Source organism: Megalops cyprinoides, chromosome 15 (assembly GCF_013368585.1).
Source record: "Megalops cyprinoides isolate fMegCyp1 chromosome 15, fMegCyp1.pri, whole genome shotgun sequence".
Lineage (NCBI taxonomy): Eukaryota > Metazoa > Chordata > Actinopteri > Elopiformes > Megalopidae > Megalops > Megalops cyprinoides.
Window position 1 is genome coordinate 33711644 of NC_050597.1, and position 70518 is coordinate 33782161.

The 70518-nt window shown below is 40.7% G+C and overlaps 4 protein-coding genes across 4 annotated transcripts in view; 3 read left to right on the top strand and 1 right to left on the bottom strand.

The window, feature by feature from the left end:
* Positions 1 to 5647: 5647 nt before the first annotated feature.
* On the bottom strand, positions 5648 to 9064 carry lrit1a (leucine-rich repeat, immunoglobulin-like and transmembrane domains 1a). The gene is made up of 4 exons (XM_036547094.1): positions 8762 to 9064; positions 7743 to 8203; positions 7209 to 7514; positions 5648 to 7060 (listed from the first exon to the last, which is right to left on the bottom strand). The coding sequence occupies exons 1-4, from the start codon at positions 8881 to 8883 to the stop codon at positions 6003 to 6005; spliced, it is 1947 nt and encodes a 648-aa protein (XP_036402987.1). The 5' UTR covers positions 8884 to 9064; the 3' UTR covers positions 5648 to 6002.
* Positions 9065 to 30134: 21070 nt separating this feature from the next.
* rgra (retinal G protein coupled receptor a) lies at positions 30135 to 35622 on the top strand. Its single transcript, XM_036547103.1, has 7 exons — positions 30135 to 30454; positions 30862 to 31018; positions 32148 to 32269; positions 33093 to 33246; positions 33729 to 33846; positions 34430 to 34543; positions 34954 to 35622. Exons 1-7 carry the CDS (start codon positions 30376 to 30378, stop codon positions 35095 to 35097), a joined length of 888 nt encoding a protein of 295 aa, XP_036402996.1. The 5' UTR covers positions 30135 to 30375; the 3' UTR covers positions 35098 to 35622.
* A 22326-nt stretch (positions 35623 to 57948) lies between these two features.
* LOC118789751 (probable vesicular acetylcholine transporter-A) lies at positions 57949 to 59511 on the top strand. Its single transcript, XM_036546338.1, has one exon. It carries the CDS (start codon positions 57949 to 57951, stop codon positions 59509 to 59511), a length of 1563 nt encoding a protein of 520 aa, XP_036402231.1.
* Positions 59512 to 61676: 2165 nt separating this feature from the next.
* Positions 61677 to 70518, top strand: part of LOC118790219 (choline O-acetyltransferase-like) — a 17360-nt gene continuing 8518 nt past the window's right edge. The window contains exons 1-7 of the mRNA XM_036547106.1: positions 61677 to 61878; positions 62374 to 62423; positions 64179 to 64370; positions 65515 to 65633; positions 68670 to 68723; positions 69113 to 69290; positions 70091 to 70268. Of these exons, the coding sequence (XP_036402999.1) occupies positions 61821 to 61878; positions 62374 to 62423; positions 64179 to 64370; positions 65515 to 65633; positions 68670 to 68723; positions 69113 to 69290; positions 70091 to 70268 (829 nt within the window). The 5' untranslated portion in view covers positions 61677 to 61820. The remainder of the gene's footprint in view (positions 61879 to 62373; positions 62424 to 64178; positions 64371 to 65514; positions 65634 to 68669; positions 68724 to 69112; positions 69291 to 70090; positions 70269 to 70518) is intronic.

The window sequence follows — 70518 nt, forward strand, 5'->3', positions numbered from 1 at the left end:
TGGGGGGGAGAACTCCTTCATCGGCGCAGCTAGTATTTCGGTATTGGTGATCGCAACTGTCGGCACCTAAAGAAAAAAAGGGGTAACGATAATTACCTTGGTTAGCTGGGTCGGACTTTGTGTGTACCCCCCCCCTCCTAACAACATTCTTGACCTTATGAAATGGTAACTCCCGCAAACACGGAGCTGTGAGCTGATTGGTCTTTTTTTTTGGAGTTTCTGTTTGAGTTGTCTTATGTTGGGTTTGTTCTTGATTTGGTTTTTTTTGTTTCTTTCTTTTGAGTAGGTGCTGAGGTTCTCCTGTGGGGAGGCTAGGCACTCGGTGGTGAGGTCCTGGCACTGCATGGTTTGCTTATAGGTTGCACTGGAGTTCACAGAAGGTACACCTGTTTTTTTTTCTCTTTGAAGCACTGGCGTGAGTATTTCACTTCTGGATACACACTACTGTAGTCTGCCTCCCCGTGGCTGACCGAGGCCCTCTCCGCATTGGCATTTTAATGTACTCTTTTAATAAAGTTAAAATTTTAACCTTGTACCATAGCACGAACAAATAAAAGTGTTGTATTTTGGAAACACGTCTCTGTCCTCTCTCAGTGAGCGAACTTGTGTGTCTGGCATGTCCTTCTAGGATTGGTTGAACTGGTGTCGACCCCGGTGTATATTTCCCTGGGTAGTAGTCCCAGGGTGGCGTAGTTGGTACCTCCCTGGTCATACTATTAAATCCCCCCCCTTTTGTACTCGCCACATAAGGTATTAGACATTATTCGACTCCCGAAATACAAATATAGTTTTGTTATGTGGTTTGGCTATTCATGTGTTTTCTTCACAATTCCTAGTTGCTTATCATTAAATATATTTATTCCTCGTGCGCTGCACAGGCTGTGAATTTCATCTGAAATCCACTTATAAGCAGAGACCGTTTCTATCACGAGGCTTCCTTGCTCTGGCGTTAGTTATTAAACGGTGTGCTTGAAGGATTTTTTGTCTTTAACTCTGACAGTTGTTGAGGTTGTTTATCACAAGACCAGTAGATAATGTGGTGGGGTTTTTTCATAATTACAGTAATGCAAACTGGCTGGTTCTGTGATGTAAATCCACTTTCACTCATAACCAGAACCCAGAGCTTCCAGCCAATAGTCAGCCAAAGCAAAAAAATCTTATCTGACTTGTATAAATTAGACTGGTGCTTAGTCTGCATGCATGAGTTGGGGTTTCTCTAAACCTGCACAAAATCACAGGGAGCATAACATCAAAACTGAATTAACAAAAGACCATCCCTGTATCTATATAGTGTTTACATCTTGGAAAAAAGCTGTCACAGGTGCAGGAGTGGATTAAATTTTCACTAAAAATCATGTTTCACCCATAAATCAAAGGGGAAATTTGTACGGCAATAAGTACAAGCCTAATGGTGAAGTTTTTACCAAAAGGTCACAAATGATTGTTTCATAGGAGCAGTAAATGACCAGTTTTCACAGGGCCATTGTATTAAACTTGTAGCTTGTCTGTTCATTATAATAAAGGAACCATACAGCATCCATTGCATATGATCCATCGACAGTAAATTCACTATGGGTCCCATACCAGAGTCTTCTACTGTCTTATCATCCTTCGAAATAGACCACTGAATCATGTGACCAAACACATTAGTGCAATGTCTTGAAGTGTTTCTGGACACGAGGGAAGCTTGTAGTTGTATGTTTAAATACTACTACAGGGAATTACTTCATTTAAAATTCTGAGCAATGACAAGACAGCAGATCAAACCCAAAATGCCCCTTCAGTTTTTCCCCTGCAGTCCTGAAGTTTGGCCAGATTCACAGACAACCTTGGTGTTGTCTGTGACTGACTATGTGTACAATGACTTTAAAAGACTTTGGAATAATAATAATAATAATAACTTAAGGGGTAAAGCACAAGAATGACAGGAATGAGTGCTTTTTTGTAAAAACTGTCAACACCCTGCGGTTAGCAAGAGCTGTCTCCAGGTCATCGGTCCTCATTTCTACTCAACCTTTCTGCCGCCTTCAACACAGTGAATCACCAGATCCTCTCGTCCACTCTTGCCGACCTGGTACCACACTTTGCTGGCTTGAGTCCTACCCCACAGGCAGATCCTTCAAGGTATCTTGGAGAGGTGGAGTGTCTAGGTCACATTGGCGAACCACTGGTGCTAGGCCCCCTCCTCTTCTCACTATACACAACCTTACTGGGCCCAATCATTCAGGTAGACGGGTTCTCCTACCATTGCTATGCTGATGATACCTGGCTCTACCTCTGAGTTCAACGTGATGACCCCATGGTCTCAGCATAAATCTCTGCTTGTCTCTCAGACATCTCAGCCTGGATGAAGGACCACCACCTTCAACTTAATCTAAGATGGAGCTCCTCATCGTCCCAGCCAGCCCATCAATTCAGTACCACAGTACCAGCTTGGCTCATCAACACTAACTTCATCCAGGTCAGCAAGGAACCTGGGAGTAGTGTTTGATGACCAGCTAGACTTTAGCGACCACATCTCGATGAATGCCAGATCATGTACTGTACAACATCAGGAGGATCAGGCCTTACCTATCTGAGTATGCTGCACAACTCCTTGTCCAGGCTCTTGTCATCTCAAGACTGGACTACTGCAATGCTCTCTTGGCTGGCCTACTTGCATCCACCATTAAGCCTTTGTAGCTGTTACAGAACATGACAGCATGTCTGGTCTTCAATCAACCAAAGATGATTATACCTCTCTTTGTCTCACTCCACTGGCTCCCTATAGCTGCCCACATCAAGTTCAAGGCCTTGATGATTGCATTCAGAACATCCAACAAAACTGCACCTACCTACCTGAACTCACTACTACAAGTCTATGTTCCCTCCCAACCACTGCGCTCTGCTACTGAACAGCATCTGATGGTCCCATCACATTACAGCACAAAATCCTTTCCCCAAACCTTCTCTGCTACTGTCCCCCAATGGTGAAATGAACTTCCACACTTCATCTGCTCTGCTGGGTCCCTCACCATCTTCAAGAAAAATCTGAAGATACAGCTCCTCCTTGCTCACCTGACCACCTGAAACACTACCACCTAAAGCAATTTCTGATATCATAAATTTTGTGTTCCATAAAAAAATTACTTTATAGTTTCATGCACTTTTATCTCTACCAGCTAGCTTGTACTGTGTCTGGCCAACTACTGAAACTTGGACATACTGCACTTCTAATATTGTTAACTTCATATGTGTTTTTTTTTGCTTGCGATATACTCTGCCTCACTTGTAAGTTGCTTTGGATAAAAGCATCTGCCAAATGAATAAATGTAAATGTAGATGTAAATGTAAAAGAGCACTTATCATGCTACAGTATAATCCAATGAGATACAAATACACTACACATCAACTGCCATTGAAATGGAGCGAGCAGTTACTGTCCTATGTGCTGTCTGCCAGGTCCACCGTGAAAGGACACAAGAGCCTCTGAAAATGCAAATGACTAAATGCAAAGTTATGAAAGTAATCCATTTGTGATGCTTCATAAATATGTCCCAAAAATGACTGATATTGTTGACTACCTGCATGGCTCCAAAGGGCATCTGAGCCTTTTCATTTGGCCCCTCTGGTGACTGACACTGTTCCTCCTTACACAGTGTTACTCCAAATACACTCTGCTCTGTCCATGTCCAGAGAGAGGAGAGCTGAGGAAGAGATGGCCCAGCATGCACTACAGCTCCTCTATGGCTGAAACCCAAGCAGGCCAGGTACACAGGCTAATTCAAAAACAGGTGATTAACCATATCATATTATCTAAAGTTAGACATACACACAGTTTGTTTTGATTTGAAATTAATGTGGTTAGTGATTACAAAATGCATTTCATGCAGCAATCATTCCTTTGCCATTTTCAACACAGAGAAGACAACTGCAAGCACTGTGGAAATCAGCCTCACACATACAGTATATAGCAGTACATACAAAATTCAAAATGGTTGCCTTATCATGTGGCTTAGATAAACAGTGCTAATTCCTTGTTCATATGATTTTTAACGCTTGTTCATTTAAAAACAGAAAGAAACAATCAAATATGGCAGCCATACTAGGTGACCTAGGTGATCAGTGCTCTACTTTTATTTTCATGACCTTATTTATGTGAATGTTTCAAGCATTCAAAAATATTTTGTGCTCCTGTGATTCCAGTAAGACTCTGAACTGATTGGCTCGTGGCAGTTCTATAGTAACATATACGTTAATGAATGAACAAAGTGTGGTCAAAGGATGTTGCATGCCAAATTTGCAGCCATGTGAACTAATGGTTGATGAGGAATTAAGTGAAAAAAAAATCTGTTGTAATCACAATTATAGTCATAACAATAATAATCACAAAATAAAATCAACATAATGATCAAATCACAGAATCACTTATTTTCTAAATTAACATGTTACTCTGCTTTTAAAAATCAACAATAAACATGTTATTACTTTCTTTGTTGCATTTGTTGCATTTTTTTAAATGATGAAAAGTGTTAATGGGGATAAATGCCTGGTGATCAGTAGCTAAAAGGCAATGCTCGGGACAAACTCAAAACTGAATAAATAGTCTAACAGTACAGGTTTTTTGAAAAAAAGAATCCCTCTGCAAACCTATATGGTAGGCACTCTCAAACACATGACCACCAAGTATATAAATATGCCTATATAAAAAGTTTTATTTTTCACACATTTTCAATACCACAGATATCTTGAAGAAATGAAATGTGTACATCAGTGTAAGTGATGTGTTGAGGCATGACACTTTGCACCTATCACATTTCTCAGCACAATGTTACAGAAATGTAAAATGTTCACCATAACTGGTTTCCCATTTCTGTCTTCAGCACAACTGTATGGTCCCAGTCTTCAACTCTTAAACTGAAACCCTGGTGTCCAGTCCCCCCTGCTCAGGACTATGCCCACGCCAGCTTAGCTGCTTTAATACTCCTCCAGAACCATAGTTCCCCATATGGCTGTAGGTGCATATTGTCAAAGGTTTACCAAAGGGCAGCAGTGTGGCATAATGGTAAGGAGCAGGGCTTGTGACCAAAAGGTTCCAGGTTTGATTCCCCACTGGAGTACTCCTGCTGTACCCTTGGGCAAGGTACTTACCCCACAATTGCCTCAGTAAATATCCAACTGTATAAATGGATAAAACTTACATGTATGTAAATCGCTCTGGATAAGAGCGTCTGCTAAATGACAACAATATAATGTAATATTACAAATGGAAAAAGGAACACGCATCTTCATGCACTAAGAATCTTGTATCGTGTACGAAGAAAAAAGTCCCAACAGTTCAAAAAAATTTTCTTTTAAGCAATTCACCACGACTGTGTTCAGTGAGAGACCGCAATCAAATCTGTGATTCAGTGATGCTGTGTGGAAGAGCTAGACGAGAATGTTCACTATAGATTACCCTAAGACCCCAAACTGGTATGGAACTTCTCCATAAAGAGGGTCCTCAAAAACGGTGAGTGCATGTTATTTAGCTTCACCAGAACTATGAAACTGCTCCATGTCCTGACAGTCCTCAGTTTCCTCTGCAGAATCACCTCTTTGACACACTGAACTGCTCTTTATAAAATTCAGGAGGGAATTGGGGAGAGGAGGAGGTTAAGATTGGTGGTTAGCAGAAATAGTCACTATACTCTCCTTGTTTTGGGTTGAGGATAGCAGAAGCATTCATTAGATCTTCCTTGTTTTGGTTGAAGAATAGCCGAAGTATTTATTACAACATCCTTGTTTCAGGTGGGGGGTCAAAAGTATTCATGTGGCTGCTCTGGTTTTGGGTGGAGGATAGCAGAAGTATTCACTCAGCTGTCCTTGTTTGGGGAAGTGGGGTGGGGGGGTCAGCAGAAATATTCATTGGGCTGTCCTTTTTAGGGTGGGGGAGTCAGCATAAGTATTCATTAGACTATCCTTGTTTGGGGTGAGGGAGCAGCAGAAGTATTCGTTAGGCTGTCCTTGTTTGGGGTGGGGGGTCAGCAGAAATATTCATTAGGCTGTCCCTCTATCTTAGCTGTGGCCTCCGAGTCCAAGCTGGACCGAGCTGAGAGCAGCCGGTTGGATTCCTCTGGGTTCAGTCTGGCAAGGTACTCCCCTTCCAGGCCCTTCACCTTAGTCCCCGGGGAGAGAGTCTCAAAGGTCACATATGAGTCCTGGATCTCCTTTGACTTCCTCCCTACCAGCTTTTTGCAGCGCCTCTTCAGTGCCCCACAGCAGACGATGACGGTCAGTGGGACTGCGATCACACAGGCAACCGTGATCACCACCACATTAATGAGCTTCTGGGTCCCATTGGCACTGGCAGCTGCATCCGTGGAGAAGATGACACACTGCTCCTTCCTGGGGATGAGCCCTCTGACACACACACAGGCGATGTACTTGGTCTTCGGCACTAGGCCCTCAATGGTGATCCTGTTCCTGCCCGGGCCAACATTTATCCTGCGCATGTCCCTCTCGCCGAACACAGCGTACAGGACACTGAATGCCGTGGTGTTCTTGGCCGTGGGTGCTCTCCAGTTGAGCGAGACTGTGTGGTCGGTGTCGCCAATCACCTTAACTGACCTGACCACGCGGTCAGGGTCCTGCTGGAGAGATGAGGCATTGGCAGCCAGATTGCTCAGGTTGGTCTTCTCGAGGTCCAGCAGCCCATCTGTCACAGACGGACTGGGCGTGGGCTCATTCAGAATACTGTCTGAAACACTGTAACTCTCCACATCTGCGTATGGTCCATTATAACGTATTGATTGGACTACAGGATTTGGAGTAGTGATCGTTGGTGCAATATACCGTGCCACGAGTTTCTCCTGGTAGGCAGGTTTTCCAACTCCATTCGGTTTCCTTCCTTTGAGTTTTTTAGAGCTGCTAGTTTGATTCTCTACCTTAGGTGCCTCTGTTATCATCAAGGAAATCACCGCCTCTGCTGTCCCAACAAAGTTTGTTGCTTTGCAGACATATTTTCCTGAGTCAGTCTGGGACACAGCAGGCACACTTAAGATGGACCAGACAATTCCTTCCTTCGAAGCCTCTTGCTCAGCTGAGAACAGAAAAGACCCTAAATGAGTTTTGAACATGGCAATAAGGGAACAGCCTCACATATTGTGTAGTCTTGTCACAGCGCAGGCATCATGTATTTCTGCGCATTAGTGCTTATTAGCACTGGCAATTAAGCCATGCTGACTCACCTGTCCCGTTCACACGTTGCCCATCAGCACGGCTCCAGGACAGTACGGGCACAGGCACGCCAATGGTGCCGCAGCGCAGCAGGACGTTGTTTCCCACAGCACTGCGGACCCGGGCGACTGCTGTGTGCACGCGTGGACCCTGGCACCTCTGGAGCTCGGCATCACTGAACAGCACCCCCGAGAGGCTCTCTGGGTCAGCGCACCGCAGCCGGGTGTCTATGAATGCCACAGAAGAGGAGGGCACCTTTTGGAATTGGACAAGGTCAAACAGCCTGCAGTCACACATCCAGGGGTTGTCATGGAGACCTAGAAAACAACAAGCAACATACTAAAATCATACATGATACATGTATGAGTGTTTATGTGTGTGGCTATAATAATAATTATAATTAATTATTTTTGTCATTGTTGTTGAATAATCATCTATTCCAACCATACTGATTCTTATCTGCATTCTCATAAAAGGATGCTTTTTCCATTGATATATAAAAGTGTTTGAAGAGATCATAAAAGATTTCCGTCTTAAAATATTACCTAAAATCAGCTTGGAATTCTCTGCGCTCTGACTGGGTCTCACCGATAACCAAGCGGAGAGAACTTCCGAGGGGAGAGTCACCAGGTTATTGCTGGATAAATCCAAGTACGTCAGGTTCCTAAAGTAAAACGTTGCCTCGGCGGGGACTGTGGTCATTTGGTTATTGTGCAAGTCAAGGAGTCTCAAATTGGCCATGTCATTCAGACACTCCCAGGGAAATGAGGTTAGAGCATTGCCGTCCAGTCTTAATTCGTCGAGGTTGTGGAGACCGCGGAAGCTGTCCGTGTTTAATGAAGAGAGAGAATTGAAAGACATCCACAGAAATTCCAGATTCGGGAGGTAAAAGAAAGCCTCGCTCGGAATCCTCTTTATCGCCGTCTTCTCGATCCGAAGCTTGGAGGTGTCCACAGGAAAATTTACAGGAACTAAAGAGATCTCCGGGTCGTTGCAAATAACACTCCTAGACAAAACGGACAACATGCTTCAGTCTCTGTGTTTTACAATGGAAGAGGAGTCAAATATTGACCTTTACAGGAGCAGTTAGCAAAGCATGCAAATCGCATGCGTATTGATTCCAAAACAAGGAATTGTTTCGAATATTACGTTCAGTGTTGCGTGGTTATTCTAGCCTATATAGCCGTGTCGTGGCGCGATAGACAGTTTCGAATTAAAAATCAAGACAAATATATCTTGTCATTCGCTCATTTACTCGCCTGAAAGGGGATTCACACATTCCTCACCAGTAACAGTAAGGAGTGGAGATTAAAGTCCATATACTAGCTAAACCTTTTCTAAAGGAGGCAGATAAAAGAAGCAACTGTAAAACAGCAATATGGAATCTAGCATTATCATGCGTATCGTCTGCTAATACTACAGTCCGTGTGGAGTTGACTGCCATGCTGCTTTATCTTTCTGTGTAAAATTTGGGAATATGCACAAATGTTATTGTTGTCAATAATAAAGAAACAACAGAAATATTCTACTCAATAAGTGGAATGATGAATATTCTTGGACTTACCTAGCTTTAGACCCATCGCTTAAGTTGTGATAGAAGCAGCTGCACTGAGATGGGCATGAGCTCTGAGCGAGAGGGAAGACCATCACTGCGAAGCACAAAATCCAGCGAAAGGTAACTGACATTTTGCTTCACAGCTGCAATCCGCACGCTGCTATGTTCTCCTAAAAAAAACTGTCGTCTGTCGCATTTATCGGAGCATTAGTGGCGTTGCATTGTCTCCTGCCTCAATGCCCCATTCTGATCTGACCGCTTTGGATCCCCAGATAAAAAGGATAGACAAGGATTAGAGAGAGGAGTCGACTTATTTTCATGTAGATGCTTATTGCTTGCTGGAGTCCTATAGGCTAGGGCAGACCTCCCGTGTTTTTATAGAGAGGAAATACACACGAAGAGGTCATAATGTGCCATAATGGTTTTTTCATAATATCGTTTTTTTTTCTCTGTAAGCCACTCTGCCGTGATGGTTAAGCTGCTGATTTATTGCATTTCTAACAATAAAGTGGCTTTTACGTCACTTCATAGGCTACCACATTTTAAACAAATGACTGGAAACACGTGAGAAAAAGGAAACCGCAAATTTCGGGATTCCATTAGCCTATTTATTGGTTAAAAGCTCATCTTTAATATTTAATATTCTATTCTCAGTGTTCAATACATGCACAATGGATTTCGTGAATTTCTTCAACTTCAATGCCCTTGCCATTTATGGTGCACATGAAACATCCATTTCTGGAGGTTTAACCTATTTGATAAACTTATTGTCTCCGGGTCAGTTCTTTGACCGTGTTAAAACTGACTTTCGCGGTACTACTTACTACTACTGCTGCTAATAATAATGACAATAATAATAATAATAATAATAATAATATAACCCAGAATTTCTATAAAAGTGTAATCTTGAAAATAATTTAGCTGCCATCAATTTTGACATTCTTTTTTTCTTCTTCAAATTACATCAACATTATAAAATACATAAGTATTAGATGACCATCCACTACTTCATGTGTCTCCAACATAAAAGTGTGTGTTTTAAGATTTGATGAATGTACATGTATTTATTTATGAATTATGTATGGAGGAGAAATCGAGCTGAATAACGTGGACTCTACTGATACGAGGTGGGGAAACTAATTCTAAAGTGCGGTCGTACTGTAATGAAGAGGTTGCCGCTCCTTTAAGAATGCTGCTGTATAAAGGAGGAATGTTAGCTGGTCTATATACGTTAAGAGTTTTGCATGGAAAATGAATACATAAGGTCATTTTGATTAATACACGATCTTCAGTTTCTGTTGGGCAACTTCTCCGTTATATCAATGATGTTTAAGTGAAGTGAAAAATAATGAAAAATAGAAATGGACATTATACTACTCTTTTTCAGAATCTCAGAACACTTTGCAGTAATGGAGCAAGGGGGAGGCGGGGGTGACCTCAGCCCTTATGTGCAGCACAGCACCGATGCAAATCATGGCAACTATTTTGCACCAGAATGCTCACCCAGAGCATCTGAAGGTGGGAGACGGGGTGTTATTTAGCCAATTAATATGGAAGATGATTAGCTTGGCAGATTGCAAGAGCCTGATTGGGAATTTGGCCAGGACACCAGAGAATCCTGCACTCTTGGTTATATCTGCCAATTGACTGAATACAGAAGAACATCTGGGGACATTTTCACTATTGGAAAAATTACCACAGATATTTCACTTTTGTTTTATATCAAATCAAGTTTAAAGTAATTGGATTGTTAAGAATTTCATGAGTAATTGAGCTGAAATTCTTACTGCTTGTTACATAATGTACACATTTTGTGATTTTGTTGTGTCTGGAGATATATTCTGTGTTTGCCATGTCCGGGCAGCCTGAGATAATGTGATCCATGGTTTCCTCATATTTACCACAGATTCTGCATAACAGATCTGTTCTGTCATTGATTGTAGGCCTACTATGGTGGTTGGATCTGGTGGCAAGGCTCTGTTCTTAGGCAGCAATGATCAGTCCTTCTGTTTCTGCCTTCAGTCCACGGCTTTTGATCCAACAATTGGTCTTTTGTTTGTCAACGTCTGCCTCTTTTATTCTTTTTGGGTATTTCCCATGCATTGTTTTCTCCTCCCAATTTCCTTGGTGTTGTTGCTGTCTAAGACTTGCTGTCTTTCTGACTCTTCGTGGATAGCTGTTAGCTGCCTCATTAATTGTTGGTATAGTATCTGAGATTTCGAGTTCAATTTTGTAATTGGTAGCATCTTTTTATGGAATATAACTTCTTACTATCATGTTGTTTCACTATTTGGAGAAGTACATCATTGGAAGTTGATAGATACATGCCCAAGCTAATGGTTGTGGTTGTATAAGTCAACTCCAATTGACTTAAGCCAAGTTCTCCTTCTGATCTTGGTACTCAGAATTTGTCAACATCAGCTTTTGGGCAGTGAATTTTTTGCATGGTCAGCATTTTTCTTGTTTTGGTGTCAATACTTTTGATGTCATTATGGCTCCAATTGATGATGTTATAGCTATATGTCACTACTGGTATAGCTAATGTATTAATAGCCTCAAACATGTGAGCTGCACTAAGCTCACTGATACCCCTTTCCACCAATGCTAACTAAGGCTGGTGCTAGTGCCGGTTCGGAATTGGTTCAACTCCTTGCGAACCTTCTAAGAACCGGTTTGCTTTTCCACAGGCTAGAGAGGCACCATAGAGTCACATCATTATGTCACTGTATACGTCTGTATACGTCTCCGCTTTCCCACTAGTGCCATGCACAACAACAACAATGGCGGACTACGTTGTCTCTTTACAAGTGTTGCTCCTGGCTTTGTGAGCCTACATTGGCATCAAAATACTACTGGTCCAATGCATTTTGCATTTGTGCTGCTTGTCATGATTGCTATGGATGGCGATTACGTTCGAGAAAAAAGGTAATTACCTAACACCTTTGAATTGAACACTGAACATACGATGTTAATGTTAGCCTTTGTTAGCCTTAGTCTTTAGCTAGCTACCTAGCATTGACTACACTGGTGTCAATCACATTGCAGTTAAGCAAACCTAAAAAATGAATGGTACACTGATTTTTAAAAATGGTGGTCACAAAATTTTAGTTTCGTCTTGTTGGTCATGATAGTCCCGCCCCCAGCCCCTGACCTAAGTGGTTGTTGGTTCTAGACCAGCAAAATGTTGGTGCCACTCTCGAACCAGTTTTCCTGGCTGAGAGCTGGTTCTTTGGCTGTTGAAATGCAAGGAACTGGTTCGAGATTAGGCACCAGCTCAGAATTGGCCCTCGAACTGCCTTGGTGGAAAAGGGGTATCAGTGCCATCCTGAATCTTCTATAGATTTCTTTTCAAATTTTCCCCTTCATGGCTGAGTGTTGAATCCCATCTCCTTCGTCAATTCCTAGGTACTTGTAAGTACACTCCTGATCTAGCCCTTTGATTGTGGTATTGATGTCAAGGTTGATGTCACAGGTATTGGTGAGCCCTCCTCATTTAAAGGTGGCTTTTGCACACTTAACAAGCCCAAGCTCCATTTTAATGTCTGTTTAATGTTTAAGGTCTTTACAAAGTTAAGTAAACCTGTCTGTTGGTCATCATTTTTGGTAATATGTCATCCATTTTAAAAACATGGTTTAATTTGCCATACTGCATTTCAAAACCATAGCCAATGTTGTAGTGAAGTGCTAAGGGGTGCTAATGCGATACAAAACAGCGATGGTGACAGTGAGTCTCCCCGGAAGATTCCACTTTTGATGTTGGTTTAGGGTGGCCGTTCAGGTCTTCATGCTCTCTATAATAAATTGAATGGTAATTGAGCAAAGCTTATACATTTCTAAGCTTTACAAGATCCAGGAATGTGGCATACTGTCAAATGCTTTCCTGTAGGCAATCCAAGCAGTAGACAGGTTCTTTTGGTTTGATTTGGTCTTTTCTATGATTGCCTTATTAATGAGAAGTTGGTCCTTGAATCCATATCTATCTCTTTTGCACCCTTTTTGTTCTGCTGGTAGAAGGTTATTATTACTCTCAAGGGAAGTGGAAGTTCTTTCAGTGATGATGGAAGTTAGGATCTTATACATGGTGGGCAGGCAGGTGATGTGTCTGTCAGTCTTAGGGGGAAAGTAAGTGATACCTCGTGTCAGCCAGTTGGGGCAATTTTCTGGATTCTTGACAATGGTGTTATATGCATATCTAAGGTCTTTGTGTATGGGCAAGATTTTAATCCAGTAAGTGGCTATCCCATCTATCTGTGGAGCTATCCAGTTACTGGTCTTCTTGATGGCATCAACATTTTCTGTAATAGTTATATCAGCCCACTCTTGATTTTCAAAATTTAAATGTAATGACCCAGTAATCATAATGGACAGTATTATTTTGATGAAATAAATCATGTTTCATTTGAGACTAGAAGAGAAAAGCACAGAGTAACTGGGAAAAATGGATATTCTTTAACCTCTGTGGTAGCTATTACAGTCACAATAGGAAAACCCATTCTTGATCTGTTATGCCCATCTGTCAATGGGCCCATCTGTCAATGGGCTCTGGGGGAATACTACTGTTCTACAGGGTTACACTCTTCTATGTATACAGCAGATCTAGAAAGTCTACTTACCCTTTAAAATTTTCTTGTTTTTAATGCCTCAAGGCCTGAAATGAAAACCCAATAAATCATATTTTTGTCCACTTTCATTTAGACATGGTAACCACAACATCAAAGGAAAAAGACAACACAACACACTTCTGAATATTAATTTAAAATAGAAAAACTAACACACCTTGGTTGAACAAGTTTACATACCCTTTATGATGGGAGTTATAATTTTTCTTGGTCTAACCAAGTACCATCTAAATCCTGCCCATAGGTAACTTGACTTCACCTGTAGCCAATTTAAGTGATTCTGATTAGTTCAGGATAAAATAAGCTGCTCCTGTAGGTTTTCTCAGCAGGTTTCCTAGTTTTTTAGTGCATGTCAGTGTAACGAACTAACTATGGCTGACAATGCGTCACCAAAACATTTCTGTTATGAAAAGGTATCAAATGCCTTAAATATTATGAAAACACAATAAAAGCCATAATCAAGAAATGGCAACACCAGGACCTTGCTTAGATCAGTCCGCCCCTCAAAGTTGTTTGAACATGCAAGGAGGAAACTCATCAGGGAGGCACCCAAGAGGCCAAAAGCATTAAAAGAGCTGCAGAACTTCATGGTATGCACATAGTAACAGTTTCATGTGTTCGCCACAATTTTGAGCTGTGGGGCAGGGTGGAAAGAAGGAAGCCACTTCTCATAAAGAAGAACATCCAGTTTCATCTGAATTATGCAAAAAGGCACTCCTGTTGGCATGTGGAAAAAAGGTCTTGTAGTCTGACAAGACTAAGGTAGAACTTTTTGGCCTTAATTTGAAATGATATAGTTGGAACAAAGCCACAGCCTATCAGCCTAAGAGCACAGTCCCTACTGTCAAGCATGGTGGTGGCAGCATCATGCTATGGGTCTGTTTCTCTTCAGCAGGGACAGAAGCCTTGGTGAGGATAGAGGTGGAAATGAATAGTGCAAAATAACAAAGTATTTTGGAGAAAAACCTGCTTCCCTCAGCAGAAAAGCTGAATGTGGGGAATTTCACCTTTCAGCATGACAATGAAAGCACAAAGAAAAATCCACAGTGGAATGGCTGAAAAACAAGTAGATCAATATCCTGGAATGTCCTGGTCAGAGTCCTCACCTCAACCCCATTGAAAATCTTTGGACTGACCTGAAGAGAGATGCTCATAAGTGGTCCCTTCACAATTTAAGTGAACTTAAACTATAATGCAAAAAGAATGGGTGAAAATGGAAAAAGGTTGATGTGAAAAGTTGGTAGAGACTTTTCCAAACAGACTCACTGCAGTGATTAAAGGAAAAGGCGCTTCCACAAAGTATTAATTTGAGGGTGTGCAGACGTATGCCACCAAGACATTCAAAAATTTTCATTTTTAATACTTCAGCCTTTAAGACATGAAAAACAAGATGTTTACCCAGCCCTCTGTACTCAGGAGCTACTGTGTACTAGTGACAGCTGCAGCCCCAGGGACCTGGGTAAATCATTGGTAGCACTTCACCTGCTCTACCTAAGGCTTTGGGCAAAGTCTTTATGATCTCACAGCTGTGGGAATTTTCTGCTTCTCCTCCTAATCACCACCTGCCAGTGAAATTAGGACAGAGTGCTTATGGGGTAGTTATGGGCTTGCTAACTCAAGAGGTGGTATTTCCTCAATGTTTCAGACTTATTTAATTTTGTATAGCAAATATTTATTTCATTATATTGGACCCTTGTTTGGATAACTAGTATTGATATCTGCCTGGTGGTGTGTATAGCACACACATTGTATGCATGTATTGTTCTGGGCCTCCAAACCATTTATCCAAGTGTCCGAGTGTTGTTGTGTTGTGTGTGTTGGGATATCTGGAAATGGTATCCCAGTGCCTGATTGGGGGGTTCTGATCAGAACTGGCCAACACTGCATCCCAAGTGTCTGTCTGGCCTTAGTGTACAGACTTAGTAGTCTGCTTAACTTCCAGCTCTGAGTCCACTGTGTTTATTATTGATTTAAAATTATTTAAAATAAGCTATTTACAATACTTGGCATAGCGCTCTGTCCATACATCTGAGAAATAAAAGTCCCACCAAGACTCATCCCTTCCCTATCATGAGGGATAAGAAAGATATGCAAGTCTTATTGTTAATTTGTGACAAAATATACAATGTTGTAATGGAAAAAAAATGTTATTATGCAAACATTTTTTCATATGGATGCCATGGATGTTTCACTGCATTCAATGAGGAATACGATAAATATGAGTCAAAGGGTTTTCAAAGTAATAGTCTCCTAGATAAATAAAATTGTACAGTATTTGTAAATGCAGTCTGTATATGCATTGTTTGGCTGCCTGCTCTCTGTAACATTTTGCAAGGGGTTGTTGCACATGGTGTCCTGAACCTATCACAAGGAAGAGGATTACACTAAATTCTGTTCACTTTCATCACCCTGCCAAAATGAACTCAATAAATAAACACTGAAAGAACTGATCAGACCTGAAAATAAATGAATACAGGCTGGATACAGTGGATACCTAACTCTAACAAACATAACATGCTACATTAGCACTTCCAGTGTAATGAAACACAGCATTTTTGACTGTTTTATAAAGTTGTAATGCCAGCCTCATGAATTAATAATGATACTCGAGTCTGATAAATAACATTCAGTCATGCAAGACAAAAGATTGATTATGGGAATACAGCTAACTCAGATTAAAGATGAAAACAACATTAGCATATAGAGGGTGTACTGCTGTCACATGTCCTTATGCAGTGCTAAATTATTGCACTCTTCAGTCTCAGATGTAAAATAAAACCAGATCATGGTGATCTTATCAAGCTAAGTTATGTTATTAGTCTAGAACCCAGTTTATTTAGCATGTATTTATCATATGAAAGAATGTCAGCTAGCTATAACTACAGTAGCTACTCAACTATGGCTAAAACACAGCAGAGACTGTATGTGATTTTCATCAAAAAGTCACTACTGTTTTATGTATAAGGGACCAAATTTTTCACTGCCTTTGATTCTTTTTCTACTGCAAATGGTCTCTTATATGCCAAGACTGAGGTCTGCCATAGATTTTGTAAGCACTAAGCTATGTTGTCATATAATTGAGGACATCTAACCTTGATCATTAGAGCAGCCAAGGTCAAAAAATTCCAAACATACAGCCTCCCCAAATCCAGTTTTACACTCTCATTATAATTTCCAGAAATTAAAATTTTGTTTCAGAAACCACCCACATAGCAAAATTGGTCTGGCCCAGTGATGGGCCACACAGCCCACTTACATTCAGCCCAAATACAGCAATGAATTATGGTCCACGGGTGGTCCAGATCTGGTAGCCAAAACACGGGCCACATATGGCCCATGACATAGCCATATCTCAGCCAACTGTATGACCATAGCTGGCCCTATGTTGGACCCTATGTTTCAGCACTGGTTCCAGATGTCAGCCTCAACTAAACCTTAACCAAGCCACTTCATTAATACACACACTTGCCATATTTGGCCCAGATGAAAATGCCTCAATGACGACAGTATTATGAACAGATATTTATTGACTTTTTCACATTAATCCACTTGCAAAACTGTAAAATGTCATTTGTCAGACAATCTCTCTTTCTCTCCTCTCTTCCAGTCCCCAAGGTACAGGCAAGGTACAAGACTGTGTACATATTGTATTTTAAGAGAGAAAAAAATACTCAGAACATATGGGGTTTTTTATTTGTTTTTTGTTTTTTTACAAAACAACGCATGGAAGTATTAAATAAATATTGGCACCTTACTCAAAAATGTCTGAAATTACATTTTAACTGTGGGACAAGACTGGCCATACATATGTGGCCCACAGATCTAATTTGACATCTGGTCCAAATACTGCACTCAACAACTGGCCGATATCTTGTTTGCTGCCTTAAAGACGGTGTCACCTCTGCCACACCTGGACCATGTTCGGTTCATATGCCTCATGCCAGTGCCGACTGAATGCCAGCTGTGCCAGCTTCACGCCAAATCTGGGCCGAATGTCTCTATGTGGGCATTCACACAACAAATATCTGTATGCATGTATTCAGTGTTTTTGGTGTTGTTTTTTTAACTTAGTTTTGTCCCAAGATGTGCTTATAGGTAGGTATAGATTTACAGCAATCATGTGACTGTAATTAATTTTTATCCCTTTACTTCCTATGTTTACATTATATTTTTATTTTAAATAATACAACAATTTTGGGAATAGACATTAACATTTAGAATAGGTGTTGTGTATATAGAATGTATACGCTATATGTATATGAAATAACAGGTATATATTTACTCATGCACTTGTATAAAAGGCAATCAATTTCACGGCAGACATGTCTCATTGTCTCTTTGTGGTAACTCTGGGGAAACAGACAAATCATAGATCAGTAGGACTACTTTAGCTCTTTCTGATACTCATTTTCTGCAGGTACAGGATTACAGGTGCGCTCTTGTCTGAACTGAAGTGATGCCACGGGACCATCATTATCACAGTCTGAAACATACAGCACTTCCTGGCTGTACATCTTCGTCTTCGCCTAAAAATCACTGCCACCCTCCTTTCTCATGTCAACTGTCAAATAAGGAAAAAGTCCAGCACCAAAGGCAAACACCACATAAAAGTAAGTAAAATTGGCAAAAAAATTGCTGACAGTTGTAAAAAGTTAAGAACATTATGTTATTGTCATTTGACAAATGCAATCCACAGCGTCTTACACAATGCATCTAATAAAGTGGCATGAAAAGTTGGACAAACAGGCCACTGTTAACCACACGTGAACAAGTGCCAGTGCTACACATAGTGCTGAGGTGTCAAAAGTGTCCCTAGATTGACATGTAAGTGCATAGTAATATGTCTGACGTAAGGACTATACCATTCCAGATATAATGCTACACACATGCAAGAAAACCTCTACCTGCCCAATTACATAAAATTCTGCAATATACTTCCATGTACATAATCACACATATAGCCTTAAGAGGTTCAGTGTGAGACAAAAGATGGCCAATGTTTTAGCTATTCTGACCAAAGCCGAAAGCTTGTCCCGCCATGTAGGGGCCAACACAGACAGCGGACGTACGTGGCGTGTAAGGTTACGAGAGGGGAGAACAGCCTCAAGTGTCCTCAAGAAGCTGAGCACAGTGGTCTGGCCAGTGTTTAGGGAAAATAAGAGGGAGCCGTTCCCCTCACCTCTTGGTATGCTAATATCAGTGTTTTACAGTAGATTCGAGTTGTCACTGGCAGCCAGCGCAGGGAGATCATGAAAAGTGACTGTACACATGTACGGACATGGTTGTACAGAAGAGCCCTTTTTACCTTGTGCAATAAGGTCTTGGGACTCGAGAGATTAAAGTTCCAATAGACCTGGCGTTCAAGTGTAATACATTACATGGAAATTGTAAGGTTTGAGAGACCACACACAGGGTCTCTTCCTCTATCCCGCAGACACAGAGGTGCTAACATCCTAGGTGCCAACACACTCACACACAAATGCTGCCATAGACTGTTACCTGGCTAGGCCTCTGGTTGAGGGCTTAGGGTCAGACCCCCTGCGGACCAGTAGGAAGCAGGTAACAGAGGTGATTGTCAGAGTCAAGAATGCCAGATGCAAGGATATAGCTGGAACACATGTTTCTGTTTCCCACCTCTGAGGACAAAGAACTCAGAGAAGGTATATAGAGTGCCTCAATGTATCAACCGGGGTTCAATTACTCTGCGAACTCGAAGAGACTGTTTTTCTGTGACGCTTTGCCAATCATTGTAAAACTTTCGTGTTGCAACTGCTTGAACACCAATAAAACCGTACTGACTTCCAAACTACATCAGACCTACGCCTCTTCAATTCTTACAAAATCTATTTTTACATCAAAGTTTTCACCTTGCAAGAGATTATTGGAGTGATTGAGACACATTCTCCCTAAAGAAAAGCAGGGAGAGGTCAGAGCCCGTAAAGGTAGCAGGTGGAGAGCAGATGCTGCTCGCAGCCTACAAGTGCCTGATGGGGGTCACAGAGTAGTTGTTTAAGTGGACCTGACCTCCAGGTTTCCCAGCTGAAGCTCCACTACATACAGCTACACTGCGCTTCCACAGACCCTGCCCCCAGCCATGGTATCAGACTTTAAATGGTCAGGGCCACCCTGCTCTCAGTTATAAGAATACTTCCCTCTCTACCTCACATTATCCTCACATGCTTTATTTCCTATCTTCCAAAGTGCTTCCTTCTTACTGCACATTTGTAGATACAGATGCATTATTTGAATTTAATGAATTACTGTGTTCTACTGCGTTAACAGGTTTGTGATTTTGTTCATGCTTAGTAAAAATGTGATCTAAATTGATTATGCATCCAATGCATTATTATGATTAAAAGACAGTGTCCACTATAAGTATTCTGTGAATTATTTTACCCATGTGAAATAAATGGGATTTTTTTCCTTTTCTTTTTATTCTTTTGTTTGCTCTAAATAGCTCTGTGGAAAGCACACTGCAAACCACACTAAATAGATGCTGAATGATTGGGAGCACTGTGCTTTCACTAACACATTTAAGGCAGTTTTTTCACAAAAATTATATCAAGCAGGGGCGTAACTAGCGGTAAGCAGGTAATGCGGTTGCATTGGAGCCCGCAACAATTGGGGGCCCGAGAGCACAGGCTACTTATCAGTGTAATTGCGCCCTTTAAGTATATATTGTGCAGAGTCATCTGCTTGATGGTGTGTCATTCTTAAGGTCATTGACCGAATAAATAACACAATAGGATATAACAGTTATACATACATATATTTGTATGAACTCATGGCTACATATTATAGTTCTAAATGAAGTTTAATTCAAAAAAGTTAAAAAATGTGGGCACTCGGAATTATGGGACATAGTAATTATGAACGTGAGTACTGCGTGGCAAAAACAGTATGTTGAACTTGAGCTAGCTAAATTTCCACACAGTGAAACAGCAAGTCAAGAAGCAAAGGAGTACAAGTGCAAACATAAAAGTGGGTTTCAAAAATTAAAATGAAAAGAAGCATCTGGGAAACAAAATGCAAAGCTTCCAAAAATAGGAAATGTCTTTAAAAAGAAAGAGCGGGAGGAGCAGGAGCAGTAGTTGTGAGCTCGAGCTGGAGCAAGAGCTGAATGAGGCACCTGCAGTGACCATTAGCAGCAGCAGCTCAGCGGCTAATGCTAGCACCAGCAGGCCATCCAACAGCACTGGAGAAGGTGAGAATGTGGAGGAGGAAGAGGTTGAGGAGCCAACTGCATCAACTGCCATTGTATCTCTGAATAGGTATCCTGCTGACATTGGACATTTTCCTGAGAATTTAGACACAAATGTCAAACGTTGTATTGTGTCTAAGAGGTCATCTAAACCCACTGGCCCTTTCCTACGGGATTCCACAGAGGATAATCGCTGCTTTGCTACAGCATATTAGATCAGCAAAATCAAGTCTGGTTTGGACATACCACGGACATGGCTATGTTATTCACCCAAGCTAGATGTAGCCTATTGCGAGCCCTGTTGGCTTTTTGCAGATCGCTCAGTACTAGGTGGGAAGTCTACGTGGAAAACAAACAACTGGCGTAATTTATCCAGGAGAATTCAGCAGCATGAGTCATCCTCTGTACATACTGCTGCATGTTACATTTTTACATTTGGATCCAAAGTGGATTCAAAGCGACTTACAAGTGAAAAGCAACTTGTGTGGTATATGACCAGTGGCGTTTGCACAGAACTATCGACGAGGACATGGAGAGGGACATCATTCATGAGGCGAATGTTTGGAGGCAGGTACTGGGCCGTCTGATTAATATTACACTTACTTTAGCAACAAATGCCCTTCAGAGGACACCGGGAAATATTAGGCCAAATGAACAGTGGTAATTTCCTCTCTATCACTGAGCTCATGGCAAAATACAATCCGGTCCTAAAAGATCTAATTAGTCGCCCAGCTCACTCAAACAAGTACCTAAGCCCATCGGTACAAAATGAGCTTATCGATATCCTTGCAAAAACGTATTCAAAAAGACATTCTGGATGAATTACGAGCCCATTTTTCCTGTGATTATGGACACAACCCAAGATGTAGCTAAAGTAGCTCAAATGAGTCAGGTCTATAGATATGTCACAGTAGAGCGAGACGCTCGCAGTGTCGCCAGTAATATGAAGATCAATGAATCATTCCCTGGATTTCGTGAAGTCACCGACTCATCGGCCAGGGGACTTGCCAATGACATTGTTGCGTCTGTGGAGGACAACGGATTAGACCTATCAAAGTGCAGAGGGCAAGGGTACGACGGTGTCGCTAACATGAGCGGCATATACACTGGAGTCCTAGCAAGGATAGTTGCAAAGGAGCCAAAATCCATGTATGTACACTGTGCCTCTCACAACTTAAACCTGACCCTTAATGATTCAGTCAAGATACAAGAGGTAAGAAAGTTCTATGACATTGCTGAGTGCATTTATATGTTCTTTGGGCACAGTATAAAGAGATAGGCAATGCTCTCAAATAAAACACAGACTGAGAATACAAACGATCCCAACATCACACTGAAAAGGCTATGCCCTACTACATGATCATCACGTTATGAAGCAGTGGCCGCGTTGAGATATCGCTACAATGATGTGACGAAGGCATTGACTAAACTCTCACTGACAAGCACAAAGCAAGATGAGTGGGACGAGGCTATTTCATTGAAATGTTCAATTGAGAAATTCAGCTTCATTTGTCTTGTTCTCCAAAGCAAGATTTTGGAACGAACTAATGTGGTCTCAAAACTTCTGCAATCCCAAATCACAGACCTGGACACAGCAGTTCAGCTACAATACCATACAATACCATCAGAGACCTGACCGCATTCCGTGAATGATTTAAGGATGCCAAGCTGACAGCGGAGGGCCTTTCCGACAACTGGGGAGTAAGCAAAACGTTTGAGAATATTCAGCGGAGGACAGTGAAGTGCATTTTGACAAACTTTGTCAAGACGAATGTTTAGCAGACCCAGGGCCACATGTATCAACGGTGCGTACGCACTAAAATTGTGCTGAGCACTTTTCTACAACATACAACATACAACTTTTCTATACATACAACGTTCTCTACAACGGTATTTATGAAAAGATACTTCCTGGGAAAGCATGCATACCTCTGCGCATGGTCTCGAGGTGGCTGCAGCAAAGGGCGAGAGCAGTCATCCCACCTGGCCTTGAACCCGGGTCTACAGGGTACCAAACATGCAACTTTGACCGCGACGCCAAAGAGCCAAGCTCATTGGTATGGCAGTCAGAGCGCATACTCAACCGTAGTGACGGCACTCCGTCACACTGCCCTCCCTTTCGGGAAGCACACCCATGCGCTTCACGCACCATGGCGTCCCTCACGCATTCTCTTGCTGTACTTCTCCCATCCCAGGGTGCCCCACTCACCAGTGCTTCACCCATCTCTGGGGTCCCTCACACTGTGCTTCACCCATCTCTGGGGTCCCTCACACACCGGGGTGAACTGAACCTGGGGGTCCCTTGTACGGCTCACACACCGGGCACGCCTCCGATGACCTCGTGGCAAGCCATCCCACTTCTGACACCATTTGTAGCGAAGGGCGAGAGCAGTCACCACACCCGGCCTCGAACCCGGGTCTACGGGGTACCAAACATGCAACTTTGTTTGGTCAAAGTCGCATGGTTGGTACCCTGTAGACCCGGGTTCAAGGCCGGGTGGGGTGACTGCTCTCGCCCTTCGCTACAGTGGCATACGCATAAAATTTGTAATTTGCAGATTGGCGACACCAAGAGGGACTAACAGTGATGCAAATAAACGGGTCTTGTGTCAATCATTGATGAGCATTACTGCACCAGGTTCCGGCGCCAGGATGAAGTGACTGAGGGGGCAGTTAAAAATGGCAAGGGGGCAAATCTTTTTATACAGTAAAACAATAGATTATCATCCTGCTATTGCCTATTTCTGCATTTTTTTTCATCCTGCGGGTGGCAATATTTGGGGCAGATTGCCAGGTCACCACCTAAAATTGGTCTGGTGGCAGGTTTAATGAAATTCATTGATTTAACCATGCAATAGCCTCTGAAAGGCTAAATAACAACAACACAAGACTACTGTTTCAAAATCAAACAATATATTTATTTCGCAGCATTGGTGAAGCCAGTATTAAAAGAGAGGCCAAAAAATGAATAAGTGCACACAGGACCAGTGTGTCCACACTCGGTGCCACAAGGGGGCAAGAGGGGGCTTTGCTCCCTCAGTTGTATTTTCTGCAACCCCCCCCCGTTTAGGTTTTATGTACCCTATAGAAAAATAGCAAAAAAAACAAATAAATATTGGAAATGTTGGAATACTCGTAGGAAATGACACAGGGAAATAAAGTTTCAGTCAACGAGAGAAAGGGAGAAAGAGAGACCAAGCGAGGGAGCTGCATGGCATGAGCAGAAAGACGGACAAAACGATCTAATTGTCTTTTTTTTTTTACTTAATGACCCTAACACTGTTGGCTATTATTTTGTTGATTTCAGCAGTCATCTCTCAGTGGTTAGAATCGTTCATAAATTCTATTATTTTGCGTCTTGTAGATCTACATTCCAAGTGCTCTGATTCCCTAGAGTGCAAGGACACTCAGGTTTATAATCTGATCACTTATTTTTCTTCTCCTCCACTGTACGCACCTCTGGTGAAACTGCATTCATAGCAGTCACCACTTTGAGCCACTCTGCATTTTTCTGTCAATTTGAAATGCCAGTAGTCTGGCCTCCAAAACAGACATTTTTTCTCCTCTCCACCTCATCAACCATCACCTCTATCTCCTTGTCCGAATAATTTCTTTTCTTACGTCCGACCATTGATCCTCAACATCAATCTCTGTATTTCACTTACATTTACCTGGGATCTTAAATATGCTAATTCGACTAATTAAAGGCATGTCTCGGTCTATATAAGAACAAGTGTGGGAGTGGATGTTAAGCATGTTCATGTGCACATAATCTCACGCTGATGTGATTTATACTCAGATTTATGAAGACAAAAAACCTCTATACACAAATCGAGAGATTGTGCTGATCGTTGAGAACAGCTGCATCACTGCAAGTTTCAAGGAAGTCTGCACGGTTTTTTAACAATCCCAGTAACAGCAGTATCTGCCGAACATTCCTTTTCTAAATTGAAGGTGATTAAAAGTTATCTGAGGAGCTCAATGGGACAGAGCCGTCTCTCTGGACTTGCCATACTATCTATCGAGAATGCCCATGCATGCCAGCTGGACCTTAAAGATTTGATCGATGATTTCGCACAGTGAAAAGCCTGGAAAATGCACCTATGATGTAAGTAGAGCTTCTTTCTATTTATTTATTTGAATAATCAACCATCGCACTTGTGTTTTGTGTTTATTAGGCCTAGGCCTATGTGTGTGCAGCCATAGCAATGTTGTATATTTGTGTCATGGTGCGCCGTCACCAACAATGTTTTTCATCTGTTGTGGTGCGCCATCACCAATAATGTTTTACATCTGTTGCAGTAGGCCGACACCAGATTTTGTAAAGTAGCCCATCACTACCTTGATTTGACTCCGGAAATGATAATGCATTCCATCTGCCATCGATAATACAGTATATATTAGGCCCATGCACAGGCATCGCTATTTTCCTTTCCTATAATGTATGGTTGTCTGTTGCCTATTACTAGTGGCCTAATAACATAATCATGGCATCAACTGTGCAGTGCATTTCACTGTTCTTGGTCATGCTTCAAAATACTTCTCCCGTTCGCTATTGACATTACGTCACCACGCGTTCTGGTTAAGTGAGATGGACTGGGGGCCTGCCTTGATCATCCTGCACTGGGGCCAAGTGTTGGCTCGTTACGCCCCTGATATCAAGCATCAAATAAAACTAAATTAACGCTGCCTGAAATTGAATACTGAAAGTTGAGGTCATGACACCATGTGCTTTTATTGAACTTCCCTCTCAATGTCCTCAGTAATACAGGCATTCATTGTTTCAATACATTCAACTGATGTGTCCGTTCTCTGAGCCAAGTCTACTTATGCAAATCTCCTCCATGACTCCAACAACACAGCAAAACTAAACAACAAATCCAATTCATTGCAAAAGCATAACACCCTTTTGTGTGAAAATGGTTCACATTCCATGCAATGCTGATTGACTTTAATCTCAGTTCCACAGGATAAAAAAGTAATGCTGTCTTTTACAAAAGTGTTGGATTGAGGAGACTGAACATTCTGTTTCCAACCCCCTAAATCTGAGGAAAAAAATGATAAGTATTTTGTTGTTCAACACTGATCCCAGTGCCATTGAATTATTCCCAGAGTTGACATCTGGTTATCTCAAGATTTGGCACAGAGCTAAATGCCAGAACTTTGCTTTATTACCCAACTAAAGTAGACAAACAATTCAACAAAACATCACAAAAAAAACTGCACAAAAAAGCAGGTGATGTAGACACCTACTCTTCACACAACTGATGCCAGCTACACCAGAGGGTTCTCTGGTACTGCATTCAGTATGAATCAGTCTTGTAATGAGAAGCATTTTGTATTTGTTTTTTGCACCTCTGAGTCACCATGCATATACCCCGTCCCAGTGATTCAGACAAACCAGTAAATACGTGAATAACAACTGTAATGTATGAATTAAAGACTAAGTGAAAATTTTGGTCAGTAAAATAAAACTTAGTGGAAGCTACAAATGATATAAACATTTTCAATGGATGAAGACTCTCAGGATCGTGGGCCAACTCGTCCTGCAGTGGCACGAAATGCTTGGTCACCGCAATCTCTGGAGATGCCACCCCTCTTGGAATTGTGCGCCCCTTCCTATGCCTATGCCCTACTGTAACCCAGCTCTCTCGCCCTATCTGGTCTGTATCTTCCCCCCTACCCGGCTTTGGTGAGCACACTATCTCCCTATAGGACGTACTCAATCAGTTCCTGGAACTCTAACAATTCAGGATTACTGTGGAGTCCAGCTAGTTGGGCCTCAAGATCAAGAATCTTGTTCTCCAAGTGCCCAACGAGTCAGCAATGGTCGCAAATAAACTCATCCTGGAGGTCTCCCTCCAGAAATCCGATCATCCGGCAACTCTTGCACAGTTTTGGCCACATTTTTTTCCCCTAACTGAACACGCTTTCCCTAAATAAAGATTTACTGTTGAGACAGAATTACCAGCTAAAAAGTGCTAAAAGCACTGAGGTGGCTCAGAACAGCCAAAGGCAGAAATCAAGCACAAGATTTGTGCTTGATTAGCCACTTAGCCTATTAACAATAAAACTATATTTACAGTTCAGCAGACACGCTAACACAACCAGAATCCTAAAATCTGACGCTGAAGAACAGTAGAAAAAAAAATAAACAAGCGAACCAGCTAGCTAGCTAAACTACCCGACTAGCTAGCTAAAGTATGCTGCTTAAATATTTAAAGATTTGCTCCTGAGAGGGCAAAAAACCACAAAAAAACTCTTGTCAGCTAGAATATGTGCCAAATTAGCTGCGTTTGCCAACGAGCTAACTCATTGGATAACGCTTCAATGGAGGAAAAAAGTGGAAAATTCCCTGTCTCTCCCCTAATGGCAACGAAAGATTCAACTTTAGGAGCAGATCAGACCTACCTTGTTTAATAGCTAGGTAAATAGCCCCAATTTTTATTTTTATCCTATTGAATGTAATAGCACAGAGACCACTCCACAAACACAGCACAAACACAGCAGGAACTTGTCCAGGCAAGAGCAATCGAGCAAGAGCAATCGAGCAATCGAGCCTGGCTCAAGTAACCCCACTGCTCAAAAAGCCTACACTTAGCCCTTCACTAGTAGCTCAAAAAGACTACACTTAGCCCTTCACTAGTAGAAAATTACAGACCTTTCCTCCCTTTCATATCTAAAACTCTTGAAAGAGTTGTTTTCACTCAGGTTTCTGATTTCCTTTCCCAGAATGACCTGTTGGATGCCAACCAATCTGGCCTCACAACTGGCCACTCCACTGAGACAGCCCTCCTGTCCATTGTCGACACCCTGCAGTCAGCAAGATCTGCCTCCTGAAAGCACTACTACAAGCCTACATTCCCATGCAACCACCATGTTCTGCTACCAAACGGTGCCTCCTGGTCCCATCACATTATAGCACAAAATCACTATCCTGAACTATCTCCGCCATCGTCCCTCAATGGTTGAATGAGCTTCCACACTTCATCCATATCCATTCTGCTGAGTCCCTCTTTAATGCACTTGTGTCTCTACCAGCTAGCTTGTATCTTGTCTGGCCAACTATTGAAACTTGGTCATGCAACACTTCTAATATTTTTCACTCCTTACATGGCTTTTTTCTTGTGTTGTACTCTGCCTCACTTGTAAGTCGCTTTGGATAAAAGCGTCTGCCAAATGAATAAATGTAAATGTAAATGAAATGCTAGGAGAGCAGGCCTCGCTGTCCACACCATTGCTTGTCAACACTGTACTGAGGTCTAAGAAAGTGTTTTCTGCTTTTTGTGATTATCACTTTGACTGATCCGAGCAGTAGCCGCTGAGAAATTGATTTTTCAGGTGGGATTTTACATATCTGCTCTCGATAGTAACAGTTTCTGGTTGCCAGTAAGGCCAGCTTCTGTCATCAACTTTAGAGAGAGCACTCCATACATGACATGACATGCTGTCATTTTTCCAGCTTTCTCCTTCGCAATCACAGCCTCATTTGCAAACGATTGTGTTTTTGGAAATAAGCTCATTTGTGAAGCTGGCTCATTTATTTTTGTTCTATTAAAAAAATCTCAGAATTCTTTCATGTGGTTGACATGAAGCCAAGACTGTTACTCTGTCTGAACTCCTGTTGAAACGGTCAACACGTGGTTCCTCCACTGGTGCAGCATTTTCGGGGCAGCTCAGGACAACGGGATTTCAGCCACGCTGTAGTTCCTCACAGACAGCCAGACACACTTAAACCAGGTCGTTCTCCTGCGTCCCTTCCACAGACTGCACCAATACATGCACCAATACAGTATTTTAATCCCATTTACCTGGGACAGTCAGTAGGCTTTTAAAGCATATTAAAAGTTCCAGCCTCATGCTGGCTAAACACCAGGCAGATTTTGGCATCTTTTCATCATAGACTAGCTGACCACCCAGAATCTGGCCTGGTGAATATTGCGCACAGGGCCAATGACGAAGGTGTTGAATTTTGCTTTGTCATATGACACATTAACCATTTTCAGCTATTTTTCCCAAGGTTCACAATCTTATAATCTGGTATTTAAAGCATTGCTCTCAGAACAATGTCGTCCTTGTTTCCACTCTAAGTCTTTGGCATGAAAAGCTTCCAATTAGGACTGTAATCATAACATGTGCCTTTGAATGGTGGTTGGTATAATTCATTCAGAGCTGTAGTAGCTTTTGTACAGCACACATTTTCATCAATAAATGGTGCAGACAGGCATCCTTTCTTTTTATATGGAACCATTATTATCATAATTAGTGCTGCCATTATAAACTACTATTTATGAGACCTCATGAATAGCTAAGGGTGTGTCATTCTACAGCTGTGACTATCAGAACAATCTACGAAAGGCTTTGCTTCCAACTCACATATTTCATATAAGAATGACAATTATCAAAGATTAAGACCTAAAAGTGTTAGCGGACAGTATTGTAGGCCCGTAAACTCAGAACAAGATCGTAAGGTTCATTTTCAGTGTTTGTTTTCCAGAATGAGTTTAGCATCTGAGTTTGTTTTGTGTGTAATGACGGAAACAGGAGCAGGAAAGACAGTGGTTTGTAAGAATGCAAATTCGATTCCTAAATTCCACTTGTTGCCCAAAAAGAGGAATCCAGGATCAGGATGTATGTCTTGTATGTATTTTTCTTTTTTCTTAAATGTGGGTATTATAATCGAAAAAGAAACTAAATGCCAGAAACTATCTACGGTGGAGTAGGAACTCAACTACAACGCACACTTTATGTTTGCATATCCCATTTATCCTACTACACAGGGCGCCGTTCAAAGACCCGATCAAAAAATCACTGAAATACTCTTGCTTCATAGAGACCTATGTTGTGACAATGTGCTGAAAATACTGGTATCTTGCTGATTGTTGTTCGCGTTTTTCAGTCCAACAGTTTTAACAACTGTACCGATCCCTTTCTAATATGCTGGTATGTCGTTTTTGTCATGGCGGAAGGCGACACTCAATGTCTTAATAATTACACACATTACGTACTGCGTGTTATATTGTCGTTATGATGGTTCACTGAGGCTGTTTAATGCTGCATCCTTCGGTAAAAGTTGAGTTTGCAAAATTATGGGGACTTAAAACCAAATACCATCCTAGTGTTGAAACAACTACATCAGAATTAGTTTAATTCACCATTCATTGGCAAGGTGAAATTATTCGAATATTCAGAGGATTTGCGTGTGAATAAGCAATATGCCAATCCCCTGTGAGATTAAAGAATAATTCAGTTTTAGAACTAATTCATAGCCTATAATATCCTTACATGTCCCCCATTTGTGTCTTGTGTAATATGCTGTAAATGTCAGAGCATATTCTGTAATGTTCCGTAATACTATCGGGAGAAAACGGTGGCAATCTATTGCAGGATTTTGAGCTAACGCCTGAGCCAAAAGTTGTTTATCACCTGTTGGCACACTACGAAATTAAGTCAACGATAGAGAAACGTACAGCCAGGTCTTGCCGCTTGCGTCGGTGCAGTAAACTGATGTCACACGGTGACAAAGGCTTTGTTGTGTAACTAATTGACGCTTTCACTGTCGGGATGTGTAAATACGTATTAAAGGAAGCTGTAGTCGGTGTTGTTATGTTCATTAAGACATTCTTCACTGGATTGTCGCAAAAGAAAAGGGCTTTACATAATAACGTGCATGCTTTTTCACGTGAAATGCCCCTTTAAAAGGAGGCTCCGTTTGAACCCGTTCAGACGCATCAGGGGCCAGCCGACAGTGGAATAGTGGTCTGCGGTTTCTGCATCATTCTGTGTCAAGCATCGCATTCAAAATGGTGACTTCGTACCCCTTACCGGAAGGATTCTCTGAATTCGATGTGTTCTCCTTAGGCTCTGCTCTTCTCGTGGAGGGTAAGTGTCTGCAGAGTAATGGAATTCATTGATGCCTCTTACCTGCGAGCTCTCAGGTCTCACGCACTACCCATACATACAGATTAATAGGGGCAATTCTAAGAATAGTTTTGATGTCAACATGATTGTTGGTCTGTCCCGAATAATTCGTCCTGAATATTCAATTTATCCTATACATTTATCCAGACAGGCTCGTATGATGTTGCATAACATACACAAACAATAATTAGGTCTCTAAAAGGACAACAGTTCTCTTAATTTAAATATTACCTCCTGCGGTAGGCCTATAAAGGATCACCTGCAAATGGAATGCTAAACTGCTTCAGGAAATGTGTTTTATTAACTGTGCTGGTATACCCATATTCCCATGTGCTTATTGCTTTTCTCTGTGTGTTTCTTTCCATAAGGTCTCGTTGGAATCTTTCTCAATGGCCTGACTCTGATTTCTTTCCTTAAAGTAAGGGAATTACGAACCCCGAGCAATTTCCTCGTGTTCAGTTTGGCTATGGCTGATGTCGGGATTTGTATGAATGCGACTGTGGCCGCTTTCTCTAGCTTTTTGAGGTGAGAATTCATTGCACATAGTTTTTGTTTTTATATAATTGTATTTCACTGTATCTTTTTTTCCTTCTATTCATTTGTGAATGAACGCGCGAAGCACAGTAACACACTTGGAAGAGGACACCACTGCTATACAGAATACACAAGATGGAACAGTCCTAGCGTCAGATGGGAGGGTGTGTAAATTAATTGAACTGACGACAAGAGGTGGAAAAGAGGTGGTTTTGTTGAGACAGGATGTGAGAGGATAAGGGTTAGTATTCACAGCTATGTCCTTGGCTAGGATTAGGGGTTTTTCTGCAGATGTGGATGCCAGTTAGCCAGAAAGATGTAGGAGAACGGAGCCGAGGATGTAGTGCAAGAGAGAGCACCGCGATGCCTGTGCAATGCCTTTCGTTACGTACTGCATAACACATATTATTAATAAGTTGTAAGCGATTAATATAGGTCAGTCACATTAAGACAACAATTTAAAATAAGAACTTATTCCTGAATTTATCATCAAACCTAAATCCGCGTATTGCCAGTTCTTTCAGCCCGGTAATAGAAGCGATAGATGTTTACAGGTTACAGCACCGCGTTTGGCGAGGATTGGTTTGACGTTTGCTTTTTTCATCGGCTGTCAATCAACATTTTCAAAAGGACTTTCAACGTGGACTGTTTCTGCACATAGAAAGTTATTTGAAAATAATGGAAAATAACCGTTTGACAAGCCATACATATCGTTGCAGCTGACATGAACAGTAACGGAGAAGTACATTTTCAGCAGGGCAGGTCCTCGTGCACTTGTGTAAAGAAGTATAATATTAACATTTTTCAGAATACAGTCATTCTAAATTGAATATCATTCTCATGAAAAAATGTGTAAATATATATATAAATGTTTTGTCCTAACACCTAGAAAAGATACATTCAACGTCCCCAAATAAAATGCATATTATTACAAAATTTCTTTTGTGTGGTGTAAAGTATATGAATTTGGAAGTTACCAATGCATTTTCCAAAATATGCAGTATGTTTTCCTTCATGTAAAAGTCTATGACAAATATTGGATGTTATATCTTAAGGGATATTACCAAGCACAATCTATTTTCCTATGAAATAACTGGCCACTCTTTCCTGTGTTGCACAGATACTGGCCCTACGGCTCAGAGGGATGTCAAACTCATGGATTCCAAGGCTTCGTGACAGCTTTGGCCAGTATCAACTTCATCGCTGCTATTGCCTGGGACAGATACCACCAGTACTGCACCAGTGAGTAGAGCATTCTAAGGACAGATACCACCGGTATGGCACCAGTGAGCAGTGCATTATGGGGCACATAACACCACTATTGCACCAGTGTGTACTGTGCATCCATTGCAACCACGCTAAAAAATAGAAGTTAGGAATGGAGTTTCTGTAGGTTCTCGCTTTGAGGGCTGGCTTGCGACTGTGTCACTCTGTATCAAGAGCTTGTCTAGTTAGTATGTATTCTTGACTGGATTTGATTTGTAAAGTTTGTCCTCTGGGGTTAAAGACAATACACAGTGATGTCAGGGTGATTTCAGTAACACAGTTAGAGAAACAGTTACTGTGATAGAGCTCTGCATCTCTGCTGTCAGATTTTGCCAGTACCACTGAAGACCAGAGGATGCCCATTATCATGGCAGTAAATCATGGCAGTCTACCAAAGCCCACAAGGCTTTGAGGCATAGATAGCTTCTCACCCTACAAAGGACTACACACACTCAGTGGGCACTGTTCAAAGGCCTCCAACAGTCTGCCTGTGTTATCACCCCCCTGTTGTGAAACAAGGTACTGCTGTTTACAGTAGCTTACTGAATAAGTTGCAGTGGGGCTACCATCTCTAGGGCTGTTTCATCCAGCATCTGAAAGTGACAGAAGGATGCGACACGTAAAGCATACTGGCTCCTACAGCAGCCTGCATGGTTTCATTTCAGATATCAAATAATTTTATATTTCAATATAATTTTATATCCTAGTGAACAGTATATCTTTTATTTCAGTTAAGGACAGCCTCTGCTTGTACTGCTTGTATTGTAGTGTTAATCCTTCTCTGGGATTGATTTCATAGGAACTAAATTACAGTGGAGCAGTTCTGTGACTCTGGTCATCTTCATCTGGCTGTTCACTGCCTTCTGGTCTGCCATGCCTCTGATTGGCTGGGGAGAGTACGACTATGAACCACTGAGGACCTGCTGCACCCTGGACTACTCCAAAGGCGACAGGTACCCACTGGCACTGCTATGATTGCACCCCCTGCTGTAAGGCATGGCAAAGCTTCCTCTGGGAAAAGTATCATGTCAAAATCCCCAAATTAACAAGTATATGATAATACATTTCAAAAGCATGATGCACGTTTTAGAAAACATATAAATTATGGCCACTTTGGCATATGTAATTGCACGCTTACACTGTGGAGTATTTAGTGTTGAGTGTATACTGTAAAACATATTCAAAGTAAATGCAAATGGCATTTTTATAAATGAGTGTCAATGAAATATTGTGTAGCATATGTGGTACATATTCTGGTACATTTATTCCATACATTCAATATTCTGGTAAAGATTTACATATTCCATAATATTACTTTTTCATAAAGGCATATACAGCACTCAGATGAAAGCCTAAGAGCTGCATCAGAGTAGTTCAGGAAAGCATTGGTTACTCATGGTTTATGAGATGAGGTTTATTTTATTCTTCACACCAGGAACTACGTGTCGTACTTGCTCCCTATGGCCTTCTTCAACCTGGTCATCCAGGCCTTCACTGTGCTGTCCTCCTACCAGTCCATTGAGAAGAAGTTCAAGAAGACCGGTCAACACAAGGTTGTCCTTGTTTTGGTGTATTTTTCTCTCTGTCATTTTATGTTGCATAATCCAATTAATTACAGTGCCTGAGCAAAGCTCAGACCTCGTGTCTGTGAGCACAAAGACATCCATGCAGTGGGAACACTGGACCTTGTAGAACTGTTACATAAACGATGAACATGGTCCCTCTCCATCTAGTGCTTCAAACGGGTGACATCATCACTTTGAAAAGCACATTCTTCTGGAAGTCTCCAGTGCTGCTGATTCTCGCAGGCTTTTTTTGGGCTGGATCTTAACAGCAGTTGGAATGGCTACTGTGAGGTCACATTACACCACCAGTCAACTTTAAACTGAGCAGTGACCATGTTTAAGTTATTCAGAATTAAAGAACAGCTTCTGACAAGGCTACTTCAGGACACAGCAGAGGAATCAAGTCTTAGTTGCTGGATCTACTTTTGAGCATGTTCTGTTGTGTCCAAGGTGAGGTCTGCCTCGACTGTTGGGATTATGATGTGTGGTGTTCCAGTCTTTATCCTTAGCATGTGATAGCTTTGTTAGACGTCCACACCCCTCATGGCTGCGGCTCTTTTTCTATTTGCAGTTTAATACCAGCACACCTCTGAAAACGCTGCTTCTGTGCTGGGGACCCTATGCCATACTGTGCCTGTATGCAGCTGTGGAGAATGCCAACCTCGTTTCTCCCAAACTGAGAATGGTAAGATGTCAACATGTTTTGTAAATCTTTATGTATTTGCGCACACACTATGTTGAAGTGAGAGAGCCAAAGGTCTGTCTGTGAATTGCCAGTTCACAATATTACTCTGTTCTGTAGCTGGTTTGTGACATTCCAGCTCATGATGTTACTTTTTTGCAGTTGGTTTGTCAGTTCACAATATTACCGATTTGTAGTTGGTTTGGGAAATGCCGGCTAATGATGTTACTTTGTTTTGTAGATTGTTTATGAAACTCCAGCTAAAGATGTTACTCTGTTTTGTATACTGTTTATGAAAAGCCAGCTAACAATTTTACTGTGGTCTGTAGATTGTGAAACTCTAGATAAAAATGATACTCTGTTTTGTAGATTGTGTGTGAAACACCAGCTAATGATGCTACTCTGTTTTACAGATGGCGCCTATTCTGGCAAAGACCTCCCCGATCTTCAATGCCTTCTTGTATGCCCTTGGAAATGAGAACTACAGAGGAGGAATTTGGCAGTTCCTCACTGGGCAAAAGATTGAAGTGCCTCAAACTGACAACAAGTCCAAATAAATTAAACATTCACGAATTACACTCAATGTTCCTATGCTTTCTGTCAAGGTATGACACAAATTCAGCCTGTCATCATTGAAACCTGAATATTCACCCATTGCTCTATTTATTTTCATTTGTTGTACATAAGCAGGTGTGGGTGAGGTCAGGTCAGCCTTGTATTTCAGTGGCCAATTTAAGTGTTCCTAGATTGAAATATGTCTGTACTGTGCCCTGTTTATGTATTAAGCATTCATTTTCACAAGCATTTCATGAGTTCTGACATTGACGGTGCAGGTACTGGTTGGCCTCAGTAGTCCACTCCATTCAACGGATTGAGTAAGGACCTGTTACACCCATATATTTAGTTGCAGACTGAGGCTGAAATAATTTGTGTTCCTAAAGAACAACTGAATTTTGATTCTCTGTGAATTTACATTGACTTTTAATTCATGCCTTATCATTTCTTATAATTCATTTTCATTTTGTGCCACTTATTCTTTAGCCAAACAACATGGTTATAATTTTAAATGTATTAGTGTTTCAGAAATGTCACAAGGAAAAAATGGTGATATAGCAAAATGAATGTTTTCCTGCCATTTTCAGCAGTGCAACATATATAGTCTTAAGTCCAAATGGGGACACAATATGCCATTTTACTTTGCTCCTGTAATATGCTGTACTATAATCTATATATGGAACATATGTACAGAGAACGTGTTTTTCTTGCACAATCATATATTCATCCCAAAGTGTTTCAATCTTTTCCCTACAGGATAAGATCTAGATCAGCCCAGTAGAATTAGTAGAGCAACACTGTCTAATCCTACAAACAACAGGGCTTTTCATGAAAAGATATTCCCTAGCCCTTGAAGATTAGCACAGAGAAGATCACAAATCAGACCTGCTATATTTAGACATGCTTTTCTCTTTAGATATTATTCAAAACAAAGCACATTTCTTATGTCACTGTTCTACACAAAGAGCCTCATTTTCATCCAAAATGCTGTAAACTACATAAATCTATATTTATGGGAATAATATACATTTAAAATAATATCAATTATAGAAGAATTAAACAATATAATGAAATATTCAAATAGTTATTTTACTTTAATGTGAAGCATACTATGTGACATATTATAACTGGTAGCTTTCTCTTTCATTTGAGTAACAAAGGTTTCCAGTACTACTCTGATCTTACTGGAAGTTACTGTTAGATTCAAACGGTGGTTCTTATCACAAAGCTATAATGATTGTACAATGAATACCTCTAACTGTGATGCTGGCAAGAAAAAATAGAACCAAATTCAGGGAAATGTGGTTATTTATACTATTTTTATGGGGTCACTACCTATTCAGGAACAGCAGACTGCCATAATTCTTAGGGTTCCAGTATGGAGTACTACTATTGAGTGTAATACATTCCTTTCTTTTCTTGAAATGGGTGACCTCTGTTTCAGGCTATAAAGCCCACTTCAGAGGAAAATGGTAACTACTAAATTAAATTTATACTGAACAATAATTGTAACTGCCTTAATTTAGCTCAGAAATGAAGACACGGTTAGGCTGAAGTCAGATTGGCACCTTCCTTCTCACCTGCCTGCTCCTTAAGTCTGACAGTCTTTCACCTGACAGCCATTCAAAGGTTAGTGCCTGTGACTTTCTCTCTGTCTGTATTTGGCAAGTTTCTCCCAGTGGCTCAACATTTAACAGTCTGGCCACTGAGCTGGACCAAACTCTTTGCTCACATCTGTTAGTAAGCAACATGTGGCCAACCAAAAAATTGCACAGTAAAGTGATACGCCACCACCTTTAAAATGACTGTAGCCTAAAGCATGAGGCAGACTTCTGATGTTACACTGTTCTGTTAGCTTTGAAAGGACACTTCAAAAATGTGAGACTATGCAGACCCCTCATATCCTCGGTGCAATATCAGAACCCATGGCAGATACCATATAACACATCTATTTGCAACCTCTATGCTGAAAAATCCCTACGAGAAAATAACGTCTACATGCAATCCCTATGCCGAAAACTGCTATGAAAAAAGAACATGTCCCTGTGCTGTAAACTGCTATGAAAAATAACTAATCTTCTCACAATCTCTATACCTAAATGCCTATTCACAACCTCTGTGAGATACAGTATGATGCCAATGCTAATTAGCATGAATCTGCCTACCTGTAATAATCTTCATCTGTCAGTGTCTATGTCAAGTTTGTACAGCAGTTCACAACCATGATCTGTGGTAATGACCTGGAAATAGGCTCAGCTAATATTCTGTCTGATTGCTGCTAACTAGTTTCAGGGAGGAATCGTCTGCTGTCCTATTGCTGTTAATTTGAGTGTAGGGGAACATCATTTTCTGTCTGGTCTTCTGTGTTGGCTGCACATGCTTTGAACAATGATACTGGCAGTTATCTGTAAAGTGCTGTACGTTTTTTTGCATTGTTTAGTAAATGAACGTGTTAATGTTTTGTGTTGAGCCTCCTGATATGTTCAGTAATGTTATTTTTCTGTCATGTGGTGCTACTGCTATTGTACATGCTTTACGCTTGTTTTTTCTGTTACCAAAATGTTTTGAAATTCTGCCTTACCATGACAGATATTACAATAAAAAAATTCAATCATGTAATGGAGCTGAATGAAATGTCATAGAATGTCATAGAAACTTCATTACCTGATTGAATTGAATGTAGCACATAGGAATTAACCCTAAACAACACTACAAAAAAACAGTGCATGCTAAAAGAATGCTAGCTCAATGAGTTAATGTTATTTTTTTGTTCTTTTTTGTAGTGTTGTTTAGGGTTAATTCCTATGTGCTACACTGAGGAAGACAGAGAGTTAAAAAGACCCGCTTGCTACACACTGCAGTACTAGCCAGCTGGGGTAACATAAAGCCAATACAAGTTGACACTACTAGCAGAGGCATAGTTCTCTGATATGAAGCATGGTTTTTAAAATGGCTTTTAGGTGCTTCATTTCTGCATTTTGAACTGCCATCTCTGTCAGACAGAGGTATAAAGCAGGCCTTTTCCTAAGTGCCCTTGGCTTCTGTTCATGCTTCAGTGTGGGGATTTTGGTTGTAATATTGCTATTACTACTGTAGCAAAGGGCAAGAGCAGTCACCCCACCTGGCCTCGAACCCAGGTCTACGAGGTACCAACCATGCGACTTTGACGCCAAAGACGCCATGTTGGTATGGCAGTCAGAGCTCATACTCAACCATAGTGATGGCACTCCGTCACACTGCCCTCCCCTTCGGGAAGCACGCCCATGCGCTTCACACACCATGGCGTCCCTCATGCATTCTCCTGCTGTACTTCTCCCATCCCAGGGTGCCCCACTCACCAGTGCTTCACCCATCTCTGGGGTCCCTCACACACCGGGGTCAACCAAACCTGGGGGTCCCTTGTACGGCTCACACACTGGGCATGCCTCCAATGGCCTCACGGCAAGCCATCCCACTCTGACACCATTTGTAGCGAAGGGGGAGACCAGTCACCCTACCCGGCCTCGAACCCAGGTGTACTGGGTACCAACCATGCAACTTTGACCGCAACGCTAAAGAGCCAGGCTCATTGGTATGGTATACTCAACCGTAGTGACGGCACTCTGTCACAACTACCATTAGCACAACAAATTGTCATTACCAACTTCACCACCACAGCACTATAATTAGATTATTGAAATTATGACAAATAATTATAAAATTATAATTATTAAAATAAGTTGTTACAGAATGACACAGGATTACAGTGTACACTATCATACCAAATGTTTTATGCATCAACAATAGTCTGGACACATGTTAAACTCCATAGATGTGACTAGACCTTTGAATGACCTCCTGATGTTCCCTCTCTGATGCAGACTGATGTTTCTGCCTGCCTTTCACCTTTAACAATGACAGCAACACATATATATCCAACAGCTGAAAAAATACAATTGTCAAATTGATACTGATAATGAGCTTGTTTGCTTACAAATGCAGAAATGATTTATATATAGCTAGCTATAGATTTATATACAGGCCAGATGCTGAAATTAAGTATCTCAACGTGGCTATAGAATTTGCCCACGCACCAAAGTTGGAGTGCACCACAACGCTGTTCTTTATAGCTAATAGTCGCGCCTTCTTCCTCTCCGCAGGATCGCAGCATATTCTATCCTAAATCGGTCTCAGTTATAAAACGACGGTAACTCCGTTTTGATAATTGTGGGGGACAAATATTGTTTTTCTTCAAGTTGAGAGGACAAGTCCAAACCAACTGTGATGTTGTTTCCCATATGGTCAGGATTTTTAGTTTTAAGTCTTATCAATGTTCGACTTCCTGTTGTACTTCATGATCTGTACTGATTGCGAGACTAATGAGTTGATATCATCTCAACTTTGAGCCTAACATTTTCGTGCACACTTCTGTAGGCTGCTCTGGGAGAAAGAGTATTCTAAACGACTACATGCAAAACGTGTCTCCATTGACTTTCTGTCATTCGCTCAACAGAAGGCAAGCCCATCAAGGGCTAATCACATGGATCAGGGATGGTTCCTTGAAGGGAAAGTCACATGGGAATGGGGGATGTGGTGAAAAGGTCAAGTATCCTCAGGGGCCAACAACAGAAAACAGAAGTGATAGGATATTTCTTCCTTGGACAGTGGGAGGGGTGTTGAATTAACACACTTTATTTGAACACATCAACTCAGACTAAATGGAAAGGCAATTAGATAAAATATCAATCAAATGAAATTTCAAAGCAACACACTTAAAGTAGACTGACACTGAAAACAAATAATCAAACACATGAAGATGCCATAGGACTGCTTTTAAAAGACTGGAAACAGGTTTAAATTGAAGATTATTGAGAGATAAAGCCTACACAGCACCCAAATAAGAAGCAAAGAAATCTTAACTATGATGAAAAAGAAATTGTAAATAAATATGTAACTATTAAATGGAATATTAATTGAAAAACTAGAACACCACAGAATTTGGAATTCAATTCTAAGGCAAGTTAGATTTTAGGCTTCTTGATGAAAAACTACAGTGTTCCAATACATTACAATGCAATGTTTCCCTAAATGTTCAGATACACTATTGAAGTGGAAATGAATCCACTTCCACTTCAAAATAATTTGTTCAAACAATATGAAATAATAACTGCAAATGTTACAAAAATAAATTCTATTTTACACATTTTAACATTGCCTTTATGGCCATTCAGTACAGTAATAATCAGATTAATAATATGATAATGAAATTGCAAAAAATAATCCATTGCCTAAAATAATCCTTAATTGTATCATAAAATCAAATGCATTCAGAAAATAGCTGCCATTATATAACTCATATCCATGTAGTTATGTAGAGAATACTTTCATCTTTAATTTCTAATTTGTTAAATATTGGATTTTAAATAGCAATGTTGTGCATGTTCAGGCTGGTGTGTCTTGTGAGCATTGTTTCTTGCTGTCCTGATGGATTTATTCTAAAGATGTTTTATTCATAAGCTTCTGTGTGTAGGAAAAGGTCTCATCCTTTGAACACTAACTCAGTGCTTTTAGAGAAGAGACTCAATCTCACAGCAGAATGTATCTCTTTATCCCAGCCACTTTGTGCCTCCATAGCTTCAAGTTGATTCTCTTTATTGATTAATTGGAGACCTTTCTCTAGGAAAGAGTTTCCAGTTGCATGACCCCATTCTAAGTGTGATCACAGCCATCAGTGCTGGAGCATTATCTGGCTTGCAAGTTCCACAAGTCTTACTCATAGTTTTGGACACAGGGAAAATATCCCAGTCAATTAGCAAAAACTGAAAACAAAAAATGTGTAAAAATCATATTCTGTATGAATGAAATGTACAGAATACTGTCATGTGGTTTTAGGTTTTTGAATGAATTTCACAGTGCAACAATAACTTCAACTGAATAAGCATACATCTAAACATCTGTATTCCTGTTTAAATAGATATTCATTCATAACCACAGAATTTAAATGAAAACGATGACTGGTGGTGGAACTTCATGCAGAGAAGCACCATGTGAGATGTACTTGGCCAATGGTAGGAGAAGAAGTGGAGGGCTAAAAGTGATGCTGTCTCAGATGGACCAATTAGCACAACCTTATTGAGAGAAGGGCCTATCCCTTTGTCTGATCCCAGAGAAGGACACAGTGAACCAGGTTCCCATTACTCTTTTCAGGAAGAGCAGGTTCCCACTACTCATGCCAGAGTGTCCTATTGCTGATTATGTTTAAATGACTGAGAAAATGTAGAAGAGACTACATAACTCGCACTGTACATAAATTGTACATACATCTGCATTGCACAGGTCATTCTTTATGAGCAAGAGGCAGAGCAATTGAGCAGACCCTTTGTTCAGTCCATCTTCAAGGTTATGTCCAGGTAAAAGAATGACAATCTGATCGCAAAAAGCTGATTGTGAGTCAATGACAAACAGGCATACCATGTGTAGGAGTAGCATATAATCATTAACATGTTATAAGAGATACAGTATGTCCCTGCAAGTCAATATATTCTTAAATTTGAATATATTCTTAAATCCAAGACATGAATAGTATTTGCTTTATATATGACTACACATATGAATGTGGCAGTGGCAATTATTTTAATTGCCAATTAAATGCTAATACGTTCCTTAAATCTTGGATTTTAAATGTGAGTGTTAAACATCTTGGTTCAGGTTCAGGAGCCAGTGCTTCTCTCAAGCATTGCGTCCTGGTATCGTAATGGAATTGTGCTAAAGCCAAGGCATGTGAGAGACCACACTGTGTGCATCAAGTGCTGAGGATTACGCCACCATCCCTGAGATGGAAATGAAAATGAACTATAGTACATGTAAGGTTAGTGAATGTAGGGCCTGAGACTGGGACTACAGATGCCACAAATAAGATGCTTTCAAGACCAGCAGGTAGATGGAAAGGAAAAACAGTATACCTTCCCCAGCCAAAGTTGGAACTGAAGCAGAAACCTGAAACTAGTGAAGATAAGGATAATGGAGACAGTCATCTACTTTCTATGTTGCAAACAGTGTGGCTACTTCATTGCTGTTTCCTCCCTTTCGATACAATACACATTGTATTGCTGTAATTTGTGTGACAATGTTAAACACGGGAAGGCATTTAATTTAGAAGACGAATAAATACTCTCTTTATGCTCTCTCTTTTATTGTGCATTCTTGCTGTCCATACAATAAGCATTTGAACAAAATTTTACTGAGTTGAAGAATTTAAGTAAGAATTTAAAGATTTAAGTTTGTTTCTACATCTCACATATGCAAATCAAATAATATTTAATTAATTATATTAATTGTTAGTATTATTAATAATGATATGAACACAGGTCTCCTGAATGTTTCGGTCAGTTAAACCACTTGCTCAGAGCACAGGGTATGCCACACTGTACTCTGTTATCCCATACTGTATTCTATTATCCCACACTGCATTTCTATTCCATACTGTATTCTATTATCCCATACTGTATTCTATTCTGTTATTCCACACTGTGCTAAATTATGTATGTTTCATTTATGTACATAATTTATGTATTAAATTGTGTGGATAAGACACAGGCTCGCTCTCCCCTCATAGTGCACACATAATTCCCACAGACCTTTTGGACTAGACTCACCCACCCTGAGCACACATAGTTATGACCATAGCTTGTGGTAATTTAAGTAATACATTTCTAAATCATAATTACCATGAATGCACAAAGGTCAAAGCAGACCATCTGTCTGTATGGATGAACCAATGGCTTAAGGCTATTTAACATTCAGAGTCAGAGTCACGCAGGGCTTAAGAGGGTAAAATGCATATTTCATCAAAAGGCACGTCCTCATCTAATATCACCCTAAACCAAAAAATGAAGGCTTTGACCTCATTTCATGTGATTGTAAAGTTTCTGATTGGATAATGCTAATGAAGACACAAATACTTCACATGGAACCACATGCATTTTTCCAATATCATATTTATTGTTTATAAAATAGACTCAACATTGGGGTTGTATATAGCTCTTGAGTAATGAGACATTGTATCTGAAAAATATATTGATTTATCATTTACATAACAGAGCAGTAGATATATAAGTGCCATTTGATGGAGCTGACAGGTCTGTTTGATCAGGTGCTTATAAGACTGAGCCTTATTTCTTAGCGTGATGCAGGCCATCACTGCAGTCCTCTGCATAAGCCTACATATTACAGAAATGCACTGAAAATAGACTGAAATAGACTGAAAGTTTGGCTCATTTACCTGGGGTCTATATAGGAAGGAACCTGTTAATAAGTTACTGCTGGGCTGATATGGCTTTTGAGCTGTATTATCCTGCCCCTTGCATAAGTGTGTCAAGCACCACATCTGTTAAGACAAAACAGCATCCAAAACATGTTGGCTGTAATTTGTTTTGATGGGTAAGATGTAATTGAAAACATGCTTAACAAATCTTCATCATCCCAGATGTTTATTGAAATCTGAAGAGATTTTTAAAAGAACATCATAAAGTTTTATTTGAGAGGTCAAGTCTCAGAACTCCCAGATTATATCATGGCATGAAACCACAGTTTGTCCTTTTATTGATTTCCTGTATTTCTTCTTCAGCTTTGCTGTCCATACAGCAGCACTGAAGTCTTACCTTTTAGAAATTAAGGTATTTACAATCAGGATTATACTTGGTAAACCAATGAACTTTTCATGTGTTTTCTAAGAAGATTACAGCACAAATGTGTAACAGAAAAGTACCAGATAAGGTACAGTTTAGTAGTGACAACAGCATCCCTGTCAACTCAATGGTATTTCAGCACATCTCTTAACTGCTTAAAAATAAAGCCCTTTGAATGTGTGTGATCTGGCAGAATTTTATCATCAGGGAGAATGTGTTTCACCATCCTGCATATTCAATATCTGGAAAGCAGAAGTCTGCCCACTATTAACACAGGCTCCAAGAAAGGATCTGCCAAAAGTGGCAATCTAGGGTCGGTTAATGTTTCTGTGTTAGCTATTCAGTGGTATGCCAGATACCTTCATTTCAAGGGATGGTTTATCATATTTTAAGAATGATTGATGCAAACACGCTACAAAAATTACTGTTGGCTATGATCTGTGATTAAGTAAAAAATGCTAATCAAAGAGGAGCTTCAGTGATTTCACTCCAGTTTGTATGGCTAAGGCACATTCTTGTGTTCAGCACAGTAATAAGTGGAGGTGCTCCAGACAATAATCCGCAGCAGACTAATGTAGACTGTTCAACCAGGGCACCAAACAGGAAGAAGAGCCAGCGCCCTGCCCTCATCTCCAACACATTAACTTACTGTGCAAGATTCTCATGCAGGTCTGGATTGAGAAAACTACTCACAATAAAACTGTAAATGATCAAATTGTACATTACAATGCATGACAGTACATTGTGCAGTGGGTTTTATGGAAGATGCTCAACCTGTATCCAGGTATTAATAGTAAAAATAAATGGGTACTACATGAATGCAGCAGAAAAATCTATTGACTGAAGATTGATTTATTTTCTAAATATAAAATTAATTTAAACATTAATACATTATATATACACATTTATACACTAATATGTTTGAGTGTACATGAAATTAATACATACTCCACACTCACACTTTTCTCTCTCAGACAAATAATGTCAAAAACACCTCTAAAATAGTTTTGTTTTTGTTTTGTTTTTTTGTTGTTGTTGTTGTTGTTTTTTGTTTTTTTTAAGAAAAAGGGACTGGAGATAAAGTATAATCTAGATTAGTAACTTCTTCATCACTGCTCTTGAAAAGATATCTGTTCTAATTCATTAAACTACTGCCTTTTAATTTGAACTAGTAACTATAGCAATACAATGCAATGACAGCTGACATGCAGACAAATATTTACAATTACACTGCACAGGTGTGGATTGAACTGCATAAAAAGGGTGGTGGGAATACAGACGGTCTTTTTATAAATAGGAATTAGATCCAGATCTTCTGAAGCCACTGACTGGCTTTGCATTCAGATTCGCAAGAAGTGCCTCTCAGTGTGGTGCCGTTTCTCTGACATCAGTGTCAATAATTGTGCCTTTGGTCAGTCCATCCGACCAAACACCAGATACCATTTAAATGATTTGATATAACGTGCTTTGGGGGTTTGTCGCACATCTATGCTGAAACACCTGTTTCTAATTGTATGAATACATAATTAAAACTGAGGAGCAGGAAGTGCACACAGATTTCTCTGCTCGTTGTTCGCAAGGGACCAGTCAGCTGTTGTCTTTGCCTACATCCATTAATGAAATTGTATGCTCTGAGAAGGATATTAAAATCCCTCCCATTTGTTGACCATTCACTCAAGCACAAGGATTAGAGCTTTTTAATCTACGTTCACATGTTTTAATTTCAGATTGTCCCATTAAACCCACTTAGCATGCCATTTATGGACGAATATTTGCATGCTGCATTAACGGGGTGCGATCACATGGCTATTCTCTGGCACAGTTGTCTAGCTGGAATACCACCACTTACTAGACAAGGCCTTTTAATAGTCAAATAATTTATTCATTGCAATTCAATCACCGTGTCAATAATCTCAACACAGAAACACAGCTCAAGTGTCTTGAAATATATTTGTTTATGAACATTATGAATCTATCGATATTTATATGCAGATGTGGAATAAATGTAACTGCTCCATCCTTAGTTTCAGCTTTTAAATTTAAGCAAACATTGGGTGTGTTCGCTCCTTTCTCGAACAGCACTGTTTTTGAGTTCTAGCAACAAATGAACCCAATATCCAATGATAAATGAGAAGGTAAGGCTCACCCACACTGTAATGCATTCAATAGTCTTTCACACTTCTCTGGCTGTGTTTGTTGGTGTTGTGTTTGTGGAGTGGTTTCTTTGCTATTACATTCAATCTGATAAAAATAAAAATTGGTGCTATTTACCTAGCTATTACATAAGGTAGGTCTGATCTGCTCTTAAAGTTGAATCTTTTGTTGCCATTAGGGGACAGAGAGGGAATTTTCCACTTTTTTTCCTCCGTCGCAGCTAATTCGGCTCTAGCCGACGAGAGGTTTTTTGTGGTTTTTCGCCCTCTCAGGAGCAAATCTCTAAATAATTAAGCAGCACACTTTAGCTAGCTATTCGGGTAGTTTAGCTAACTAGCCGGTTCACTTTTTTACCTTTTTCTACTACTTTTCAGCGTCAGATTTTAGGATATTCTGATTCTGGTTGTGTTAGCGCGTCTGCGTGTTTGCTGAACTGTAAACGTAGTTTTATTGTATTAGGATAAGTGGCATTTCTTGCGCTTGATTTCTGCCTTCTGACTGTTCTGAGCCATCTCGGTGCTTTTAGCACTTTTTTAGCTGGTAATTCTGTCTCGGCAGTAAATCCTTATTTAGGGAAAGCGTTTACAGTTAGGGGAAAAAATGTGGCCAAAACTGTACGAGAGTTGCCGGATGATCGGATTTCTGGAGGGAGACCTCCAGAATGAGTTCATCTGCGACCGTTGCCGACTTGTTGAGCACTTGGAGAACAAGATTCTTGATCTCGAGGCCCAACTAGCTGGACTCCACAGTAATCCTGAATTGTTAGAGTTCCAGGAACTGATTAGTACGCCCTATAGAGAGATAGTGTGCTCACCCAAGCCGGGTAGGGGGAAGATACAGACCAGATAGGGCGAGAGAGCTGGGTTACAGTAGGGCGTAAACGTAGAAAGGGGCACAAAATTCCAAGAGGGGTGGCATCTCCAGAGATTGCGGTGACCAACCGTTTCGTGCCACTGCAGGACAAGTTGCCCCATGATCCTGCGAGTGGGAGGACTGAAGACCCCCAGGGCACCCAGGTGGCCTCATCCTCCAAGAAAAGGGAGTTGGTGATAGTGGGGGATTCAGTCATTAGAGGGGTAGATAGCATAGTGTGTTCGCGCGACAAGGAGTCTCGCATGGTCTGTTGCCTGCCTGGTGCCCAGGTTGGAGACCTCCTGGAGAGCGCGGACAAGCTCCTGGCCAGAGAGGGGGAGGATCCGGTGGTCATGGTCCATGTTGGAACCAATGACATGGGAAAGGGTAGGTTCGGGGTTCTGCAAGAAAGATTTATTGAGCTAGCGGGGAAGATTAGGAGCAGAACCTCCACGGTAGTCTTCTCTGGAATTCTACCAGTACCACGTGAAAGCAAAGGGAAGCAAGCCTTTATATGGAGGTTTAACACGTGGTTACAAACCTGGTGTAGGAAAGAGGGGTACAGGTTTATGGGGCACTGGGACTCCTTTTGGAACAGGGGTGACCTGTACAAGCGGGACGGGTTGCACCTGAACCGGAGGGATACAGCTGCACTGGGCCAGCGTATGCTTAGGGTAGCAGAGGGTTATTTAAACTAGGGTCTGGGGGGGCAGGGAGTTTATACAGTCAGATGGGTAGGGATAGACAGACTGCTGGAATAGAACACACCATGGCTAAATATCTTATTAGTAGAGAGGAAACGATGCTTGTAAATCAGTCAGAGCAGCACTGTAATAGAGGTTGGTTCTGGGCAGTTGGGGGCAGGGGTAGAGGGCCAGGAGAGGCACACATGGTACCCTGAAATTTCTCTGTTTAAATGCTAGAAGCATAAAAAATAAAATTCTCGATCTGGAAACCGTTATGAGTATAGTAACTTTGATGTTGTTGGGATCACAGAGACGTGGGCTTGGTCCAGGGGGATGGGGATGAGTACAACGTAGAGGGATACAAGCTGCTAAGAAAAGATAGAATCAATAGAAGAGGAGGAGGCGTAGCTCTCCTATATAAAGGATAATCTTAATACTCAGGAAATACCAGGAATGTGAGCCCTTTGGTGTATTAGTGAAGACTTATGGATTAAGATATTGGGGGAAAATCAAAAAGGCCTGAATGTTGGAGTATGCTATAGGCCTACCAGCCTCAGATAGCAATGTCAGTAGTACTCTCTTTGATAACATTAAACTTGCATGTCAGGAGGGTGAGACAATAGTAATGGGGGACTTCAATTACCCTTCAATTAATTGGGAAGCTGTGTCAGGTCAAGGTAAATGTGAGGAAGAGTTTTTGGATGTTGTAAATGACTGTTTTTTGATACAGTCTGTTACTCAACCCACGAGAGAGAACACAATCCTAGATCTGGTTCTGTGTAATAATCCTGATAGAATCGGCAGTATTGAGGTAGGGGAACCACTCAGTACAAGTGACCATAGTTCAATTACATTTGAAGTTTTTTGGCAAGTTAAGTCTGCATTCTCCAATGCTAGAGTATTCAACTTTAGGCAAGCTGACTTTATTAAGATGCGTGATTATACAAGGAATATAAACTGGGTACCTCTTCTAGGTGGTAAAACTGTCAAAGAAATGTGGTGCATATTTAAAACGATTATTCTGGATGTACAGCGTAAATTCATTCCGCAAGTGAGAAAAGGAAAACTAAAAAAGAAGCATCCACAGTGGATGAATAAGTCACTGCAGAACAGTTTGAAACAAAAAAGGAAATTATTTAGAAAATATAAGTTGGAGAGCTCAGATAGTAATAAGATTGAATACAGTAATATGCGAGCTCAAGTTAAGAAAAAAATAAGGGAAGCCAAAAGGTGTTATGAAAGACAAATTGCACTAGATGCAAAGAGCAACTCTAAACGTTTTATTCAATATTATGGTCAAAAAAGGATAGTTAAGGATGAAATAAGAGGTATAAAAAATAAGGATGGGGTTATGGTTTACGATAACAAAGCTATTGCTGATACACTAAAGAGTTACTTTGTGGAGAGTTTCACTAGTGAAGTGTTTTTGCATATGCCTTCAGGTGCAGTCAGTTCTCAGAGACTTATAGAGGAAATTGATTTAAATGATGCAGAAGTACTAGATAAACTTCAAAAACTTAAAAACAAATAAGGCAGCAGGCCCTGATGGAATATATCCAAGAGTTCTCAGAGAACTAGCAGAGGTGGTTTACAAGCCTCTGACAGTTATTTTTAAGCAATCCCTTAAAACTGGAGAAATACCAGATGACTGGAAACATGGCAGTGTAGTACCTATCTACAAGAAAGGAGACCGGACTGAACCAGGAAATTATAGGCCTGTCAGCTTAACTTGTATCGCATGCAAAATACTGGAATCCATCATTAGGGATAATTTGGAATTATTCCTGGAACGAAATGGTGTTCTAAATGATAGTCAACACGGTTTTCGCAGAGGGAGGTCATGCTTAACAAACCTCCTGGACTTCTTTGAGGAAGCTACAGCATGTCTGGACTCAAACCAGGCTTATGATATTATCTATTTGGACTTTCAAAAGGCATTTGACAAAGTTCCGCACGAGAGACTCATATTGAAAATGACATCTGCGGGAATTACAGGAGCCATCACCGAGTGGGTTCGAAGTTGGCTGTCTGATAGAAAGCAGACTGTAACTGTGGGAGGAATTGTATCGGAGCAGGGTCCTGTACGAAGTGGAGTCCCGCAGGGATCGGTGTTGGGGCCTTTGCTATTTCTTATATACATAATTGATCTTGATGCAGAGGTTAGAAGTAAAATAGTAAAATTTGCAGATGACACAAAACTAGGGGGTCTAGCCAACAGTATAGAATCAACTAAGGTAATACAGGAAGACCTAAACAGCATCCAAAAGTGGGCAGATACCTGGCAGATGACTTTCAATTTAGATAAATGTAAAATCTTGCATGTAGTAAATAAGAACCTTAAACAAGACTACTTCATGGGTGGAAAAAAACTAGAATGTGCTCAATTTGAAAAGGACTTGGGAGTAATGGTTGACCCAAGCTTAACAGGATCTAGGCAGTGTGCTGTAGCAGTAAAAAAGGCCAACAGGATGCTGGGATATATAGCCAAAGGTATTGAGTATAAATCTAAAGAGGTTATATTGAAATTATACAATGCCTTAGTCAGACCACACCTAGAATACTGTGTGCAGTTCTGGGCACCGCACTATAAAAAAGATACCGAAGCTTTAGAAAAGGTTCAAAGAAGGGCAACTAAATTAGTTCCTGGCATGAAATATAAATGCTATGAGGAAAGATTCAAGTTACTTAACCTATTTAGATTAAGTGAGAGGAGGCTTAGGGGTGATTTAATTGAGGTATTTAAATTTATAAAAGGAATCAATAAGGTTAACTATAATAGATTCTTTAGGGTGAGTTCAGTCTGTAAAACAAGAGGACATAAATGGAAACTAGTTAAGAGCAAGGTCCGCACTGATGTAAGGAAATATTATTTTACACAAAGAGTTATCAATACATAGAATAGGTTGCCAGGTCATGTAGTTGAGGCAGAGACCCTTGCTGTGTTCAAGTCTAGACTTGATGTAGTTTTGGATACTCTTTAATTAAGAAATGGCAAGCTTAGTTGGGCCGAATGGCCTGTTCTCGTCATCATATGTTCTTATGTTCTTATGTTCTTATGTCTCTACTTTCCTGCAATTCTAGTATCACAGACAGAATTGAACATGAGAGCTGTGAAATAGGGTAGTGATTGCTCGCTTGGTATAATGAGCTTGCATACTGCATGACTGTTACCTGCACCATTAAATGTTAAATACTGTACACACTCTCTTCCTAGTGTGCTAAGTTATCTCATTTTCATCAGATAGATCGATCCTTCAGCACAGAATAAAAGTACCTGGCTTACATTTTGAGCAGGGGCATTAGGTAATGACCAATGCAGTCACATGGTCAATTGAGTTAATACTTTATTACAGTTTGTTTAAGCTGCATTCTCACACAAAATAGCAAGTTATTTAACCAGGTCACATGTGATGGATCTGGCTGGCAGAGATTCCTCAGTTAGCAATGGATCATATTTTGTCATTGTACAAGACTATATAACCATATAAGATGACCGTGATTTACACCCACGAAGCATGGAAAATAAATTTTGTTGAATTTCCAGCACTTTCACAATTATCCTTATTATCACAGAAACAAATATGAATTAAGCAGAAAAGAAAAAGGTATTTTTCCCCTTAATATCAATATATAGTAGTTACCAATTTAAAATATTAACTTATCACTATGATGGAAATATTAACATTCAATTAAATAAAATATTTCTGTTCATACTGTATGTTTGCAATGAATAAATAAAATGAAAAAGTTCCATAAAACAAATACTTCTGTGAGCACATGCTTACTATTAGTAAAGAAAATATTAACATTTCATAACGTTCCATAAAATAAGGTAAGTATATACTCATATGCTTACCATTAATAAACAAATTCGCTGAAGCATACAGCCAAGTCTGCCAAGCCACACTGCTGGCATGTGTGTCTGGCCCCACAATCAGGACCAACTTCTACCATATTATTTAGAATACAGAGACTGCACTTTCCTCCGTTCCTCCGTTCCTCCCCCCAGTGATGTATCTGATACAGCAGTGTGAGGATGTCAAAGGGGGTTGGGGTGCTGGGAAGGAGAAGGGGGAAGAATGTCAAGATGAGAGACAGACGGATGAGTCTACATTCCCTCATGCAAAGTTAAGAATAGTCTTCACAATAAACCTAAGTTCACTCCACTCACATGAATCCTGCAGCAAATAACTTTCATCATAACCCTTGGCTTATATACCCATGGCTTCACAATACCACACCTCAGAAAAGTCCCCCACAATGCAGCACACTGCTGTTCAACACAAAACAGACAGGAATCCAAAATGGGTTTTAAAATACAAAATATAAAAGTAAAAATCAGACCCAAAGGCTTTTCTTTCTCATGTTTTAAGTGGACTTTTGGCCACTGGTTGCATGGGATTTTGTGACGCATTTAAAATGAATTCTTCGGCCACAAAGATTACATGGTGAACTTGTATTTCTGGACCTTGGTTTCAAATCAGATCAGAACTTTGAGTTTGCGGGGGAAAAAAAACCAAAGCACTGATCCCCGGAGGGACGGATCCAGCCACGATGTCACGGTGAGCTGTGATGTCCTGCGCAGCTCAGAAGCAAAATTAAAGACCATATTATTTCCCTGGGGATGAAAAGACTGTGTCAAGATGACCTACGGGGTTTAGGATTAGCCATGCAAAAGGCCAAAAACACAGAGCACACAGCAGCCATTTCTGCAATGAGGAGCCCATAATGAAGTCATGTAATTTGCGTAATAATAAAATGTGCCTTTACATAAAAGGCGATTATTCCACAAATAAAGCTTTTACGTCATAGTCAATATCCTTTGGTATTTGGATTTTGCAGCAGTCCAGTATTTGTTGACCTGTCTCACAAATAGATGTTAAAAGCATACCACCACCAGCATGGGGCCTTTGGTTACAGTTATTGTGATGTGCATTATTTTTGACTGTGCAGTTCTCACAGTATCATCTCCTCAAATCCTGCTTCTTGCTTTGCAGCTTCATAATGGCATAAAGCAGAGGTTCCATGTAAAACTTTGTGTCCACTTACAGTGTATATACAGAGAATGATTTACACAGTGTAATTTACAGGTCTGTCTGTGTTCGATCTACAATCCTTTCACTTCCACATTTAAGCATCTGGTACGGGGAGCCTACCTGAATATGGCTGTGGAGCAGGGCCACGAGTACACACACTGATAACAAAGCCTTTCACCTGCTGGAAAAAAACAGTGCGCTGGCAGCAGGGGGCATACTCCAAGGCAAAGTAAATTGGGGTAGGGAGATATCAAGGTATCAAGAGTGGGGCCTTGGATGAGCCTTGAGGCAGGGTGTGAAGATACTGTTGTGTGGTGTATGGTGGTAAAGCAAGGCTTGTATTTTGTTGCCTCTAGCATAAGGGGGTATTCAGAGTGGAGAGCCATATATGTATGTACGGTGGACTGATGCATGATTGTTACCTGTATAGGGCACATCTGATCCAGGAGGAATCCAAGATATGTGAGGCTTTTGGGTTGGGGGATAAAGGGTCAGAGTACTAGCCTTCCTGTAAAGTTGTTTTTTAAATAAAGTTCCTCTGCATTTCCTGCTTACCCTGTCTGTGGATGTTTGGGTTGGGTGGATAAACTTACAGGGTGAGACTTTGGTAGGAGGTGGACTATGCCTCACTGACATAAACAGTTCATGAACTGCAAAGAAAGGCCAATTCACCATTAAGTCACCATTAAATGTGTTTTAGTCAGACGGGGTTGACACAGGCAAAGGAAAAGCAAGGAATCATATTTTGAACAGACTGTATTTCCTTTGGGTTCTTTCGTTAGGGCTCATGAACAAAAATTCAACTTCCCGCATTGCACATCTACACTAATACGACGACATCTAGTGGCCACAAAAGGATCAATGATTTTTGTTTTTTGGATAGAATCGTGTTTGTCCAAAAAGACAGGTACACGTTAAGGTATTACCTCCGAGTTTTTGTATGTGCCTCTTAAAAAACTTACTAATACCAAATGGGATTCAACTTGTTATTCAAACAGCTGTCTTCAGCCCTAAAACAATACATTAGGCCGGGGCCACACCAGTTGCGTCGCGTGTGCGTGACGGTCGCGGAACGTCTCGATTTTCATTTCGGCGCCCATGTTAACAGATTAGAGCAGCCACACGGCGCGGCTCGAGCCTCGTTGCAGCGGCGCTTCATCTACAGATTCGCCGCGTCGCCTATTTTTTCCGCGTGACGCGCGCGGTTCTCTGATTTGTATTTGAATTTCTTCAAATAAAAAAAGATGACGTGAGAATATGGTGTTTGTCCTTCTTTACAGTTTCATCCTTTGAATATGGTGTTCATATGGTTAGTTCATGGTTTATGGTTTAGCTCCTGTATTGTATTTGTGCTAATTTAACGTATTGCAGTGCTTTTGGGGGGCATTATAAATATTCGTTATGCGCCTATTTCTGTTATTGTGGATGTTGCGTTATCCTCATGCCACCCTTGAATGAATCAGTGCTCCACTTGAGCCACCTCAGTCAAGAAGGTCTAGAATCGCCACTGTAGACAGTGAAAATGATGTGTTGATAGTCATATTGACATCATACCAGCAACATTTCAATGTCTATATCTGCAGAATATGTCACAGACATGATATATATATATATATATATATATATATATATATATATATATATATATATATGTATATATATATATATATATATGTGTGTGTGTGTGTGTGCGTGCGTGCGTGCGTGCGTGCGTGTGTGTGTGTGTGTAAAAATTTTAAACTCAACACTTCCTGTATTCGTTTCAAATTCTGTCTACACTAAATATAAATGACATTTATCATGAAATTAAATCAAACATTTTATTATTGATGGCCATTATCAGGCAAGGCAAGCTCAATGTAGAAAGACAGCAGCAACGTTGGCGGTGTGGACAAACACACGCATTCGAGCAGCAGCAGTTCAGCGACGTAGCCGTCACGCACACGCAACGCAACTGGTGTGGCTCCATCGCACTACAGTGTCGTCTGTAGCAGGCGCTCTCACCCAGAGCGACATACAAGGTGTGATTGCAAAGTCTAATAAAGTGCCATAAATGGCTGTACAAACGGGACTCTACTAACCACATACAAACAAGCATCAGTGGCAAACACAGTCCGGAGGTTGTGTAGTACCATCTACATGACAAAAGAACATGACACGACTCGCCGATGTCAACGCCGCACCTCCATTTCACGACTGAACTGCTTTTCTTTTTTTATTTGAACTTCAATTAGGTTTTCAGTAAAGATACCATATAACTAAATGGATATTTACCACTCAGAAAAAGTATAGGCCTACTGTTAGAACTACTATGTTTCTACTTTTGAAATAGAAAGAAGACTACAGCGAGTATCTGCTTCTCTCAAATCCATTGCACTCCATTTTCACGCAAAAGTGGGTGGAAGCTATACGTGCCATGACATCAGTACTTGCCATTTTATATCAAATTCTAAGATAATTTGACGGCAGTGCACTCGGCTCTTTGAAATATATACACGTAAATACATAAGTAGACATACATGTCACACACAGAACTACAATTTTATGAAATAGTCAGAAGATGGCAGCAAAGGCCAAAAAAAAAACATGGTTCGCTAGAAAATAGTCCAGGAATTTTAATGCTTTTGATTATGTTGTATGAATATTTTGTTCAGCATGTTAACATGTATCTTTCGTTTTACCAGGCAAGTGATGTATTTTTCTAAACCTAACATGTCAGTAATTTCAATTAGTATTTACCCGTACAGCCAGCCAAGGAATCGCTGGAACCGAATTTAAAACATCGCTAAAAAGAATTAATGTTTTGTATTCGTGTTTGTTGTTTAATGAGGTCATGTCAGCTAAAACATTATGACGTGACATACTACTTTTATAGTGAGAGAGAGAGAGAGAGAGAGAGAGTCGCAATGGTCAAAATGTCTTTAATGTTGAAGTCCTTTGTTGTTGCACGTTTAGCAGTCGCCCACAGAAGTAATAAAAAAGTCAAGACATGTTATTCCAAACCTCTAAAAGGCTGGAAAAATGGGACTATACATTATTTTTTTTTATTATGAAATTGTGAGAAAAGTAAATAAATAGATAAATACAGACAGTGAAAATACTCCCAGGTAGAAAACAGTAGAAAGGCCTTTTGTGGTTCTGTAACATCTGGTTGATTATTCAGCAAAACAGAATTATAGCCTAGATCTGAACCTGATTCTCGTTTGTCAGCTCACAGTAGTCCTACATATAATTTGAATATTTTGTGGACAATAGACAACCATAACCAAAACCTTTAGTGAGACACGTGATTTAGTGAAAGTCAATGAAAGCTGATCTGGATTTTGCAATTTAGACGGAAAAATTGTCGTGGAGTCACAACAAAAAGGGCTGTCTTTACTGGCCATTCCACATCCATCATTCTGAAAGGCAGCAGGTGGTCCCGTTTGGTCACCCCCATATTAATTTTCTTTCTGTGTAGTTATCGCGCTTGAAATTAATTCACACCCAAAGGCCTCTCGAGGGAGATTTCTGCAGAACACGCCATGCGTTACCCTGAGCTTTATCGGATACGTGCTATGTGACGCTGGAAACTGCTTTGGCAACACCCAAAAGACGCACTGAGGCTTCATAGAAAGTGGAAGAGGGGTATCAAGGACGATCTGGGTTTTGAGAACCTGAACGAAAACGCATACGGGTGTGCGCATCGCTGCAAGGTCGTCGCCGGCTGCGAGGAGCGGTGGCGCTGTCCAGCAGCGCTCCTAGACCCTTCTCGAGTGCCGCTTCTGCCCCGCCATTTCCCACCAGTGTCACAGGGATTAGGTCAAATAACCATAAGATATTACTACGGTGTGCATAACTGTATATTTGAATATAGTTACATATAAACTACAGTATGAGCATACAGTGTGATAAACGACGGTGAAGTTCATGCTTACCAGATGACACATAATTAATATCGAAACTCACAATCAATGAGCCACATTTCAACTACAGTACCTGCTCCAAACCTCCGACCGGACATTCTCTAGAAGTGGACACCTACAACACTAGTTTCATTATGTTCATTTTTGCCGTTGTGGTTGAAAAATAATCGAATAGTTGAAGTTGTATCTTACAATCATGAAAAAGAGATCATGTATCCAAGGTTGGTATCAATGAAGCATGGGGTAAACTTATGTTTAAATCACGTTTCTACTTCATGTAATATAGCTTTTGGGTGATTCGTGCGCACAGTAATAATAATTATAATTCTGTGTCAGCAGTAGGCCTATTACAGATCCCACGGGATTAACAGTGGGATTACCGAAAATCTCATGGGTGCGCCAGTGTTACAGTGGGGGCTCACATGTCGCTCATGACTTGAATGGAGCTGGTGATTAATAGTTAAACATATTTCATTAGCTGGAACGAGGTAATATAATGTTTAATGCATACTTTGATTGTGAAATCTCACAGGTTTCAAGCCATAAATAAACACGTATGCGGTGAAGTTACCGATAGTTTTGCGTTATAGGCTATTAAGTACCCATTAAATTTACAAATGTGTTTCAGTGTGATTGTAAGCCTAATGTAAAAATGTGTAAATCCACCACATAAGAAACTTGACACATATCGAGTCCGAGGCATTAGCCTACTATTAAGTTAAATGTTTCTCCATAAGGAATGCGCAATGCATGGAATAAAAGAACAATGTTGATGCACTGAATGCTGGACGACCACGCATAAACATTTGGAAACACTGGGGCACAAACATTTCTTCCAGTGGCAACTCAGAAGAAGTAACTGTTCGTTATGACGGAAATTCGGAAATCGAGGGCACACAGACTGGGTCGCACAGATTTCACTTGTCCCTAGTGGTTTTTGATTGTGCTGTTCCTTGTTATTAGGCACGGTTTTGCCATGTGTTAAATTAGTATAAAAGACGCAGCTGGCTGGGGAACCACTGGGGGGCAAGCTAGCAGTGCTTCACAGCCACAGGGAAACGAAGAAAAAAGCAGAATCCACAAACATGCGGGTCTGCTCGTGCCAATGGCAACAAAACCGGGACCGCATATCTGTGTCGACAGCGCACGCTGCAGTTTTACAGGTGGCAGAAGATGTGAATTTCAGAGGCAGAGATCCACAGTTGTGTCTTCATGTGGAGGATGCGCAGGTGAACCCGTAACTTAAGGAAAAAGAGTTCGACTTTTCGCATCGTCTGTCCGACGGAATAGGACACTATGAAATAACAGGGGATAGTTAGCCAGCAGTAAGAACGTCAGAGTCACGACTGGGGCAGTGACAGGAATGAAGGACTGCGGTACGGCAAGGTAAAACCACAAAAGTTAGTCGGCACCTCGTGGTTTGGATACTGTGACCTGACCAGGATAGAATGAATAAATAAATGTACAGATAGTGCCTAATATTTGAGTCTTAAATTCCTGTGTAGTCGAACACTGTGGAGCTGTAAAGAAGAAAGTTCCCTTAAAGTGCGATTCATGGCTTCGGACGAATCCACCGGTTTGGCGAAATCTGCCGCTGACAAATTATCAGAGATGGGTGAAAGAACGAAACAGTTAAGTACAGCCATGCAAGACCCTCAGCGACAAAGACAGATTATTTTAGTCATTGTCTGCGTAGCTCTGTTGCTGGATAATATGCTTTACATGGTAATAGTTCCAATTATACCAGATTACCTTGCTGATTTAGAAAGTGAACAAACAGCTCAGGCCCATGAAGTTGTGCTCTTAAATTCTTCAGTAAATAGTACAGATGTAGGTAAAAGCTCTCGGGACAATTTAGACATACAAATAGGAGTTCTCTTTGCCTCGAAAGCTATTTTACAGCTTTTGGTCAACCCTCTGACCGGAACTTTCATTGACCGAGTTGGGTACGACATTCCACTTATGATTGGGCTTTTTATCATGTTCATCTCGACCTGCATCTTCGCTTTCGCCGAGAATTACGCCACCCTCTTCGTAGCGCGCAGCCTGCAGGGTCTGGGGTCAGCCTTTGCGGACACCTCAGGAATCGCCATGATCGCGGACAAGTACACAGAGGAGGCGGAGAGGAGTCGCGCGCTTGGCATTGCGCTGGCATTCATCTCTTTCGGGAGCCTAGTGGCGCCCCCCTTTGGAGGCATCCTGTACGAATTCGCCGGGAAACGGGTTCCGTTCCTTGTGCTGGCCTGCATTTGCTTCGCGGACGGTATGCTCTGCTTCACTGTGCTGAAACCCTTTTCCGACAGGGCAAGAGAGAACATGCCAGTGGGTACGCCTATTTACAGACTTATGATTGACCCCTACATAGCTGTAGTGGCCGGTGCTTTGACAACGTGCAACATCCCCCTAGCTTTTCTGGAGCCCACCATAGCCAATTGGATGGAAACTACGATGAATGCGTCGGAATGGGAAATTGGCCTGACTTGGCTGCCATCCTTCTTTCCTCACGTCCTAGGCGTTTATATAACAGTCAAATTAGCGGCTCAGTATCCACATTTGCAGTGGTTTTATGGAGCCGTCGGCATGATTATAATCGGTGCCAGCTCCTGTACTGTCCCGGCCTGTAAAACCTTTGGACAGCTAATCGCTCCTTTGTGCGGCATATGCTTCGGCATTGCACTGGTAGACACAGCTCTTTTGCCAACACTCGCGTTTCTAGTGGATGTGCGACATGTCTCAGTGTACGGCAGCGTCTACGCAATCGCGGACATCTCCTACTGTGTTGCCTACGCCTTAGGCCCTGTCGTAGCGGGTCAGATTGTCCATGATCTGGGATTTGTGCAGCTCAATCTGGGCATGGGCCTTGCCAATGTCCTGTACGCACCCGCCCTGCTCTTGCTCCGAAACGTGTGCCAGTTGAAACCCTCTCATTCAGAGAGAGACATACTGCTGGAGGATGGACACAAGGGACTATATGATACAATTAAGATGGAGGAACGCAAAAGCAAGGGTTTTAGCGCAGCAGATCACTGTATGCCAGGTGAGGAGAATGCTGTTGAACCCTTTGGAGGTCAAGCGGAATCACATTTGGAAGACTACGCAGGACCCGAGTATAATTAAACAGAGCAAAACTAAACACTACAGCACGTCTATTTTGACTGTTGGCAACGTGTCACATTTGCTGTACCTATATGACAACACCTGGGACACCTTCCATACCTTCAGTGTACATAAATTCATTCATTCTCTCATGGTTGTGTAACCATATCATTATGCAGATTCCCCTGAACTCGTGATGGGGTCCCTGAAAGCAGAGCTCTTTTCAACAGCTTTTGAATCGGTCAGTAGTGAAAAGTTTATACATTCAAGCTTATTGTAGCTGTGTGAATTGGAACGTTGTGAAAGATTAACTTAAGCTGAATTTGTGTGTGTAGTTATTGTATATTGTACTGTATATACTTGTATGAAATGCGTATTTCAAACAATATATTTGCTTATCCAGGAACCTTACCCTAAAGGCCGGGTGTATTCTACTTGAGAACGGCCATATGTTTTTCTCATATACACAAAAATTGTCTGAACAATGTTGTATGCTCTGTAACTATTATGCCTGATTGTGCTGCTATTATTAATATGCAATATGTCATAAAAATGGTGGATTGGAATAAATTGAATCATATGTTTACATGTCTGTTTTTCGTATCTGTTGTTTCAAAACATCTGTTCCCGAATGCTGAAAGAATCTCAGGAGATGTGAACTATAACCATGTGTACAACCAATGTTAATTTACTTTGCAATATGTGGATATTGTTTAGGGTTTCTGGGGAGTACTTTTGATTGGAATGGGGTTATACTCTTGAAACCAAGTATGACGCCTGTGGTAACTCTTTACACAATAGAAATCGGAGGCATTTTAAAGATTTTTTGCTTTTTAAAGAAACGTTTTTGAAATCGTCACGTTCACACATTCATATTGTTTTGCCAAGCTGACAGCTTGCAACAGGCGCGAAAACAACAGAAAATAGGTATCGCCAATAGTTTCATAATATGCAGCGTTGTTTCATTTTTATACCTATAATTAGTGCACACACACAATTTTGTTTTTCAGGAGAAATGAAAGGAGAAATGCGGGTGTACGGAATATTTGAATAATTTCTTATTGAATAATTTCTGATCGCGTCTCGCACTGTTGTGTACATAAAACACTTTCATATCATTGCTTTCATATATGTTTAACGCCAATTTATAAAAATTTGTAACAGATAGGCTACTTGGCTTCTGATTAAATTGTAACTTTCACCCACGACTGTTATGTAGACTCAGTTACATATATTTTGAGTAAAGTAAAGATAAATTTAACAAACATGCACTAAAGTAACTAGAAAGGTATCTATATAACGTACGTAAGTTCTCCGATATAATACACTTTACGGACGAAACCCACGGCATGAGCCGCGTGCTCAATACAACCCAGAATGCCAGGGCTGCAAACATATCAAGACTTGTATAGTTTACGCATTAAAGATTTCCTCATTCTCCCAGTGATTACCGCTAAAACGTCAATTCAGCAAAGTACACCAAGTAAAAACAAAGTACACCCAGGCAAATAGTTGGTTATATTATGAAAAGTGATAGAATGGTGCAATTCTCTACTCATTGTTCATCAAAGTGAGATTACGACAGTTGAAATGTTTCCATTCCAAACATGCTTATATATTTAACTGAAAAAATAACTATCATCAGTTCTGTTCACATACTTGGCGAGACAGCACGTTGTTAATCTTTCCTATTGACTCTCTTAAAGTGAATGGTAGTGGTCTGCCAAAGTCTCTTGCATTCTGTGCAGAGACGATTCTTCACAATTGCCCCAGCCTCAACCATGCTGCACGCTCCAGTAGCTGTCTAATTCATAGAGAATCTCAAAGCAATGCATTTGGACGGCACTCTCAGCGAGCGCTCGTGGCAAATAAATTCAATCTCAGAATTATGCGAGGTGTTGTACTGTGTATTAACCAAACTCCTACCACAAAATAAAACGCAACCGAACGGGTGAAGTGGCGAGACCAAGTGACATCGGGAAAAATAGTTGAGGTCAAAGATGTTTGAAATTGGAGGAACTCATAATCATGTCGAGTGGGATTACATAGTATGGTCTGTATGTGAAGTGGGCAGGGAGGGCAGACTGTCAAATAAAGCATTGAACGAATGGATCTCGATGGGAGGGGTTTTTCTGTCAGCAGGGGTAGGTGGTATGGTATAGTACCTACGAACATCTTTACTGAGCTAACTAGAACTGTGTTTCAGCATTGGGTGCGACATGATGATGAGGAGTATGTGACTGAATGGGACTCATTTGATTGCAGTGACTTGTCTCTGGAACCGCACAGGAACGTTCGTTTACTCGTCAGAAACATAGGTGGGAGACACAATGCTGCTGAATAAACTTTTGGACCTCGTCAAGCGTCAGCAGGCTACCAACTATTCAGGTAAGTGTGAATAAAGTGAAAGTCCCTCAGACTCAGCAATTTGTGCCCCTTGTTTGTTAGCGTACTGCCTATGTGGGAAATCAGTGAGTATTGTATGTTGTTGCTACAGCCACTTAGGTTCTGAGTGGCAGTGCTTTAGCAATGCAGGGTACATTGTTCAAAAACACACGGAAAAGGCTGTGGAAACGTAGTAAGTTTGTTAACAATGTATAATACAATGGTCTTGAGCGGAACGATGAAGCCGTCCGGGAATCAAGCAGTCTTCACCAGTCCCATGACCTCTCATGACCTAAGTACTCCGACGACCTGAATTATTTCCCAATTTATCTATAGCTTAAATTTGATGAAACTGATTATGGTGTTGGCCAAAAGTATGCTTTTAAATAATTACATTTTCTGTACCTTTTGTTCAAGTAACTTCACAGAAAAATTGGAGCACTCAAACGGACTCCAAGCTCTCCTGTATTTCTTGTACGACTTGACTCCCAATTACAGGAATGCCAGTTCTGGAACTAGAGCAACATAAGGACCATGGGGACAACAATGTAAGTATAGTGTTTTTTTCTAATGTAGAAAAAAGCAGCCATCAACTGCATTTTGCACAAACAAACAGCTTCCAATATAACGATAATGGAAATATGTAAAACATCAACGATACAAGGAATATATAGGCTAATCGCGAGAAGAGCAATATCACACAGTGCTTGCGTTAAGAATGTAAAAATCAATGCAGGGAATAATGACGCATAACACATAAATGCGTAAATATTTCATTAAAGCCTAAATGAACATTTCAGCACTTTTTGAAACTTAATGTTTCATCCTTAATAGAAATAAATTTTTTAACTAAATGTTGACTTTTCACATTTTCCTAAAAAGATACACATAATACAGTCGGCAGAACCATGTCTCGTATAGATGTGCGTTTTTTCACACAGAGGGAAAGCGCATAAATGTGTGTATCTATTCCTCCATCGCGTCCGCCACATCCCTTAACATCTACATTTATATCACACTTTTCTTATACGCAGTCAGCCCTTTGACGTCCGAAAATAAAAAGCGGGAAGATGTAGCGTACAAACACTTGCCATGCAGCTATAAATGACACAGCTCCCCTGACCCTGGTTAAAATAATACCATCACATCAATTATTCCTCGCCAATCAGTTAGATTATGTTGGGTGCAGCCAGCATTTAGTCTCACAGACCGATATTTTAACGTCACTACGATCTGTAAAACTGAAGCAGTCATTCTCAAACGTTTACATTAATAAAATGCATTCAGCATACACCTAAAGTGGCTGAAATATAACAAGTGTGGGGGCGGCTGTGGGGTGATGTCGGGAGCTGTAGCAGGGGTGTCGGAATGAAGGAGAACGGTATCATAATTATGACAATTAGGGTCTTTCTGATGGAAAATCAGAAATGGTTATGTGTATCTCGAAAGTAACCGAAATGAGTGTAATGTTATATGCCACAAATTAGCTTTTTTTAAAATAATAAGGTAAGGGTCTGTTGTTGGACCCTGTAAATGGGAGTTTTGATTTTGGGATTCACCTTAAATCTTGTTTTTCTAATGCTGTATAAACTAGCCTATAGTCGTATAAAAAGTTACAGGAAACCTTTTCAATGACTGGGCACTGTCCTGGAAAGAGTTAATTCCAGGTATAGCCCAAGTAATAACCTTTGACTTGGAGATGTAGTACATTCTTGTTGACATGCTCATGCAGTGCATTCAACAAAGTAGCATTAGCTGGTGTCCTCATCTCAGTACTTTATATGCCAGATACTGCTATTGTTGGCTACCGAATATTGTGATATATATATATAAATATATATATGTAATTCATTTGTTACACCATTTGGGCCTGCTAATTTGTGTACAATATTAAGCAGAATATTGTGTTGTAGAACAGAAAATGTACAGATTTCCACTGTGTATTCTTTTCCATATTTAAAACTTTTTCTGGTGAATGATATGTCTTCATCACTTATGGGCTAAATTCCTGCCTTTAAAAAATATTACTGATTAGGAAGCAGCAACCCAGCAGAACTAGCCATCAGTCATTCTCACCTTGTGGCACAAGGCTTTGAGCACTTTTAATGAACAATTAACTAGAGTTCACATTCAAACTTCAAAAGGCAGTTTAGGAGTTCGACTGAATTCTTTGATGTAATGAATAAACACTCTGAGAGAATGTAGTTGACAAAAGATTCCACGGAGTGTAAATTGGCTCTGATGTGTTAAAAATTGATGTGAGTGTGTGTAAATGGGGCAACCCACTGTCTCTATTTGTATAGGCCTTGCCTAAACTGCCAGTCCCACCACTGCAGCAGACCCTGGACATGTACCTGAGGTGTATGGAGCACCTGGTCCCAAAGGAAGGGTACAGGAGGACCAAAGCTCTCGTGGAGAAGTTTGGAGCACCGGGTGGGCTCGGGGAGTTTCTGCAGAGCAAGCTTCTGGAAAGGCAAGCCCAAACCGACAACTGGGTAGGTTCTAAGCATGGTAACTTCAGCAAGCCATCTGCCATCTATGGATTTAACATCAGAGAGAATCTCTGTTTTAACTGTGTCTGCTCCAGCTCCTTTCCATTCCAGTGTACTCTCACACAGTTCTAGTCTATCTAGATTTAGATCTAGTTATAGAGACATTAATATGTATTATCTTGCCATGGTGATAATGACAGAGTGTTTACTGTCAGTCTGTGCAGATACATATTCATAAAGCTTTAAGTTATATTGAAAAATTGAAACATATTGGTGATGGAAAAGGTATGCTCAAGTTACTATACACTGTAATGTACACTTATTCTAGATCAGAGGGACTCATAATTAACCTGTATTTTCATTATGCATAATGAATTACCCTAATCAAGTTAATATCCTCCCACCTGATATGCAAGATTACTGAGCATTGTAATGAATTTAAATGATTTGCAGCCATCACTGTGAGGCTACTATTCAGCCTAATGTACATCTATAACACCATTTATTACACAAATCCTGAACACAATGCATGAAGACCATTTATAAAGGGGGAAATGAATGAGTATTACAATAGGCAATCACTTCCATTATAGAATTAGTTTTGACATGGTGAGTTTCAATCCACAATCTGGTCCAATCCACGATGGATCAAACACTGCATGTCAAACACACACACACACACACACATATATATATATATATATATATATATATATATATATATATATATATACATCAGTACATAAATTTCAGCGAAAATGAACAGTGAGCGCTTCAGCATTGCAGATTTCTGGTAGATGCTTTGTAGGTGTTGTAGGAAACATCGATCACCTGAAACTGTTCACAGAACAACAAAAAAATTCAAATTGGCTAGTTTATTTTCTAAACAAAACAATGGCTTTTTGGCATGTATTTGTGCTGTAGTAAATGTGTACAGCAGAACATACATTTATAAAATTGCTGTGAAATTATAATAACAATTGCACTTGCAATTATACTGCAAATGCTTCTAGCTCTTTAAACAGCATGAACGTACGCATGATGGTATTTATCGTCTTCAATGGTATAACAAACTATGTTGATATAATAATAAATTAAACACTGAAATGACACAAGACATGAATCAAGCATTTCATTTGTTTATTAGGTATATGACTACTGGCTTGAGGATATGTACTTGAATAACAGGCTAGCCCTGCCTGTTAACTCCAGTCCTGTCCTGGTGTTCCCTAAACAGACCTTTGGCACCTCCAATGATGTGCTCAGGTACTGATGCATGGCATCATATTATGTGTTGTGTTTATGTGTATTATATATATTTAATATGCCAAGTGAGCTCTATGTTATGCACTATCGTGTAAGCAGCCTAGAGGCTGTGGTCAGCATTCCTCCCTGAATACAGGGGCAGAAGCAGGCTCACTTTCTGCAGTATGATATGTATGACTCCCTCAAAACGTGCATATCCTAGCCACCAGGTTAGATCAATCAGCTGTGCTGGTCAGCTCCTGTACCTGTACTGTATGCTCCTGAGCTTTTCTGAGGCTTCATTGTCGGTTATGTTTTTTCTTGGGTTGTACCTCCATTTGGTTCAACATTCAGCTAAATCGTGGCAACAACGACATGTGGTTCATCATTGCAGTGAAAATGCAGTGAATGATCATAGAGAGAACTGATGGTGTTTGAAGCACTGGGCTAACTGGCTTCACTGTACTTCATTATGAATGGCAGGGTCAGGGGGCAGGGCCGTGGGAAGTAGGGAAAAGGCAGACATCACAGCACTCTCTGCCAGATGCACAGAATAAAACGTATTAAAACATTTAAAAGAATTCTCCTGTTGTTATTTATAGGTATCTAAGAATTTAATGCTTGAGGAAGTTTTGAGAAATAGTTATCAATACTGAATAATTATTAATTATTAAAATAACGCCAAGCATCATGGTCAACGGACGTCACGTAGCCTAGTCATCTAGTGGCTAGTAGTATTGCATCATTCAAGGTAGCTAGATATCACAATGGCACAGAAACTGGCAAAGATAATTTTGCTGCAAAAAATGTATTTGGCTATGTTGTTGTGTGCTGTGCAAATTGGGCTTTTCGACTGGTTACAATATTGCGCGCAGTGGCAGTTGGGGGGTCCCCCCTACACATACCTGCCAACATTTAGGTTTCAAAACGGGAGGTTTTTTAGGGGGGAGGGGTGGATAGTAAATAAATAAGTAAATAAATAATGCAGAAATTTGCTGTGATTTCAAAACCAGATTACTCGACAGCGCTTTGTCGCACAGAGAAACAACTAGTATCATCGGAAAGGGTGAGTTCTGCTTATTTTGATATGCGGTATGTTGTGAAGCGATAGGGGCTTCGTGACTTATTCAACCGAGAAGGAGGAGTGTGAAAATGGAAGAAGAAATTAGTAAAGATATTACTTCGCAGAAGTTTGACCTGTCTTCATAACGTGATTACTTCGGTATGTACAAATATGTGACTAGCATCATTACAAAGCTCCGGCTCCGCTCTTTCTTGTGATATATGTTCCATATATATGCAATGACGAGTTCATGAGTAATTCAAACAAGAGTAATGGGTGTGGAGATGGACACAGAGCTGTATGCAGATTGTAACTATGATTAAATTTGATGTAAATTCTAAATTATTTTTCTCACCAATACTTCGTTGCATACACAAGCAACTAGCATCGTTAGCAATGAATACTTCGTGATCAGTTCAACCGAGAAGAAGGGATGTGTCTGTCGGGCTATAAGGGTTAAATAATGTAATGTAATGTAATGTATTTGTGCTGTTAAAATATTGTGGTATGTGGATATGTTCTTGCCCGCTGTGTGCAACAGCCTTTTGGACCTGTTCAACTATGTCTTGGCTATCTGTATGTTCTTGGCTGCTGTGTGCAACGGGGTCTGGTAGTTGCAAGACTGGCACACGTTTGATTCATATTATAGTAGCGTAGGTTATATTAGAATGTGACGTTTTGAATGAAATTTTCTCCAAAAAAACTTTCACTCAAACTCGTTAAAATTGTGCATGTAGCCTATATCCTATTCATCGCGAATGCTAATCTTAACCACCCTGGCTGGACACGCAAAAAATGCACCTCCCACTACAGCACCCCCAAAGCCTCTTCCCATGGCCCTGGTCAGATGGCTGTTCTGCTAAAAGCAATCCGTTCACCAAGCATAGGACAAGTGAGTAATGACAGGAAAGAACTCGGGAGGGTTCTGTGCTGAGCTAATTCTACTGGATCATAAATATGTTTGGCCAATTTCTAAGTACTGTCTGAATACATCCAGATCGCTACTAAATATACTGACATGCTATTTGTTTAAAAGCCATGGGCCCAGAGAAATTGCTTGATGACCATTTAGAGATTCTTTATTCTTTATTGATCTGGCTATTAGTATCACAGTCGAATTAAAACAAACTCAAGGCTGTTCATCTGCATTTTGGTTTTCTGTAATTAAACACAGCCTCACAGAGCAAACTTCAGCGTGTATCCCTGTAATGTGCCCACAGTCAAATTACAGATCAGACCCTGAAAGGTAGTGAGAGAGTGCCTGACTGATAGCGCATGCACTCACCACATGCTTACTGTGCAGCATTTGTGGTTCACCACCCACAGTTCATCTCTCCACAGTGGAGCCCCCTGATGTTGGCAATTCTCATTTCAACAAACTCTTGTGAACAGTGCATATATGCACAAAAGGGACATCTGCAATATATACTGAATATCAAAGGAAATGCATTACTCTCTTTATGTATGGACATCTGTTGGCAATATGTCTTTTTTTGGATGTTGATTGTTCATGAAGTGATACAGTAACTTTGATCTGTTGTATAAGCACTTGCATGTCACTCCATTGGTCAGAGAAGTAATTGGGCACAGGTGAGGAGGTACTGTAAATGGTTTCATTGAGTGTTTCTGGCCAGTAAGTTCCAGGTCTGTGTTTTAAAGCCAAATCCATGTTGTATTATACAGGTCTGTATTTCAATGGTCAGTTCTGTGTTTTAACAGCCAGGTCCATGTGTCAGTAAAGGCTGTGATGTAACAGTCACACCTGCGGTTGAGCCATGTGGTCTGTGCTTTAACAGTCATGTCTATGTTTTAACAGTCACATCTGTGGTTTAGCTGTGTGGTCTGTGTTTTAACAGTCAGGTCTGTGGCTTAGCAGTTAGGTCTGTGTTTTAACAGTCACATCTGTGGTTTAGTAGCCAGGTCTGTGTTTTAACAGTTCTAATTTCTTTTCATTATGTTTTTTCATTCGCTGTGTGTTACTTTCATTCCCTCAGGTTTGCTGCCCAGCTGATATCAGGAATATTGGAATACAAGGCTCTTCTTGATGAGTAAGTTTCCTAACACAGGATTATAGGATTAAAACCTGGCTAAACTGTGAATTAGGTTGTACTTCAGCAGGGATCAATCTGAGAAATGGTTATTGTAATATGAGCTCTCTCAATGTGAAGAATTCCACACTTAATTTGGTCCATCGATGGTTTATTCTTCCATTAGAACAAGGGATCTCATTGAGACAGCTCTGATAAAGTACCAGACTTTTCTATAAAGCATGAATGCAAAATGGGTATTTTGACAAAGAATAAACATTTTGGAAGGAATGAAGTAGCATGCAGGGGAACTGTCCTGATCATATATGAGAAAAGCAGTAGGAGAGTAAATGGGATGTGAGATGTTGGGACATGGAGGTTTGTATTGAGCTGTGTTTCCACTGCCGCAGACAGGCTCTCCCAGTGGACTGCACCCAGGGCCAGCTGGCTGGTACACCACTGTGTATGCAGCAGTACTACAGGCTGTTCTGCTCTTGCCGGCTGCCTGGCCTGGAGAGGGATGTCCTGATTGTCCAGCAGAGCATCCTGCCACAGACACAGCACCTCATTGTGGCCTGCAAAAACCAGGTCAGACAAGTGCATATGAATGCTCACAGACAAGGGCTTTCATTCACATTCTGAGAGTTACTCAGTGGCACTGTGCTTAGAGCACTGCAGTGGTGGCTGTGGGTTTGAGTCTTAGTTGGGGAATTGCTGTTGCACTTACTCCATGGTATGTCAATACAGTCAGGTGTGTGAATACTTTTCTCATACTCATGAATATGTAAATGCTGTTGTCCTACTCATTACTCAATATGTAAAGATGTCTGTCATATTCATAAATATGTAATATTAGAATAGCTATGTGCATGTAGACATGGTCAATATGCATCCTGTGACCTGCCTTCATGAGAGACAGTGGGCAGTGGAGTGCTGTAATGCTAGGGCTTAAGTCATGATTTCTTACTCTTAAGTCATGCTTTTTGTCAAGGGTGTAGATATGCCAGGGGTCAGGATTGTAAGAGGAAGAGGGTCTTCGGGCCATCTAAAAGAGTGCTCTGCCTCAGGGTTTGTGAGAGCATTGGTTGGGACACACCAGTGGGATTGGTTTTACATATTAGCCAGAAGATGGGTTTCATCTTCAAGGCTTACAGCAGTTTAGTAAAACACAAAAACTTACCGATAGTGGACGTCAACTTAGAGACTATCAGATGCTGGAATGTGTTTCACTGTAGCTAGAGATAGTACAGACATTACATTTCAATTTAGGACAGGCATTCCATGTGACTGTAGTATAGACATTCCATTTCAGTGTAATATAGACATTCCTTTTCACTATAGTACAGTTTCCTCTGAATTGGTGCTGCTGTTTGCTTCTATCTCTCCAGTTCTTTGTGCTGGATGTGGTGGTTAACAGCCAGAGACTCAGCGAGACAGAGCTCCTCACGCAGCTGGAGAAGATTGTTAAAAGGGTGGAGAGCGAGGAGGAGCGGCTACCTCCCATTGGCCTGGTCACCTCGGACAGCAGGGCAGAGTGGGCTTGGGTGCGCACCATGCTCATTAAAGGTCAGATTGATTACGGCTTTGGGAATAAAGGGACTAAAAGAGTACATTTATCCTTTCAAGGTTCGATTCAAAATATGTTTTAATAAATGCGTGGACTTGTGATTTAGTTAAAGCATATTCATATGCTCATATGTTATTTGTGTAGTGTAAAGCAGTGTAAAACTGCTTCAAGGACAAGGCCTGCATATCTGCACTATACCACAATCATACACTCTAACACTGTGAATATAGGAACTTTGACACAGTGGTA

Bases quoted from the DNA above. Each gene is read 5' to 3' on its own strand.
- lrit1a (XM_036547094.1), bottom strand. From the start codon at position 8,883: ATGTCAGTTACCTTTCGCTGGATTTTGTGCTTCGCAGTGATGGTCTTC. The intron at 8,204-8,761 runs GTAAGTCCAAGA...CGTTTTGTCTAG, and splicing joins AGCGATGGGTCTAAAGCTAG to GAGTGTTATTTGCAACGACC. The intron at 7,515-7,742 runs GTAATATTTTAA...GTTGTTTTCTAG, and splicing joins GAATTCCAAGCTGATTTTAG to GTCTCCATGACAACCCCTGG.
- rgra (XM_036547103.1), top strand. From the start codon at position 30,376: ATGGTGACTTCGTACCCCTTACCGGAAGGATTCTCTGAATTCGATGTG. The intron at 31,019-32,147 runs GTGAGAATTCAT...TGTGTTGCACAG, and splicing joins GCTTTCTCTAGCTTTTTGAG to ATACTGGCCCTACGGCTCAG. The intron at 34,544-34,953 runs GTAAGATGTCAA...TCTGTTTTACAG, and splicing joins TTTCTCCCAAACTGAGAATG to ATGGCGCCTATTCTGGCAAA.
- LOC118789751 (XM_036546338.1), top strand. From the start codon at position 57,949: ATGGCTTCGGACGAATCCACCGGTTTGGCGAAATCTGCCGCTGACAAA.